Source organism: Hydra viridissima, unplaced genomic scaffold (assembly GCF_058129835.1).
Source record: "Hydra viridissima isolate aposymbiotic clone 2 unplaced genomic scaffold, HvirCarnegie_v1 scaffold_6, whole genome shotgun sequence".
Lineage (NCBI taxonomy): Eukaryota > Metazoa > Cnidaria > Hydrozoa > Anthoathecata > Hydridae > Hydra > Hydra viridissima.
The window spans coordinates 14,113,681-14,183,120 of NW_028324305.1; the positions used below are offsets into that span (position 1 = coordinate 14,113,681).

A 69,440-nucleotide genomic window follows, 5' to 3' on the forward strand; every position below is an offset into this window, starting at 1 on the left:
TTTCACTCTTGTGTGTTTTTTGTTATTTAAGCTTTTCAAAAACTAATTTGATCTCTCATCTTTTCTAAAAATTATATTTTTGATTTTCGCCTAATTCAACCATAAAATATCAATTTTACACTTAAAAAAAAAAAAGATGATCAACAACATGTGCGTTTTACCTTTGATCAAGGGTGTTGTTCCTTTGACCATAATGTTAAATCAGTTTGTTTCTATTAAGTTCAATTGTACAACATCTTACAACAGTCTAAGATACAACAGGTGGGTTTTTGTAACATTTGTCACCTCAGTTCCCTCAAAGTTTTTGTATGGCATATCATCAGTGAAACTGCAAAACCTCGTAATTGACTTTGTGAAAAATGTCAATTACGAGGTTTTGCAGTTTCACTGACGATATAATAAAAATAAATTATTGCTATTTAATAATATCGTGTCATTATACTAATCAAGCAACTACACACAGTAATTTTATACAGAAAATAAAATCAACACAAATATTTACTTTTTACAAAAGTAAAATATTTATTACAAAAATTTTAAAGTTTATTGTATATTATTATTTACTCATATTATCGTTTACATTTATTAGTACATTAAAATAAAGGAAACCTAATTACGAAAAATATTAAGTAGAACTTTTTTTTATTAAATTTGAATGTAAATTTAAAAATATAAAGTTTTAAAATAAAATTTTTATTTTGGAAAAGTCTGGTTTTAAAATTTATACGTTTTATTAACTTATACTATTGTTAAACATATATTTGAAGACCACAGGAAAAAAACTCGACATGTCGCAAATTTTGTTATTATGTGATATCCCCCTTTTTTTCTTCCCACATTAGATATTGTCTGACTATGTAAATAAATTGAAAAATCACCTATGTAACCAGTAAAAAGCAGTTAAAAATATAACATCTTATGAAAGAAAAAGACAAATTCAAACTTTGAAATCCATCTTTCTCAAAAGTTACGAAATGTGACATGTCTGTTACCCCCTCCCCCCTGTGGTCTTATCTATGTTATATTTTATATTTAGAAAAAAACTAAGAGCAATCCAAGCTAAATGCTATTAATTAGAGACAAAATTTATAATAGACAAAGTACTAATTTCAATATTTAAATTTTATTTCGATATTTCTTATGTCATCACAAAATTTCTAAGAAACTGGCGTTCAACATCTAAGTTAACATCAGTATTCAATAACCTTGATAAGTTAATATCAAGGAGCAAAAGAATCATGCTGAGTTTCTTTTTTTTTTTTTTTTTCACATTTTTCAGATGAGCCAGTAAATTTTCAAAAATCGCTTTAACTACTCTGAGTAAGCACCTCTAGAACGAGTGCACTTAATGACTTATGAAGAATATTTTTTTTGTTAAATTTTTCAATGCTGTAACAATGTGTTAAGTAGATTGCTCTTCAGATAATTAATCTTAAAAGTTATGCAATTTTAAATTCTAGTTTTCTGATTTCATAATAAAAATGAAATAAATTAATAGTTCAAACAATTACGTCATGAAATACCATATGGTTGCAGGCCTTATGGTTGAAGGGTTTGCTTCATTTTCTAATAAAACAAAATGTAATCTTGCAAATAAAAACGCTTATCTACACCTTGAAATCAATGAAGAAAGTGATAAAAAAAAACAGAAGAAAAATTGTTCGGAAATAAGAATATAAATAAGAAAAATAAGAAAATAGTACGGGGAATTTATATTTAGTATTATCAAAGGATCCAAACTTTATTTCATTTTTTTACTTGTTTATTTTATTTCAAATAGTTTATTTTAAGGTTTTTTTAAACAAACTTTTTGAAAAGTTATTACTGCAGCTAAAACTACAAATTTTTGTAATAATTTTGAGGTAAATCATCAATTTTTTTTGCTAAGTATATAGAAAAATATTTGTAACTGTAATTATACGTGTTAACATAGGCCAGCCAAAAAAAAAAAACTTTTTTAATGATTCTGCTAGATTCATACGTTTTGAGGTTGCAGTATCTAAAAATAATAATAAAAAAAGTCTTATCACCAACCATTTTTTCAAATTTGACTATACAGAATGTGAAAAATTCATTTTTTAAAACAAATATTTATCCATTTTAACATAGTAGAGCATACAGAAAAACTAAATGAAGTAAGGTAGACAATGGTGGTAACTATCAACTTCTATCAAAACATGGTGTGTTAAGTTAAATGAAATCTCTTATTAAACAAAAGTGTAAGCTAAGTTTTTTTTTTATCTTCTTTTTTTTTTTTGATATAACCTTTTTGCCCCATTTTAAAATGCAGTCGAGGTCATATTGTGAGAGAATAGTAGGTGGAACAAAAAATCTAATGTCAGACACGGTTTCAGCACTCAAAATGCATAAGATATAATTGAATTTTTTTAAAATAAGTTTTCAAAACGTATCTTTTTATTGGCCTGTTTAATATTTATAATAACTACAATAATTAGGAAAATGTAAATAGTTTAGAATATATATAACTGGTATATTTATATCATCAAACCTTTAATCTATTTCTTCATATTTTTCTATTCGTTCAATTTCAATCCTTTTTAGCTTTGTATTTTAAAAAATAACCTGAAAACAAGTTATATAACATTTGGATTTTCATTCATGTTCTTGCTAAGTTTATGATTGGAATCTGAAATGTACAAAATCATGGCAAATAATCGGATTTCTTTTGTTTAAGAAATCTTTTCAATAGTTAAAAGGAAGGTTAAAGAGAAGGAAAACAAATAACAATCACCTTAGATAAAATAAAAAACACTCAAAGCTTAAAGACTTTTATAGGGTGAATATTAAGAATGTTCAGTTGTTTTTAGATGTATTCGATGTATTTCTGGTTTCTTAAAATTCTTTTACTGTAATAACATCCATGAAGACAATTTTTTACATAAGCTTTTTTTCAAGAGTTTTATTAAATGATTCTTCCTTTTAAAATTATATGGCTGAGTTGCACAAATCATTAAAAAATAGGTACAAAATATTCTTTTCTAAACTTACCATTTTTCTATTTTAAACCATTTATTTATAAACTTATGGATTACTATGAAAATGTTTCCTTATTTTTCATATAGGAAAGTCAATTTTTTACTCATTTTACTTTTATTCACATTAATAAAATTTTGGATGCAGGTTCCTTGGAAATTTCAATACTCATTTAAGAAAATCGTTGGCTAAAAGGCATAAAAGAATAATTTATGTATTTTTTAAATGTAATTTTGGTACCCAATTTACAATAGTTACTTGTAACTAAATTAAAAAGCAGATCGGTGTATACATATGTGCATAAATTTTGTATATATATGCACATAAATCTTGTAAATTATTGTAATCCTTGGAGAATAAGTACTGTTATACAAATTCTAATTGAATGTTAAAGAGATTCTGTAAGACTCCTATAGAATGCCAAAAGTCTATAGGAAATCCTATTGCTCTTCGAAATCATTGGGCTACTCACCAAACCCTCTATATCAATTAAAAGTATTATAGATATATTTGATGGCACATGCCAGCTCTGTTAATTTTACACCTAAAAGTGGAGCAGGAATAGGCACAACTCTAAAAATCAAAATGAATGAAAATAATTTTGCATTTGTCAAAACTTTTAAGGTTTTTCCCTTAAGTCTTTCCGTAAAGATATAATTTTGAAAAAAAAAAATCCTTTTTTCTTTCTGTAAATAGAATCGGAAATTTTAGCAATCAAACACTAATTAAAGTGTAGAAAAAATAGTCAGCAAGAAAAATCTTCTTTATCTCATAGATCTAAAAGAGTTTTATAGAATAAATAACCAATCTATCTTTTTTATAAAAAAAAAAAAATTTAATACCCTGTTGGCCTCACGAGAGGTTTTCGTAAAGTCTTAGGGTCAGTTTCCACTCATCCGTTTAGCTACGGGAAAAGGAAAGGGATGGGAAGATTAATCACGTGAGCATGCGTAGTGATTAATTTTCAAAATTAACCCATATTTTATTTTTCCCAACCCTAAACCTAAACCAATTCAAATGTTTCATTTGAGTTATTATTTGTAACCGCAGTTTACAAATAATTTTTAAATTTCCGATTAACAAAATAAAGACCACTTTTTTCCTTAAATTAAACTGAAAGTGGAATTATGAAGTAATAACACTAAGCTAAATATATTTTTATTTGGGTTAAAAAAAAACCGTATTATTTGATGAGCTCACGAAAAATAGTACCAACATAAAGAACAAGGTTATTGAAAAATCATATGTTAAATTTACGTTTTTTTAAAACATGCTTTTTTTTAAGCTACATGTTTTTAAACTACATGTTTTTGAATTATGTTTTTAAACTTCATGTTTTTGAATTATGTTTTTAAATTAAACAATATAGAAAGAAAGTCAAACCCCACTCCATGAATGAAATTATTTAATCATTTAAAAGAAAATGGAGTTTGTGCCACCGAGATTATAAAAGAATGAATAGTATTTATAGACAAATTTTAACAAAATATGTTAATAAAAGAACATCTTCTATGCAATATACAATCGACAAGATTCTATCATTATTCTTAGATTTGCAGTTAACTGAACAAGCATATCAACATTTAAGAAATGAATTTATCAAAAGGCATATTAGCTTATACCCTGCATTTTATACCTTGCATTTTATACCTGCATTTTATACTCTGCATTTTATACTCTTCATTTAATTTGATTAGAGTGATCAATTTCGTATAATATTCTGATGACATCACAGTCAATAAAAATGGAGAGCCTGTTTATATCTTTTCTTTAAAAAAGTACACAGCAAGTTGTCTGTTGATAGATATCAACGAGGTATTGTCATCTGTTTTAGGGAAAAAAGAATTTTCATTTTAAACCAGAGTTCGATGAAGCACCATTTTTCCAAGACTTGTGAGAGCGCAAGTCGGAGACTTGTGAGAGGAGAGGGTTGTAAAAAATTTTCTTCAAAAAGAAACAAATAAAACAAAGATTTTTGAAGAAACTAGGGATAATGGTTGATGAGCCTAAAAGCGAGGCTCATGAAACATAATTTATGAGAAAACGAGAAGGAAAATCGCAATTCTGATTTACTATGTCACACTCACTACCTGCGCATACCATGTGTACTACAAAATCACGTGTATTTTGTACATGCACACAACTTTGTGTTCAGGCTTACTATTTCTCTTAGTTTCTTAGTTACAAATGAATGCGATTTAGCTCTTCACATGAGATTTCTTAAATCTTTTTTCACCACGTAGAGTTTTCACGCGTTATAATTTTGCGATCATTTTCAGTTAAAACAAATCCTCAAAAAATTCTTCTTTTAAAAAGCCTTTGAAACTTGGTTAAAAATTAATGTTATCAAACATTTTTTTACTCGTTTTTTCAAAACTGTACATCAGACATCACTAAGTTTGAACCCTGAATAGTCCCTTTTTAAATTATCCTCCAACTCGAATTTCGGTTAACATTTGATGTAATATTTATTAGTCTTTTTTGTATAGCAGCGGTTGTTCAAAGTAAGCGAACACTTCAAAACAAAATCACCGAAGATAAAGTTTAGAACTCTTAAAGAGCTAGAAAAAAGCTCTTTTAAAGTCTAACGTGGAAAATAAGTACAGATTACCAAAAAAATAATTCGTCAACATGATATAAAAAATATAGTGAAAATCTTCGAAACTAATTAAATGGAAAGAGGTTATGGAAGCTTAAAAAATGGCAGATCAGCATTAATATTCTTGTTACAAACAGGCCCATCGAGAGGAAAGGAGGCGGGATGAGGGGGGGGGGGGGGTTGAGGGTTTTGCCCTGAGCATCACACTGCGTGAGAACCAATCAATTTGAGTGATTAAAAAAAAAAAATTTAATTTTTTTTTTAAAAGACTAGTTGTTTCCTATGTATTTTTTTAATAAATAGATAAATTTATATAACTTTTTATAAATAGGAAAGAAAACTTTTATAAACACTTTTTTAGCCACACGCACAACCAAAAAACCAAAAAACTGAGCCCAAACAGAAATAATTAATTCATGAGGAGTGGCAACCAAAAAGCTTCCCCTCCCCCTTTCTTCTCAGAAGTCACTGGGCTCCAGATGCCCACCAGAGTAAGTCGGCATACGACTAAACTTATCTTCTCAACGGGCCTGGTTACATCAAAGCTAGGTTTTGATAAAAAAAATTTAATCAGGAGTTAAGTGAGTTGAGTTAAGAAAAAAGCGGAAAGGAACATTCTTGCATGCTAGAACTGTCAGTCGCATGAACAAAAATAACCTTACCGGCTATTTATCGAAACACGGACAAGAAAAAAATAAAGAAGAGTTAGGGCTGTTTTGCCATGTCTTTTTTTTTATAGAAACCCCTATATCTGCAATGTGGTTTAAAATTTGGAAAGCTTGATTAATTGATTTAAGATACAAGTAGGAACAGGTTTTTAAGTCACTGGTGTAAACAAATGTTTTCAGACAGCTGTTTTATTTTGAATGATGCAAGTTTGAAAGAAGAAGTGTTTAATATCAGCTTTATCTTTGCAGTCAAACTTGTAGCATGGTTAATTAACATCCTTGTTTTTTCTTTTTCGTCTGAGCTTTTGAAGTTAATTAATGTTATATTTTGAAAATTATTTTCTAGGCTATAGGCTTTATTGAATAAAGTTTTAGGCAATCCTGTATTTTAAAAGTTTGCTAAATTAGAGGTTCCAAGATAGTGTTTGTTTTATTTAGAAAATAGTAAAATGCCGATTTTTTTAATGAAAAGAATTCAATTAATAAGGGGAAGTCAATTTAAAAATTTAAGAATAAGGTTCTCCTCAAATCCCATTCATTTTCCTGATATGGGTCCATCTATTCCAGAGTACAAAGAAAGAGATGGGGAGTCTGATGATGTATTACGAGCAAGACTTTTATATCAAAGCCGTAAGAGAGGAATGTCAGAAAATGGATTATTACTCAGTACATTTGCATCTCATCATTTAAGCAAGTTCACCAAAAAACAGCTTGATGAATTTGATAAAATTATAAACAAGCCTTCTAATGACTGGGATATATTTTACTGGATTCTTGAAAAAACTGAAACACCTAAAGAATATAACTTGGAAGTCATGGACATGCTAAAAAGTTTCTCAAAGAATCAAAGTATGGAAGCCAGATACAGACAGCCTGATCTTAACTTTAATACTCAAGATAATGACAAAGCAATTTGAATTTTTAATTGTTTATCGACTCTTAAATCTTATACTATATGTATGTAGATATGTGTATACATTATATTAAATGAAAACCCACACATATGACAAGTTCAATTTTTTCTGTCAAATAAGGGTGTATATTCTTCTTTCATTTCTTATTTATCATGATCATAATTGGATGTGTGTATATATGTGTTTCATAAAATTACAATAAAAAAAAAAATGGTTTGTACTTTTTCCAATGGTTTAATATAAGTGTCTAGAAGACATTTTAGTTTTCATTTAGATTTTCAATTTTGATATTGTACTACACTTTGAACAGAAAGTACTGAATTACAGTTCTGAAAGAAACAAAGTAAAATGGTTATTTTTAATTAGTTCATTTTAGGAACTACATCCATTGAAATCTAGAAAATTTCAATGTCAGTTAATAATAAAAGAGACTTTCTTATTTTGTATGGTTCACAAACTGGTCAAGCTGAAGCTATATCTGAAGAAATTTATGAACAAGCCTTAAAGCAAGGATTTCATACTGCTAGGTTTTGTTTGAGTCAAGTGGATAAGAAAGTATGACCATTTTTTTACATACTTAGTCTGGTTACTAATTTTTATGTTTTAAAGATATTTTAAGTGCTTGTTGCAAATTAAAATTCACTAGTTAGATTATTTATGTGCTAAAGTTACAATCATTTTACTTTTTTTTCATTTTTTAAATTGGATAAATTAGAATAATAGATAATATTTTTTGCATATGTTTTGTTGTCTAGTTTACATTGGAGAAAGAACATTGCGTTGTTTTTGTTTGCTCAACCACAGGTGAAGGTGAACCACCAGATAATGCTATAAAGTTTGTTCGCCGGATTAAGAAGAAAACCTTATTGCCTGATCACTTCAAGCAACTTTCATATGCACTTTTAGGTTTGTTCAAGATATTCTGTGGAATTATTAGGGTTATGATTTTTTAACATTTTATAAATCAATTGATTTCCTGTATTTAAAGTCTATAAACCTCTGTTCAAAAATGATGAAAATGATTTTCATTTTGTTTACTTTTTAAAAATATCATCCATAAAATTTAATTTGTAAAAAAGTTGAATTGTTTTGCTTCAAAAGTATTTATGGTTGTAATAACAGTTATACAATCACACTCTTAACTATTTTGAATATGATGGTAGGAATGTTATGGAAAATGACAGATAAAAGAAATTTTTTTTTTTAAAAAAATGTAACTTCTTGGTAGGTTGAGTATGAATGATTCCTGCTTCCAGTGATTCTCCAATGAGTGCAATTCTTCTACAATCAATACTAAGTTCATGAAGTCATTTTGTTTTTACATCTGATTAGTAAACCAAATGTGTGCTTAGTCATTTAAAATCTGCACACCTCTTCCATTGTTATACATACTGCACACCTCCTCCACTGTTATAAATTGTTATACATTGTTATACATACATACTCTTGTTGCATGCATAAGAATGAATTCAAGAATGGAAGCTTAGTGAGAATGGCTTTTAAATTTCACCTGACATTGCTTACATTAGAATTTTTCTAAAAGTAAAACAATGGAAAATTTTCCTCAAAGAATCTGACACCTGACAATACAAAAATTTTATCCAAAATCTCTACAGCCTCATTCATAAAATCATTATTATTTACAAAAACTATTTTTACCCTATTTACAAGCTTTTTTAATTCCTCATACTTTTTTATCAATTAAACTTTTCAACCACTTGAATTCAACAGCTTCTTTAAATATTGACTTAAAAATGGTATTTGTCTTTAATTTGGGATTTAAATACCATTATATGACAATTGTTTGCATATTTTAACAGCTTTATTTGTTGATACTCTTGTGGATGTCACCAAGTTGGTTGCAACTTTACTCTTGTATATTCTTGTTGGTAGACAAAACTTCATATTTGCTGTCTTCAGACTCAGTACAACTACAACTAAGTCCAACGTAACATGTTAACATTGATGCTGAAGCTGATTTAGCAAACAGTTTTCGTCTCTTTGAAAGGTGTATTTTATTTATGTACACTTTTGTAAAGTTCCAGAAATTTTTTAAATGATCTAAAATGTTTTAGAGAGACCAATACATTTAAGTTGTAGCTTTAAGTAGTAGTTTTTTTTTATATAAAAGTTCTTCCATTTATGATACAGGAAAACACTTATTTTAAAAAAAGTAAAAATTTTGTAATCCTAATATTTATGTATTTTTTTTATGCATGCATGCATGTATGTATGTTTATATGTATGTATGTATGTATGTATGTATGTATGTATGTATGTATGTATGTATGTATGTATGTATGTATGTATGTATATAATGTATGTGTAAAATTGTGTTTGTATTTACAGCTCTTGGTGATAGTAATTACACAAATTTTTGTCTTTGTGGTAAAAATATTGACAATCGATTGCAAGAACTTGGTGCTAGCCATTTTTTTGAGACAGGTTTTGGAGATGATGCTGTAGGGTATGCATTTTAGTGTATTTAAAACTAAAGTGAAGAAGAACATTAAAAGTAAAAAAGTAAAATAAGTAATCAAACACAGAATCAGGTCTCAAAAGTATTTATAGTGGATTAAGTTCCTACAAATAATTTTTTTCTCCCTTAACACAGAAATGGTTTAATCATTCTTGTAAATAATCCTTATAAATGATACTTGTAAATATTTCTTAAAATTCTTGTAAAAATACTTACATAATAAAAACTAAAAAATTTCTTTTTTTAAATTAGGTTAGAGGTTTCTGTTGAACCTTGGATTGAAGGATTATTTAAAGCATTGTCAAAGCATTTAGATATTGTCCCAACTGTTTTTCATGAACAGATGCAAGAAAATCTAGTTGAGAATCTAATCACAGGCCAATTGTCTGAGTCTAATCATGTTCTAAAAGAACTTGAAAAAAGTGCTTCTTTAGATTCTAAAACCAACTATTTGAAAGAATCAAGTATGGATATCTTGAAAAAATCATCTGCACCTTTAGATGGACTAGGTAAAATTAACAATTAATTGTTTTAACACAGTTTTCAATGCTTTTTCTCATGTTTATTAAAATAAGTAACTAAATAGGTCCATTTGTCTACTTATAGTGAAAAGAAACTCTAACTTGTGTGACAGGGACAACAACAAATAACAAAAGTGATATTTACACATACCATGCCGTCTTTTATTATGAATTTAAGTGTTAGTATAACCCATGTAAAATTTCAGCTTTCTAGATACATTACCAACACAATTGCTTTTAAAACCCCTAACTAAGCACTTTAGTTTTATCGCTAATACAATAAAGAGTTAAATTTCAAGTAACAGATATTATCTCAGAATTGAAAAAAAAAGTCTTTTTAAAAATAGAAGTAAAAGAAGAAATCATTTATGACATTAAAATAACATAAGAATTTCAAATATTTTTTTAAAAAGTCCCATCCTACTAATAGCACACAAAGAAACTTATTGCACAATGTGATAATGTTTATGCCTCAAAAATTGTGTGCAATAGTAGATCAAATCAATAGTTTCTTTTTTGACAGTGTTTAACTAATGCTTTAAAAGATTATAATTTGAGTAACTTCATCAATACATGTTGTTTCTATCAATACTTTATCTAATAATATTTTATACACTTTTAACACAATTTTATTAGAATGTAATATATATATATATATATATATATATATATATATATATATATATATATATATATATATATAATTCTTTTAATTAGTTCTTAAAATCCCATTGTCACCGGAACCTTTTCTTCAGCTGCATTTTATTGAGGATCACAGCATAAAAGTAAATTTCTTTTAAATTTCTTAATTGTTTTTTTTTTTGTTTTTTTCTAATCTATGGAGAGTATATTCATAAAAACGTCCTTTTAAAACAGGCTTGTAAAACTTTTTTTTTTTTAGATTAAAAATACCATCTCTGCTGCTTACCCAAATGCTGCAACTGATGTAAAAGCTGTGAGGGTTGTCAATATAAAACAGTTAACATATGACTCTTCTGTAAAAAAGGCTTTTGAAATAGAGTTGGACATTGAGGTCATTATCTTTTATTTATTGTTATTTGTTACTTGTCAGATTTATCGTTATATTACATGTTTTTATATTTTATTGTATTTGTGAAAATATTTTTATTGAGAGTTAATTGATATTAAATTGACATTGTTTACTCTTAATTCAGGACACTGGATTTCTTTATGAACCTGGTGACTCAATTGGGCTGGTTTGTTCTAATGATAAAAAAGATGTTGACTACTTAATCAACAGGTAATTTTAGACCTTTGAACCAAAATGACTCTTTACATAAAGCAATGGTTGTTTGTCAAAGAAATAACCATGCTAAAACATATTTTCAGGTTTTTTTTTTACTACTAAAGTTTCTTGTGAAGTAATTAAAAGTTTTTTTTGTAAAAGTTGAAAACTTTGAAATTTTTAATAACTTTTAAAATAATTGAAGTTGCTTTACAATTTCAAAAACTGTTAGAAGTAGTGATGTGTTTTAATTAAGTGCTCTTAACTTTTCAGATAAATTAATTTTCAAAATCAAATAAATTCAGATAAATCAATTTTTAAATCAAACATTTTCTTGATGATTAAAATATATCCAAGCTAATTTATGCCCTTTCCACATTCTCTTTCTGCATAAAGTGGCTGCAAGTAATGAAAAATAAAAATGAAAGTCTTTACAGGCTAAATGTAAATTTTATTATTATTTTGAAAATTTTATGCCAAAAGGAGAATCATTTTGTTAATTTTATGCCAAAAAGAGAATTATTTTGTTAATTAATGTCAGTGTCTTTAACCTGTGTTCATTTTTCAGTTCCTTAGCTCTTTTTGTGTATGTTTTTTTTATGTATCATTTAGAATTTCTTTTTTACAATTATGTTACACATCTATATTTCTAATGTTCTTATCACTTACACTATTTTACAATTGATGGTGTTAGAAGGTTGAAAAACACTAGCTTATGCTAAAAGGTGAATCATCCTGAAATTTGGCCGATTGGAATTTTATCTGAATAAAAGTTTTAATACTTTTATTGCTCAAAAATATTCAAAGGTCATAATAAAAAAAAGTTAAATTTATAAAAACAAACAAACAAACAAAAAAACAATTAAAATAAAAGTTTAGATTTTCTTCTTTTTTTTTCTTTCTGTTTAGATTAAAGATAACAGAATATGTAGATAAAAAGTTGACTATTGAAGTCAGTTCTAATACAGAGAAAAAAGGTAAGTTTTAGAATATTTAGATTTCAATTTAAAAAAACTAAAAAATCTTAATACTTTTTTAGATTCATATGGACTTTCAGAATGCATGCCAATTTCATGATTTGGTATTAAAAAAGATTGATATTTTTATGTTTTTTTAACCACATTGTTGCAATTTACTGTTCTAAAATGGTAGCTTCCTGTTAAAGTATTTGTTTTTGTGTGGTTGCTTTTACTTTTCTATAATTTGCCTTTTTTTTTTAATTGTGTTATAACAATAGTATTGGTAATCTTTATGATTGAAGTTGTAAATAGGAGAATTAAATTCCTGGGATTTAAGTTTAATTAAAGTTGAAAATTTCAGATATCCCTGGAAAATAGTATCTGGGAATTTAGGAAAGATTTATCTATTTTCCTGCACTATTTTTTTAAATTTCACAGGTTTTTTTGGCAAATCACAAGTATCACTTATATACTTGTTTTAAATTTTTTAAATTTTAACAGAATCTTATCACAATGATTTTAAAATAAGAAAAGTAATGTTAAAATACAATCAAGTATTAAAACTTCTGTAACCTCCAGAAAAAGTACAAAGCAAAATGTTGACACTCTCCTAAATTATTATTATGCAAAGGCAGGTCAACAGTTGGATAAAAAAATATCTAGAAAATTTCCTAATATTATTTGCAAAAGAATGTAAAAGTGAGCCACGAAAAAAAGAAAACAATCGAATTTGGATTCTATGATAAAGAAAACAACATTGTGTGAAAAGTTTGCTTATTTGCTGTAGATGGGTTTTCTATAAGAGGAATAATGAAATCTGACCAAATTATGACTTGCTTTGAGAAAAAAGGCTACCTACTCCCAAAAGCTTAAACAGATGTCATGAATCTTATATATGATTATTATAAGTAAATAGTTTTAAAAATACAAATACAAAAATAAGATACTTGAATTGAAAAAAAAAAAAGTGGATACAAGTGGTTTAAATTTAGATGAATATTCAAAATATGGCAGAAGATTTATAAATATAAATCTTGATTTAAAGTGAGGATTTAATAATTTTGGATTAAGAAGTATCAAATGATTGAAAAAATTTAACTTGTTTAATGTAAAGCTGTCCATTGATGTAATTTGCTCTACAACTGATAGTGCTTCTGTAATGGAAAAAATGGGCAATAACTCTCCTGCTGAATACCAACTTGGTTTTGGTGATGCAATCCATTTAGTAATAGTAGATGTATATCAAAGATCATGATGATAATTTTTATGAAAATTTTGGTATCTTAAGTGATGACAATGAGGAGGAAAATGAAGTTATTGAACAAGTTCCTTTAAAAACTGACACTTTAAAAAATTATTCTGAAGATGAATTTGGTAATTAGAAAAATTAATGGTGTCTGATGATGAACTTAAAGTGATTGCAAATTTAGTATTAAACCAATTGTCTTAGGTTCTGAAATGATAAAAGAAGGAAAGCTGAAGACACATTGAAATTTACGGTATCAAAGGGTCATAAAAATATTCTGATAAAAAAAAAATGCTTATAGAAGAATAAAGTTCTGGTTGGTTTATTAAGATTTTAATCTCGTTTCCTTCCATAATGAGTTGGATGATGATTTATTTCCAATATCATCTAAGGCAGTATAAATGTAGTTTAGCAAAAAAAAAAAAAAAAAAAAAAGTTTTTATGCTTTTTTTGATGACCAAGTACTTCTAAGTTTGTGTTGCTTTATATTTGCTTTTTTTTTTTTTTTAATAACTATTTTATCATTTTACTATTACATTGGATGGTTTAATTTAATTTAGCAGCAAAAGTTCCTGATTATATTCCCAAAATAACTACTCTGAGAAACATCTTAATGCACTATGTTGACTTTCGAGCTGTCCCACGCAAGGTAAAAACACTTTAAAAAGCAATTAAATTTCAGGGGGGGTTTATGTTAAAGTATTCTTAGGTTTTTTAGATATTTGTTCAAATTAAACTTTTGTTGCATTAATAAACATTAATGCACCAAAAGTTTAAAATGAACAAATTATTACTATTATATAAAATATAGTCTATTGTTACTGTAAAGATAAAAACGAAATTTCATCAAACAGTTACATAAATACTTTTGTTTATTCTTCCCAAAAATTTGATCAGGATTTAAAAGAAATTTTTGAAATTTTTTTTTTTCTAGGCATTTTTAAGAATGTTGGTTGATTATACTTCTGATGAGGTTGAAAAGAGAAGAATTCAAGAACTTTGTAGTTCACAAGGTAGGTATTGATAAAGGTTTAGATAAGACATTTTATTGGCTAATCTGAATAGTTCCTTTTTTTCACAACTAAACTGAAGTTTCAAAAAAGCAACTCGCTGCTAACATTTACATGTAATAAGGTTAAAATAATGTCAAATATAGATAAATCAAAGTTTAAGGTGAAGTGCATAGCCTGACATAACTATTTGTAAATAAGACAAAGAATATCTCTTCTGCAGCTGATATTGATAAATGTAATGTTATCCTCTTTTGTGGTAACCTGAAAAAATAATCCCAATCATAGATTCCTGTTTGAGTTTTTTAAGCACAACAGAACATTTTTTTATGGTGTTCTTAACTGCATACATTTTTGACAGGCTATTTATGCAAAAGCCTGTAAAGACAAAAACTTTTGATTACTTTGTAAGAAAGAACAAATCCTTTGTTACAAAAAAAACAGGTCTCTGGCTTAGAAGTGGCATCAGGAGATTTTCTGCAAAGACCAGAGAATTTTGATTGCTAGGTAGTTTGCAGATACTTTTCATAAAAAGTATCTAAGCTACCTGGCAATCAAAATCAAAAAGAGGCTATTAAAGCTTCAAGAAAACCAGTTGCCTAATTACCACTGACAGAGCCAAAGATGCCAATGTACAACTAGAAACTTAACATTGTACCTCCGTCATTTGACTTAAGAAATGGAATTTTACTAAACTTATTAGAGAAATTTTTTTTTCAATATTTAAAAGGATGGAAAATGAATGAATTTCAATTGATCAAATAATGCTTTAAATAAAAAGATCTTGTTTTTTTAAGGCAGCAAAGACTATGATGTTCTTATTCGTGAAAAACTGGTTGGCTTAGTGGAATTGCTTCAAACTTTCATTAGTTGTAACCCACCAGTAGAAAGACTTATAGGTATACTTTTTAAGATTCATTGTATAGTTTGACTTCTCTGGATCATAGAAACTTACAAATCCTTATTTCTTGTTGCAGATTCTGAGCTTGTTGCAAAGAATTTCAATAAAAAACATTTTATAGTTTTAATATAGATATAGTTTAAAATCAAAGGTTAAATATGGTTTTCTGATTTTGATTTTTTTATTAGTTCTTGTTTTTTTTACAATTTACAAATTTTTCAGAGATGCTACCCAGGTTGTTTCCAAGGGAGTATTCTGTTGCCAGGTAATATTTTTTTTATATAATTTCTTTTTTATATAAATTCTTTTTGCCATTATGATTTAGATTTCCACTTTTAATTGTTTTATTCTAAATATCTCTTATTCTAAATATGTTTTGAATGTATTTTATAAGATTTCCCATAATATGTAAGTAAACTTAATGTTGTGTTCATTTTAGAATTGAAACCAAAAATGTTTTCCTAAATGTAAGCATAAAAAATAAATGTTCTACACACTATTGTAAATTAAAATAATGGACAGCAGAAACCAATCACCAGTATACATGTATACAATTTTATATTTGGTTTTCAGCTCACCCACTATCGATCCAACTAAACTGAAATTTGTATTTAACCTAATAGAACATCCCCCCTTTGAAGAGAATATGAGGTTTGTTTTTTATCAAGTTTTGTTCATGTCAATTTTCTTATCAAAATGAAGCATTTAAGTTTACTGCTATTCATCTTTCCATAATTGAATAACAGTTGCTTTACATTTTTATCAGGTATGGTCTTTGCTCAAGATGGCTTTCTAATATGGCATTTAATAGTAAATCTGTTAATGACATTTTCGAAAGCAGGTTAGAAAATCTGCAGATCAAAGAAAAGCTGGTAAAATCTTTTTTCATAAATTTATATATTTTTATTTACAAGATTTTTTTCATTCTAAAATACCAAATCAAAAAATTTACACAAAATCTAACAAGTCTCTTAATTGAAATATTTCTCATAATAATTTTTTCTGAGCCTTAAAAAAAAATTTGTTTTAGGTTAATATTTATTTTCGAAGACCAACAAACTTTCGGTTTCCTGCTGATGTTACAAAACCTTTAATTATGATTGGACCTGGAACTGGAGTTGCCCCTTTTATTGGATTTTTCCAAAAAAGGTATGCTTATTAGGGGCAAAAGTTTTAGCACTAAACATAGCCGAATGTAAAAAGATTAAATATGCAAAAACTGTCAGGTATGCTAAGTAAGCTTTATAACTGTTTACCGATTTAGATTATGCGTGGTGAAATTCTAGTTTTTAATGTTTAGTCGGCCATTACGAATGTCATAATCTAATTTGTTACCTTAATTACTAACAAAAACAAAACGTTTTACTTTTTTAACTTGTATTTTCATTTGCTATCCAAACAGTTTCATTGTTTGTAAATTTGGTGGGAATGTTAAAATTAAGTCATTTATTTTACCGAACAAGCTAGTAATAAAAACCGCCTATGACATTACTGGAGTAAATTAAACAAGAACACACAGATAAACGTTTTACAACGGTTTCTTTTAAGTGTTAATTTTACTCTTTTGCTAAAATTTGTTTGGTTAAGTCACCTATCTTTTTGCTCATGATTCGAGTTTAGTATAAAAGACTTTATTTTAGACTCAGCAAAATGAACGAATCAAGTGTACTTGGTGAAGCATATTTATTTTACGGCTGCCGTTACAAAGATAAAGATTTCTTATATGAGTATGTTAACATAGCGAACAAAAAAATTGTTTTCTTAGTAAAATCTATTGATTAATTTTCATTGACTAAATCAGGAGTTTAGAGGCAGAGTGACCTTACCCTCAATTTTTCCCAATTGCATTTTATGCGGTCTCCTCTACTTATCTAAAAGAGTACAATTTAAAGAATATTAGTATTTTTTAGCATAAAAATATTTATTTTTTTAGTATAAAAATATTTAAAACTTCTTTTGCTCTGATATTTTAAAGATTCACAGTCGTTTGAGGAATTGAGAGCTAGTTTGGCTCTATGCCTCAAGTAAGATTACTACCTAACTTAGATATACAACATCTGTCTTGTGTTTGTTTAGGGAAGATTTAAAGAGATTTAAATCGGTTGGGGTCCTAACAGATTTTTTTACATCCTTCTCGAGGGAAGAAAACGGAACTTACAATAAATACGTTCAAGACAACATTCGCATTCACAAAGCGAAAGTGATGAATTTGGTGTTTGAAAAAGACAGTTACGTTTTTATATGCGGGTAAGTTATATTCAGTCTTGGTACTCAGTTATTTCAGGTAGATTTTAGTGATTAAAAATAATGATTGGGTATCTTCTTAGACATTTCTCATACTATTATCTATGCGCATTATTTTTATCGAAGTAGCACATTTAACTTTATGATTTCATGATATATTTGCTTTTAAAAAATAATTATCTGCAGATTTAGGGCCTGTTTATATGGAAAGCGGGCTGGTTCGTTTGCCGAGATATCGACGTCATCAATATTTTATCTTAATTTTATTTTGCGTTTATATGAATAAACGAGCTAGCCCGGATAGCGAGGTCTCACTGTTTTTTTGCCGAGATCTCGGCAAACGAGCTAGCTCTTTTATTCATATAAACGCAAAATAAAATTAAGTTAAAATATTGATGACGTCGATATCTCGGCAAACGAGCCAGCCGGTTTTCCATATAAACAGGCCCTAAGATAATAACCAACACACGACTTTAGGCTCTCAATTTGGCCTATTATGTTGTACATTTTCTCTTATATTATCTTTAGTGACGCAAAAGGCATGGGACGCGATGTTACAAACACTTTTGTCGATCTGATTACAGAATATAAAAATATAACAAAAGTCGACGCTTTAAAGCTACTGTCTACATTGAGAGAAAGTAAAAAATTTGTCGAAGATACGTGGACTTGAGATTTTTACGTACGCAAGGGGCTTCCGTTTATATTTATCTTTTTATTTAAATCTTGCGTAGTAAATGACTTGTATATAAACTTATGCCGAGATTTCTTGCAATGGTAAAAGTAAGTAACGAGTACCAATTCAACTTAAATCGATCATTCAACTCGCTCTATAAAAGGGTTATCATTTTTGATAAAATTATAAGATCGCCGTAATATTGAAAGTACTTTTGATTGGTAGCGAACATCTTCAGCTCCCTAAATTCCTTGTTTTGTCCTTTATTAGTTAGTCTATTCATGACTAAAGGTTTTCGATACTGTGTAAGCCCATAACTATTGGTGGGCCAACTCATAAATAAAATTCTTGAAATCTAGAATCCACGATTTGACACATTTTGCCATGTGACAAGGTGCTTTATCGTATTGAAAAATGCTAGGAAATGGTTTGGACATCGATTGATAAACCCTGAAAATTGAATTATAGTAATTGCACAACATGAGTAAGGGATAATCGTGAGTTGCAATCGTTGTACTTGTCATTTTTTAAAGTTGCAAATGAAAAGAAAATCTTTCTCAGTCACTTATTACTAGCTAACATTATGCATAAAAAACTATCTTCATCAAACTTCACACCGGATTTCATACATGCTTGTAACTGTCCCTTAATGGCATGTAATACCAATAAATTTTACAGTATGTAATTCGTAGTTTTATAGCATGTAATGCGCAACTAAATAGCATGTAATATGTAACTTTATAGCACGTAATCCGCAATTTACTGCTCAAAAGGTAACTTAGCATAATTTGGTGGTGTGACACTTGTTACATCGTTTTATGTCACTGATTTTTGTATCTAAAAAAAAAAAAGTTTGATAAACTTAAGGCGGAAAACCCCTGAAAATTTTTTTTTGAGTAAATATCAATATTTTATAAATTCAACTTCATATACATAAAGTAAATAACAAAATTAACTGAAAAAAAAACAAAAAAAATTTTTTTGGGGTAAAATGGTAGCTGTAGCAGGTGCCAAAAACACCAAAATATTGAAAGACCCCGGCCAATGTATCTTAAGATGTACACAATTTTAAAAAAATCTTTTTTGCATACTTGTTCTAACAAGGTGTTGTGATATGAACGGAGCAGATTTTTCATCATAATTTTTAATTGCCTAGTATATTGGACCAAAGTACATGTAAAAAATTTGACCAAATTTTATGACTTTGTTGACAGATTTAAGGACTGGATTCAGTTTTTAAAAAAATCTGTCACGTTTAAATCACAGAAGACAATCAAACAAATTCATACTTAAAATTTTAGCTTAATACCACTTTTAGTTATTTAGATATGCTGGCCGGCGTCTTAAAAACTCTTCATCTGAGAAAAACAGCTTTTAAAAAGGATAGCATAAAAAATTTCAAAATAGTGTAAATAAATATGCAAATCTGAATATAATAAAAAAAGTTCAATCTTAAAATGCACCAGTTTGATATGGGTTTTGCTCTTTTTCAAGAGATTTGTTATATCGACTCTTCTTTTTTCCACGAATTACTTGTCTGCGTTTCTTTGCTCGTCTGTGTTCTTACATATGGCTAAGTATAATCACTTTTGATTAATTTTCCAACATCCTTCTAACAAATACTTTTCAGGTCTTAAATTCATTTTTTCTAAAACTAAAACACTAGCTTGTCTACCAATGTTAAAATGGGCAACTGCATCAAAAGTGCAACATCAATAACATTGGGCACATGGTCTGGAATAGAATTTAAAATAAGATCACTCTTCAAGTCCTTTAATTCTTGAGTAGCATCCATCATAGTGTCTTCAGCTACAGATTTTACTGCATTAGTTAGTTTTATAACAATTTTATAATAAATATTAGCAGTCATTGGTTTAGGCATGTCTATTAATGAGACAAATCTTGAGAATCCAGAATAGCCTTGACCACATGATCTCATAGCATATACAGCCCTGGTATTAATATCAAAACATTTTTGTATATTCAATGTTGAGGTGTAAAGTTCTCTTGAATAACCATATACACAGCAGTTAACATAAAGATAATACGCTAAACCTTTTCTCTTGTTTTCATTTTCAGAGAGAAACAACTTAGATGACATACATTCTGGACATCTAAGGGTAGAAACTACAGAATTTAGTATTTCTAATTCTATAGAACGGTATCCAGTAATTATATTACTAGATAACTTTGGTCTTGATGACGAATTTTTTTTAATTTTTCTAGCAGAAGCACATAATTCATTAGAATTAATAAAGTTAAAATCGAGTGGTTTCCCCATATTTACATTTAGATCTTCAACACTTGTAGTATGTTCATATCTACAATATTCGATTCCATATTTACATCCATATCAACATTATTTATAACTAAGTTCTTTTTTACATTAGATATTTTTTTCCTTTTATTATTTTTAGCTCTTTGTTTAACTCTGCAAGCCTTAGGCATTATAGAAGATTTATGATATATTTATGAACTTTCCAGTAACTGTTTTTATACTCAAATTGTTTTGAACAATGGAAAATACAATTTACTTGATAAGATATATTTTTCATATAAAAAAATAGGATTTTGGACTATTTTTTAGTAAAGGCAAAAAATAGTGCTGTTTTTATGGCGGTTGTTAAGGAAGCTCAAAATATTAGGGTTCATTAAAATCTATTTTAATAAAGATCTATAGTGAATTTTCAAAAATGGTTTTCAGATGGTGAATCTCTGATAAATTTTGCACCAAACAAGAAAATAATATTATTTTTCAAAAATTTCATATTTCTGAGGGGGTTTCCACCTTAAATTAAGTAGAGAAAGAGATTCTATGATTAAAGAATTTGGATGTAACATATCGATGATCTGGCTACGTTTAGCAAACTTCGTAAATTACATTTCAGCGTAAAATAGTTCGGATAAAAATTGAAAACTAGTCTCATTAAAAAGGATAACACGGACAATGCTAAACGGTCTTGCATACATTTGAATGGTTGTTTGTGGAATTCACAAATAGATTGTTATCTGAATTTCAGTCTGAATTTTCAAACTGAGAGCATCTTCAGCTTTCATCATAACTGGTTAACTAAAGCCTATGCTCTTTCCTGTTTCAGAGTTCTTTGGGATCATTTTGTAAAGACATTTGAAAATTAGGCAATTCCACACCATTTCACTCAAATTATTGAACCAAAGTAATCAAATTTCCTTGAAACTTCTCTTAATCACAAGGAACGATTGTTGGAAACTTTATATGAGTTTTCAAACGGTTCGCTAATTAATTTCATAGGTATAAAGTAAAAAATTTATTTAATTAAAATAAAAGTAATTTTTGTCATGATTAAATAATAAAAAAAAAATATATACTTTGGTGCAAGAAAAACTCAGGTGCGTCACTGATTACTGCTTCAAAAAGTACCAGATTTTTGGTCTTTGAAAAATTGAGAACCAAGATTAGAGACCAATTACTGCATACTATATATAACTTTGTTCAAGATGTTTGTTCAAGATGCAAATTTAGTAAAATTTTAATCAAGAAGTATTGAATTTTGTATTTAAAATACTGTGAACTGGTTCACAACTATGGATAGACTATTACAGTTAATTGAAAATTAAAGAGTCATACATCCAAAGAACATTTATATTTTGACTACATAAATCCTTCAAATTTTTAAAATTAAATGTCTCACCCCTCTGAATAATTTTGCGTCATATCTAAATCTGTACCATATACTTTGCTTTATAAACTGGAAGCTTTTTAAAATTTTGCCACATTCACTAAAAAAAGCTCTTGGCTTGACTTTACTTACTAGGAGTAAATACAGTGTTGAAAAATATTACCCTAAGGCTCTAATTAAGGTGGTACATACCTCAAAAAATTCAAACTTTTCAAAATTTAAATCATCAATTTTCCTGGTCAATTTGACATTGGTGAATCTGAAAATAAGATCAAAATTAGATTCAGCAGCATCTAAATTAGTCTAATTTAGCATTTGAAATGTTTATAATTTTCTAGTCCTTAGCAACGGTCTTAACAACCAGGGTGATATCTGAATTTATTTTATTTCCTATCTATATTTGTGTTCATTCAGTATGGAAAAAAACTTTATAGCCTATAGAGTTTCTTGTTTTGACTTAAAGACATATTTCCAAGCAACACAACCACGGTATTTTCATAAATTTACTTGATGTATGTAATCCAAATGAGGTTAAGTTAAGCTTTGCATTGTTTAATATGGAAACGGTGCCCCAAAGAGGTTTTTGTGGGAAAGTTATTAATTGATATAGCTGTAGCATCTGCAGTGCTATGTTTCAATAGAGGTGGTTATGGTTTGTTAAGTGTTTATTGTAGCTTTGGTTTGCAACCTGGTCAATTTTGTATATACAGCTGGTCAATTTTGTATATACAGCTATACGCATAAAAAGTTCTAAAAAAAAATCAAGTGATATTGTTAAAAAACGAAGAAAAAAGCTTAGAGCAATTATAAAAAAGAGTTTTAATGATAAAAATAGTGCTACAGAAGGTGAAATGTATGCTTCTTGAACTTTTTAGACTTTATAGTAATTGTTTAGATAAGTTTTTATTCTTTTAATGAGTTTTTCTCAGATTCGCGTTTTTTTAACTTTGATCCTAAATAACTTAAAATCTGTTTTTGTCAAATTTATTGAAATTTTCAGGATTTATTCTTTACATAGAAGTCTATGTTCTGAACTAAAAAAATATTTTTGTTTTATTTTTTTTTACTTATTTTTATAAACATTTTTGTATTTCTTTTTGGGGAAAATTACCCGAATTATTGTAATTGAGCAAATTATAATTTTATAGTTAAACTCTGGATTTATTATAGTTTGGATTTATATAGTTATACTCTGGATTTGTAAACATTTTTTTAGTTTATAACATACATTGCACCATTATTGATTAGTTTGCGAAGTTTGATGTAAGTATCTTTTTGCAATAAAAAGATATATTGGAATAAAAAATTTGCATAATTAGGGTATTTGCATAATTATTTTTAAGAATAATTGTTTTTTGTAATTTTTTTTTTACTTTTTTTATTTGTAATTTTATTTTTGGCAAAAAAAATCAAAAAGACATAAATAATAACCAATATTTTATGGCATAAATAATAATCAATTTTTTGAGGTATGTACCACCTTAACTCTTTTAACGCTTGATACTCAGAAAAACAAAGATAATTTTTTTTGCCATCTGCTTTAAGGGAATATTCCAATCGTGTCTTGAAAAAAAATGTATTGCAGTTTTTATTCCAGAAAATACGGTTTTCAAAGCATCATCATTTTTAAGAGAAATTTAGAAAACTCTTTCAAGTTGTTATTCTCCGTTTCTTTTTAAAGTCTGTTGGTTACCAGGACTTCAAAGTGTATTACCGCCCCCGTTATCTTTAGGGTATAGCAAGATAAGAAAAAGGCAAACAGAACATTGACTGATCAATAAATTACATAGATATACAAAAAAAATTTGATTTCATATTTACATATTATAGCCTGGCTAAAAGTTAAGAATTAAGTAAATGCATTTTTACAAAATGATCAAATTTCAATGCTAGTCAATGCTAAAGGTGCAGGTCCAAAGAATCTCATAATTGCATTTTTTAATGATCGATTAGGCACTAACTGTGCGTGAGCCAAAGGCATATTAGTCATGGGACTAGTGACTTTTCCTGAGGTCAACCACGACAATATTGATGCTTTCTCGTACGTAAAACCGTCTTAACAAGAATAAAAGTATATATGTAATACATAAGATACAAACATTTAAATTTCAAGAAATAAAATATCAAGTATTAAAGAAAAAAAAACTTATGTAATAAATTTTTTAAATAATCAAAATTATGGAATTGTTGATCAAAATGTAGCAAGTAAAGTAATCTAATTGCATGTCATTCACGTTATATATCGGTTACAGCAAGAAACTTAACAAATATCACTCGAATTTCTATTGAAAATTACTTCAAAAGCTCAATTCAACTTTAACACATTTGTCACATGATATGCACAAGACTCGAAGTGTTTGATGCTGCTGCATATAAAAACCTAAGAAACCAAACAGAGAAAAGCAACATGAAATGCTAACAAATTAGTTTGTCAAAGACAAATCGTCACGAGAAAGCTTGTTACAGAGATATGCCAGTAGTAAGTGAAACAAATTTGTCTGATTCTTTGGGGAAATTATGCAACAATAGATACCATTGGTCAATGGTATTAAATACAGATACCATTGGTCAAAACAATCATGATGATAAAATTTAATTGCATTGAATCAGGTTCTAAAGTGAATTTTAGTAATCAACTTTTAGCTTTATCTTTTAATGGTATGAATTCTGGAGACATCATTGTAAAACGTATTATTTTCAAAGCCTATACAACATTCTGCAACAATAATAAAAGATTTGCAATTGAAAATGAAACTACAAGACCACAACTTACTAAAAAAATAAGGTATAGTTTTGAAGTTTTACAAAAGAAATTACTAACAAAATAACAATGGCTTCAAAATCCTCATTTCAAATATCAGAACGAAAGTTGTTCAATTAACAAATGCAATATCTACTTTCACACTAGAAACAACAGTATAACAACGTGAAGCTGTATTGCGGAGAAAGAGTTACTCTGATAAGGCACTGGGATGTAATCTTGATATACCCCTACTAGTAATACATACCTGCAGCAAGAACAGGATCTGTCATTAGTTCCATTGTTATTGGACATAAAAATTCATCCGGAATATCCTTTTGGCTGCCAACTTGTTTCAACTGCTTTATCTCCCTCAAAATTTTGTTGCGATGACCAAGAGGTTCTGGAATATTTAAGGTATCAGTCAGATAAAAATTAATTTGTGCTAGGTATCAAATACACATAATAAAACATTGCATACAAGAATGTAAAAGATGTTTTGACAATTATGTTATTTTCTGCAGGGTTTCTCCTAAACTTTGCTAAAAACTTGATAATTCCAGGTTATCCACAGTAAGTAAATATCTTTTCATTTTAGATTTTTTTCTTTTCTTTTAAATTTCATAATTGTAGAAATGAAATTAACCTTAATTTAAAATGAAATAAATTGTTGATAAATATTAAAATAATACCTATGTGTAAACCTTTAGAAAGACCATCATCATCAAGTTGCACAAGTTCTGCACCATTAATTGCATTCACAGTGAATGTGTTTACATAGAGTTCTAAACCTATAAGGCGCAACCACACACATACTTCCTCTACAGTCCAACAGGAAACAGATTTTGGGTTGTGAAAAATCTGTAACATACTTTTGAGAATAAAATCACGTTAAAAAAAACATATATTTTATTAAAAAACATCTTTTTTTTAACATTAAAAACTTACATAATGAAAAAATAAAAAATACCTGTTCTTTTACAGTGACAGGATCAGGACTTTCTGCAACAATATATTTATATTATAAAATATTTGTATCATAAAATATGTACAATTTAAAGTATGCAGTTTAACAAGTAATAAAAATACAAAATCCATACAATTTAAAGATATACACTCCATAAGAAAATCTTAGTTCCAAATTTTGTTTATATTTTGATTATACAGTACAATGTCTCTAATTCAAATATCCTTAATTTGAAACTCCCTAATTCAAATCTCCTTAATTTGAAAACCTCCATAATTCAATTAAATGTAAAGTCACCATGAAATGCACTTAAGAAAAGTCAACTTTCTGTAATTGAAAAATCTTTCTAATTCAAACTATGCATATTTTTCCCCATAAAATTTGAATTAAAGAGATTGCACTATGTAATGAAAGTAAAATCCCTTCTTACTTTCATACGGTTCACTCAGCTTAAGCTTCCAAATTCGCATAGTTTTGTCATTAGAACCAGTTGCTAAGTAACAACCATCAGGTGAAAAAGCAATGCAGTTTATATATCTAAAATGTTAAACTTTGCCATTTAAAAATTCAAACCAATAAAGAGATTGCTACATTTGAAAAAAAAAAAAAAAGTTAATGTGAATCATTCGTTTTTACTGTTAACAATAAATTAACACAAAGTTAATAACAAATTAAAGATAAATTAATGCAAAATCAACAATAGATTTTAATTCTTTTCTTGTTTCTTTTAGAGATTGTAAATAATTTTTACTTAAACCAGTTAAAAAAGAACTTGAAAAACCTCACCACCCTACAAATCATACAACTCAATATAAAATCTCACAATCCCACAAACCTTGTGTGACCTGTAAGTGTTGCCAAAATCTTTCCACAAGCCTAGATTTAGGCAAATTTAGATATTGACTGTTAAAACATTTAAAACCATTATAAATCTTTTTTGGCATTTTAAATAGCAAAAAGTAAAAACAAATTTAAAACAATTTTCAGAGTAATTTTTACTTACTGGATCCCAAAGTATCACAGATTTATCTGTAGAACTAAATTAAAACACTTAAACTTATATTTAAAATTCTAGAAAGTAGATCATAAATTAAGATAATGTACTATAACATACTATTGGAATAGATTATTTCCCTCTGTTTGTCATTATCATTAAATATTCTAATGTCTTTTTGATAAAGTACTTGGGAATGTATGCATAATATGGCAATCTGATCCTAAATGACCTTTACATAAATTTATGTATACAAATATGCATTGATTGTAAAAGTGCTTATAAACTTGGCTATTTTAAACGGAACCTTAAGGCACTAAGAAGTATGTAATTTTATTTGAATAAAATATTACTAACTTTTTGTGACAGAAACTCATACTGTAAAAATTTTAGTATCAATGCTTACCATGAAGCCAATAATTCTCCATTAAAAGAAAATTTGCAATCAGACACATGAGCACTGTGTCCTTCCAAACAAGATAAAGGTTGGATTGAACATTCTGCTGAGTGAGCTACAAAGAAAAAGAATTATAAAAGAAACTTTTCAAACAATTTATCAAATGAATATTATTAATGAATACCCATAATATGCATAATAAAAAAAACTTAAGACAGTATAAAAGCATTGAAGTGGTATTTTTGCTTTTCTTTTATTTTGAAAATAATTAAGCTAAATAAGTAATGCTCACACCTGATGCTGTATACAAATGCCATAATTTAACCAAATTATCACCTCCGCAAGTGGCAAGAAGAAAACATGCTGATTCTCCCCCAGAAGATTTAAGACATGGTGAAGCTAAAAAAGTGGTCTAAACCTAATTCGTACCAACCTAATTAACAAATGGCTAGCCATCCTTAATACAGTCATTAGGAAAGTTGACAATCCCAGTCTTGAAGGGACCTGTAAAACCAACATCCTGAAGAATGTTTGCACAGGTCCCTTCAAGACTTTTCTTCAGGGAGATGAGATCTTCTATTTTTCCTGGACAATTCAGGATGATTTTCACAAGCCAATTAGACCAAGAATAAAAAACTTGATTGACAAGTATGAATATAGCTATATATACGGAATACTAAAATATGATTTAAAAACAATTAAAGCAACTAAAGCTTATTTATAACAAAATGAAAATATATAATTTACCAGCACCATACTTGGGTGAAAAATCACAACTAGATAATCCAACACCACTAGAACCACAATCATGAGCTTGTGCCATATTCATGCATTTGCTTAAATTAAAATCCCAAACTCTAATATCTCCATAAATTGAGCCTGAAACTATATACAAATCATCAGGTGTAAATCTGCAAGTTGTCAAGCTGAATTCTGAACCTTTGAATGCTTTTATTAACTCATATGTTACAAAATTCCAAACCATTAATGTTGCATCTGATGAACATGTTACAATGTATGGCAGTTTTGTAGAAAATGAACAGCATCGAACAATACCTTTGTGACCAAATAAGGCTTTAATTTTTTCTCCTGTTTCAACATTCCACAGTATCAAACTGCAATCTTGAGAACCAGTTACCAAAATTGAACCCAGCGGAGAAAAAGCACATACTGTAACGGAATATGTATGTCCAAGTAAAGGAGAGAAAGAAAATTCTTCACCATTTTCAACATTGAAAATACGTGCAGTTTTGTCTGCTGAAGCAGTAGCTACAACTTTTCCATTTGAAGAAAATGCACAGCAATTTATGTCATTTTTGTGGACAGAAATTGTTTTTACCTCATTTACAGTTGCCATCACATTATGTATATAGCTATATAGACATGAATAAAGCATACACAAAAGGATATTGTTTCACACACACACACACACACACACACACACACACACACACACACACACACACACACACACACACACACACACACACACACACACACACACACACACACACACACACACACACACACACACAAATACTGTGTAATATTTATACTTTGTGTATATCTATACAATCAATCCTTTTCCTGAGAATATAGTTTTCTTTCCTCGATAAAGTAGAGAAACGAAAATACTCATATTTCTGTAGCGAATATCTTTTATACACTGATTGTACTTTAATAAATTTGATAACAAGAACAAAATAATTCAAAAAAGGAAATGGAAGATGTTGTGAAATTCCTAGCTCATCTGGTATTATAATTAATAGATTTAAGTGAACCTTTTAAAATTTTAAAAGCAAGTTAGTTTTGATCACTGCCCTACCATAAATTTTTTAAATAATTTTCTGGAAGAAAAGAAAAGTAATGCCATCTAGATCGTATTTTTTTCACTTTCGAAATGTTGTTGCCTTGCTTTCTCGAGCTTTATTGTCAGACACTCATAATTTATTGTTAGTTTATCGAGTTTCCTTATTTGATGATTACTGATATTTTCAGTGGTAAGAGGAAAAAATCACGTTTGTTAATAAAACCAAGCAAATTATATTTAGGCTTCTTTCGATTTCGACAACCATAAGTTTAAGTATGTCAATGTAAGTAATTGTTAAGAGTTAACAATTTACAAATACTTTTTGTAATCGCGTGTCGGAAATGTAGTTTAACGAAACAAAAAGGATTAATTATTTTCTTGTATTTTAATCATATCAAAACTACCCTACATGAACTTCGATTAGATTTTGTAAGACCCTTCAAAAAAGTTGTTCAGAATTTTTTTTTACATTTAGTATTCATATTTTAACAGTAAAACGCACACAGACAGAATGCTAGTAAAGTGTTTTTGATTTTTATAAATTTGTTAATTATAAGGTTTTTATAGTTATTTTTACAAATTTGTTAAGTATAAGATCTTTATAGTTTTTGTGCTCATGAGGGTAAAATTAGGTTATAATAAAATGGCCATGAGTTAAACAAACTTTATATCAAGGCACACTGTAGTTAGTCTTCGCTATATCAGTTAGTTTTGATGTAACAGCAATTACATAGAGTACGCACTCATGTATAATAATAACAAGGCAGTTAGCAGTTTCACTCTTGACAACCTGATTTTTTCAAGGGGGCAAAATAAAATGATCTGAAAATATCTTACACAGCGAAAAATGTCATGATAATAATTTATTCACTGTGTTTTAAGAAAAAGGCGAGGCGACTGATTGACAGACAAAAGCAGCTTATCACAGATAATGTTTTCAACAAGTTTACAGGCCATAAAAGATTCCTTCTTTTTAGAGTTTGCAACAGCTGCCGGTTCATAATTTTAATCCATGGAAGACGAGCATAGACAGCGCAGCATTCGAAAAAAATTCGATAAGAGTTTACTGTTGGAGCCGAAGGTGGCCTTTAAGCTTGATCTTTCAATTATGATCCGCGACGCTTCGTGCAAATGATGACTATTACTATATACATCAGTTCGCAGGTCAAATAAAAAAACTAACGGATTATCTCACCGCAGCAGAGCTGAAGGCTCTTTCTGAGTTTATTCGTTCATTCACCATGTGTGTACTCTCATCACTGCTGTCTGCATGGAGTACAATTGTAAACACGAGTGCTGCGGCTTTAGATGCACAAGCTGAGTTTGAAATGTTCTCGAGATACACATAAAAAGACCAATTGATGTTTCTGGCAGAACGATGGCATTAACGAGAGCTAATCATGAGAGATGAACTGACATCAATTGTCGTGGGTGGGTCCGCGCTCGTAATCGCAGGTCTTGCTATTAAATATTTTGTCTACTTAAATATAATTATTTGACAAAAAGATTTGCAATTATTCTTGCAAACTCCAGGCCATAATTGCTTACAGATAACTGCCAAGACTTACTGTTAATTTATTGTTTATATCAGTGAGACGTTCTCATGACCTGAGTTACTATATAACTGCGGCGTGTTGCTTGAAATTGAGATGCTTTCTAACTTTTTGATGGTGTTCATGCCCAGTAAACCTCCATTCTCCTCAATTATAAAGTCGAAGGTAATTCTTTCTTGAGTTGGAGGATGACAACAGTAGCCATCTTATCGCGAACAAGGAGCGGTATGCCTGTGTGATACTGAGTTGTTATCTAATGAATTTGAATGCGGTGGCGGCCTAAAACAGCAAGCTTTGCGAGAGCACAGCGTCTCTTCGCAAACCTTCTTAAGCAACAAAGTTGTTGATAAGCATTATACTCTCAACACCGGCCATCAGATCCAAGTCGTTGAAAAAATATGGAATTGCTTCTCTTTAACAATCACAGAACTGATATGCTGTGATAAATTTGCTTATTGATAACTTATTTTACATTAAAAACTTTATCATGGAACAACCATCAGCTCATTGTAAACGAACCCGCGTGGTAGTCCATTAGTTAGACAACACAATGCATGCTGATTGCCTTGACAAATCAGATTGTTAACATCATACACTTTTAGTGTCCATACAGGGTGTCTGCACAAATGCTTACACATTCAACCCTTATTTGGAGGGAGATAAGGATTGACATCAATAATCAAAAGTAGCAAACTGTAATCAAAGTTAGTAGTAAAATTAACTAGCCTCAAAGTTCCTTGACAACTGTATATAAAAGCAATCATAAAAACAAAGCGTTCCCAAACTCCCACATGTGATATTTGGTTTTCCGAAACTAATTCAGACCCTTAAGAACCAGGTGTACTAAAAATCCAAATTTCATACTTCTTCGAAAAAAAACTGGTATTCCCAAGTCGACAATCCAATTTAAAAAGAGATATAGCTGTGAGAATCACAGGAAGCAAAAATTCCCCGGTCAATCCTAACAACAATTTAGCGAAAGCCAAAAATGCGGTTGAAAACCGCCACGAGAAAAGCTTCAAGAAAATTAATAGTGAATTATAATGGATGATGAAACCTACTGCAAACTCGACTGTTTGACGCTCCTAGGTCAGCTATTTTATACAATACCGAATTGAACAAAGCCTGAAGTTTTACTAAATGTAATTAAAACCAAAAAACATGGCAAAAAAAAGTTATCGCTTGGAAAACTATTGTTTGTATGGTTTTAAAAATCAGTCATTTTTCAGGAGCGAAACCGTGAAAGAATATTAAAAAAAGTGATTTATACCTACGATCCGAAAGCATGTTGATCAGCCCGTTTTCTGGTCTGATCTAGCCATGACTCATGCAGAAAGAACTTATAATTTTTTTGATAATTAACAAATGATAATTTTAACTTCAAAGAAAAAAAACTTTCAAAGATATCAGCAGCCTTGCTAGTATATGAATATTACTTTGCTATTTATAAAAATGTAAAACATTTTTTCCCTCTTTAAGTTTTACAATTCCTATCATCCCCAGGTCCTTTTCAATATTTGTGACAAAAGTTAGAAAAATCCAGTTGAAAGTTGAAAAAAGTCTTCTGCAAATCTTCATGAAGTTGAAAAAAATCTTCTGTAAAATAAAAGGAGTCCAGTTTATTTTCAAAATTAATCGTGGACAATCTAAAATGTTATAGCTATCTTTACTAAAGCCATTAAAAAAGAAATGAATATTTTCTTTACAATTACAACTACTTGTAACAGAATTACTCAATTCTATGCTATAAACTTACTCATTTTTTGTTTTACTTGTAAAATGCCATCAATTGTAATGACGTTTTTCTCAAAGAGTGTAATTGAATTAAAATTAAACAATTCCTTGCTTCAAAACTTTTTTTTTTTTGCTTTTTGCTTTCTTGCTTCAAAACTAATAGTCTTCTTGTGTTGCTTTTTTAATTACAAAAAAAGAATTCATTTTTTAGTAATAAGCTGTTAAACTGTACTAGAGAAGATAGCATCTTTCGTTCTTAAGAGTAAATAATTTCTAAGCTCTTAAGAGTAAATGGTTTCAAAGTCCTTATGAGTAAATTATTTCTAAGTTTTTAGGAGTAAATGGTTTCTAGGTTTTAAAGAATAAATCGTTTTTAAGCTCTTTAGATTGATTGATTTCTACGTTTATATTTGTACGAAATGGTTTTAAAGTTCTTCAGAATTGAAATTTTTTTTTGACAAGAATCAGTTGATAAAAACTGGTAAACGATATAATAATGGGGTTTAAAGTCATAGAGTGTTTCAAAATATCAAGTTGCAAACAACTGACTTAGTGTATGTAATTTAGTTACAATTACACATTAGTCTTCATAACTTGCATCAATTACATTTACTTATTACAGTAATTATAATGTACAATTGTGATGGGTAATTTAATTACATGTAATTGGTCCATGTGTGTTACTAATAAATAATTTTCTTTTACGCCAGAAAGATTTAAAAAAAAAAGCTGTTTGCCCGCCCCCTTCCCCTCCCCCTTACAGAACGCTTCGCCGTAATTGAAAAAAAAACCTAACACACTTAATCTAGATTATTCTTTTGCAAACCTGTAAATGTTAACCTAACAAGAATATTGAGCAAAAACTTAAACAAAGAGTTTAAACTTAAATTTTATTAAAAACATTTCTGTTCTCTTTATGCACATATTTTAAAGTTAAAGCATTTCTGTTCTCTTTATGTACATTCTACAAACGTATTTACAAACAACCGGAAATCTCCTTAATCTTATTGCCATAAAAACATTTTCTCTTTTAGCAAATAAGACAATAGCATCAAATATAATTCAGCAGTAAATGTCACTTTTAAAGAAGAGCATAACTAAAGCTAGTAGCTTGAAATTTAAATATAATGTATTATCGCTATGAAAATAAAATTTATCGCCGGAGTTCTTACATATACAGTATACATTATTCATTTGTTGTTGTATGCAGTAGCTATAGTGTATTTTGCTGCAACTGGTCATAAACTAAAAGATTACATTGTGGCAACAGAACTCATTTACGTCGTATATGTTAAATTTGGACTATTTCTCATTGCAATTATTGCATTCTGTATACCCTCGACAAAGCGTTCCACATCGATTGTTTTGCTTTACATAGTCCATGCAAGTGATGTAACCATGAGTTTGGTTATTATATTCGTGCATTGCCTAACTTCAAGAAAGAATAACTCTCACTACATGCTCGTTATGCTTCTCATAATATTCCAAAATGGTGTTATGTTTTTAGTTGATGTAATAGCTCTTGTAACACTGTGCGTAAATGTAAAGTCTTCATATTATCCTCACAAGGCATCTTTGATATCTGCAGAAACGAAAGAGGATGAATTACAGCCACCTTCTTATTATAAGCCGCAGCACAAAATTAAAAGACTATTTCCATTTATGACCAGAAAAAATGGTAGGTAAACTTTGAAGTTTACTAAAAATTTTAAAAACCTAATTTCAATTATAGAATCTAGGAATCTATGAAGAAGAAAAACAATCAAATACAATGTAAATAACTAAATAGTGTTTAACGTAATGATGTTGAATAGCTCTAATAAATGTATTTAAACAAACCTATTTATTCTTCTTCCTCCTCTAAAAAACAGTTAACCTTTCTTGCATTCATTAACAGGAAACTTTAAGAGGAGTTGTAAAGGAACTCTTAACTTGGAAAAGTATGGAAGCCGTTCGGGTATTATAAATGGGGTAGATGACGTACTAATAGAAAAGTGTATTGGGATGTCTTACTGCAAGAACGGTATGTAATAGTACTTTATTTCATTTAATAAAATAATAAAAAAATCTTTCTGTAAATCTTGAGTATTCAAAATTACACTTAGTATGTTCACCTGCCACTTTTGATTTCGCCTCTCCCCTTTTATTGTTGTCGGTGTCTTGATAAATATGACAAAGTAAAACTATCTTTGCATAATAAATTTGACTTTAAGATTGACCATTCAAAGGGTTTGAGCTAATACACACGTTTATCAGAAACACAAAATACAATTCAATTGTTCAAATCATAAGATAACGCTATTTCTTTTTTCCTTTTTCTTTCTTTGATAGCGAAAAAAGGGCGTCCCAAGATTGAAACTATATCTCAACACAGTCGAACTCAAGTTTATGATAAAGATGAAGAAAGTTTTGGTGTCACTAAATTCTGAACATTAAACGAATATAATAAAATGATTAAGAAGGATTGTGTGCCCGTCAAGAACATTTAAAAATGAAGCAACTGTGAAACAATGCAATTGTTCTTACGATTTCAAGCTATTAAAAGCAGCAAGTAAATTAACAAAACGGATTGCTATAGAATAAAACAATATGTAATAGTTCTCAGTTTACATCACATTAATTTTTTTTCAGTAATGATAATGTTCAATATAGTCTATTGATTCGTGCACCTCACGAAACCTAATACTGATTATTTGACAATAAACAAAAAGACATTTTCGACATTAAAGATAATATCTTCTATGATGGACATTTGGACGACTGCTAAAAAATATTATATTCTATTATAAATAATATGTAATCAATTATTTAACATATACTCTTCATGAGTCATTAATTTGAGAGATACTGTTAATTTTTCATACAGCTCCAATAAGGTGGTCCGAAAAAATGCTAATTTTTTTATAATTAAAATAGCGCAAAAAGATGTGAATGAAAAAAGAGGGTTCAAAAAAATCCTTTTTTACCTTTCGGTAGTGCATGTGCATTAAAGTTTGCCAAAACTTGGACAAGTATTTCTTTTTTTACGATGATTTTTAACATTTTAAAATGAGCCTATTCCCGAATGCAATTGCCAAAGTTCTTATGTATTAGTTCTTATTTATCGGTCGCGCATTGATTCACAGTTAATGGAAGTATGAAAGAAGTTTTAAACGTAGATTACAGTTCAATACTAGTTTAAAATACTAACAGTTTAGATATTTTTTTGGTTTTCATTATTGCACATAAGATTATAAACAAATTATTTTAGACCACGAGTAATACTTATGTTGAACAATTGAACATCTCCATTTTCTCACTCTTAACTGAAGATACTTTGAAGTCTGATTTATGGGTGACGTCACGAATGATTAACCTTGATAACCAGTTGTTCTGATAAAACCATCCCTCAGTTAAAAAGTGAACTTAATTATTTTAAAACAATCCTCAATATCTGCTTGCAAGTAACTGAACATAAAAAGTAGACTTTTATCAAAGAAATTTTTTCAAGAGTCCAAAAGTCTCGTTGAAATATTTTCATTTTTTTATTTATGTGTTTATGACAAAGTCCATCGTAAGAATGTATTATTTAGATATTTTACTCTAAACCACCAGATCTTTGCTTTTGATTTGTACTAAAAATAGCTGAAGGATTGTAACTACCACAACTCCAGTATTTGAGATTTTTGATGTGTGATTACTAGGTGCGTCATCTAATTAGTCCAAAGTAATACAAAAGAACTTTAAATAGTTTTATACTTGTAAGGGAGTGATAACACATACCAAATGTGAGATATTAATTTCCTGTATATCATTATCTTCAATAGATAACAGGGTGGGTAAAATGGCTACAACAATTTTTATAGAAGTTTCATTTGGCTAATATATAAGAAGGAAAAGGATAGAAATGCTTACTGCATCAGAAGAACAAATTCATCTATCATTCAAATAATATTACTTGCATACATTAAATAGGAAAGGATTTATAAAAACAATATTAATGCACACAAAGCACACATTTAACATTAAAAAAATAGTATAAATGAAAACAAAGCATAAAACTGTCCAAAACAACTTCTGATATCTATGCCCAAATGATTCATGATAAAAATTTGGGTGCTCGAAATATCAGAACGCCAAATTTTCAAGCTGATCATATGCATATAACAATTTTAGTGATTGTAGAACATAAAATGATCAGCAGCAACAGCTGTATCCAAATGTTGCATCATTCTAAATTAGTCATTTAGACATCTATGCAGATTTAAATAATAAAAGAAAAAAATATTAAGTCAAAACTAAGTTTTATTTTAATCAAAAATTTAACACTTAAAATGCTTTTTATTTAATTTTAATATTCTGATGAGCTGGAAAAAAAAATTAAATGATAAAATGGATAAATTACTAATATACTTTACAGCATAGCACAGTAAATTTAAGTACAATTTTTTTAAAATTCAATAAATAGTTTATAAGATGCTCATATTTATTATATTTTAAAAATGAAATTATAACTATACATACATTTAGTCGTTGTAAAATATCTAACAGCTATTTTTTATCTTCATGTTCTTTAAATATTTGTATACCCAATCCAACACACATCGCTCCAACTACCATACTTTGTGCAACTACCCTAAGTCGCATTAAATAGCGACTTGTTGTCATGGCAGGTCCACGACTTTTATATCCATAAACACCATAAGCAAGAGCACCAATAAGTCCAACAAATCCTTAATTGTTAAAACAAAAAATTATGATTTTGTACAATTTCAAAAATTATCTTATAATACTATATTCTGGATTATCTATCAAATAGTAACTTTTGTTTGAGTATATACTTTAAAAGAACAAACACCCCATTAAAAGAACAAAAAACAAAACGAAACGAAACATAAAAAAAGCACCACAAAACATAAAAAAATATTCAATAAAATTAAATTTTCAGGGAAAGTTAGATTTCTAATACTTGCTTTATAACCTTTATACTATGATATTATCACAAAAAATCTTTAGCCTTATTATATTTTTAACGTATATGGACCTAGGATTACATTTTTATTATTACAAGTATTCTAATAGTTACACTTTATATAGAGACAGTATAAGTGTTACCGATTGGGACAAACGGGTCCTTCTTAACTTTATTTAAAAACTTTTCTGAATCTGATACTTCATCATTTTCAGGTCGCCAATATCTTGATTCACTAGGCTCTTTCGACATAGCTTCGAGATTTCCTTACAGTGGCTAAGTTATATGTCAGATAAGATAAAAGTTAAGGTTAGCTCTTATATTTGTACGAAATACAGCTAGAGCAGGGGGTAATTTAAAATAAAGTAATAAAGTACTTTAAATTTCAATTATCAAAAATACATTTTATATACATATTTTTAAAATTATAAAATAATAAAAAATCAAAAATAATTATATAAATATATTTTAATTTTATATTCAAGCATGAATCAAATTTTTAAACTTTATATAACATCCTCGATAATGTTTTCGGACAACTTTATTTTATGGTAAAAGTCTCAATGACGCAACCTTTTTTCGGACAAGTTTATTGAGTTCTTTTTGCACTTTGAACTTGCGTAACAATTTTAAGATTTTCTGTTTATGATTTTGATTCCTGAGTCCGAGTTAAAATAACAAATTATTTTTTTAAAGACGCACAAAAATAAAACTGTTATAAAAGGTCACGCTAGTTTTAGATTACAAGTAAAAAAATTGACTGGTAAAACCGATGTCATGTTAAGTTTGCTGTTTAAAAAAAAATTGACTTTAAATTTTACTATTTGCCAATTTTCGCCATTACTTTTATTTCTTACAATTACTTTAATCCCATGAAGTAGAAAAGTTGATTTAAAGGACCATGCATTTAAAGGTTTTTAGTTATGAAAGCATCAAGAGGAAGTAATGGTGAAGTGGCTCCAGCGCAGAGGTCTTTTTTTATATCCCTAATATCAATTTGCGGTTACAGATATTTAATGTTGAGAGGGCGACGAAGAAGCAGCGAATCATCATATTGAGCGGTCAACGTAATTAAGTGTTGACATGAGTGTGGTGAAAAGGTTGCAAATATGTCTCAAGTTGGTAAAGGTGCTAATATTGAGTAGGTGAGCGGGTGGTCTAGGTGTAGCATAATTCTCCATGATAGCGTTAAGGAAAATATACCATAATAAACAATAGAAATTGAAATGAATAAAAAGTTACTAGCTCCACATTTAACACAGAAATGAAAAAACGTTTAAACTTTTTTTTTGATGACCGTATTTACAGTAATCTTTTCAATATTATGCATTCTGACTTCAGTTCTATAAAGACATCCACTACAACAATGAGCCGAGTTGATCTCTCCTTAGTGTAAAACTTGCTAATTTTGGTGCCGAGAAGCGCAATTGACAATCGTTCTACACATGTAGAGAGAGGGAGGAATCAGCTAAATTTTCAGATGAATGAATAAAATATGTTAGCTAAAAGTTTCAATTGATAAGTGCGAAAAAGGTCCAATCCGATTGGTCACATTAAAATATCGCAAAGAAACAGAAGTGTAATTATCAGCTGGCGAAGAAGTTGAGATTTTCCAACTTTTTGTCATCAACCAACCAATAAAATGTCAAAAGTTTTTAAAATGACGGAAGAGAAAATGTTTTCAAACGCTTAACGGTTTCTGAGATCTACAACAGTATTTCATCAAGATAATCCAGCTAATCCAGCTTTATTCCAGTGTAGATTCCCTCAAGGTAATCTTTATTCTGGTGTCGCTTCCATCAAAGTAGTCTTTATTCCAGTGTAGATTCCATCAAGGTAATCGTTATTCCAGTGTAGATTCCATCAAGGTAATCTTTATTCCAGTGTAGATTCCATCAAGGTAATCTTTATTCCAGTGTAGATTCCATCAAGGTAATCTTTATTCCAGTGTAGATTACATCAAGGTAATCTTCATTCCAGTATAAATTCTATCAAGATAATTTTTATTCCAGTGTAGATTTCATCAAGGTAATCTTTATTCCAGTATAGATTCCATCGAGATAATCTTTATTCTCGCTTTATTTATGTAAAATCTCTTATTAGATCTTTATTAGAGCTTAAAAATTTTTGCCTGAAACAAATAAAAATGGCATTTTATTTTGTTTCTAAAAAAGCCTGAGAATTTCTTCACTCTGTTGATCAAGTAAAGGAAATGAAATTTACGTTGCAGCAAAGCACATATACTTTATAGCAAAATTTTGGTAAAACCTCATTGATGTCATTACATTTCGTTTAACTAGTCAAGTGAACTAAAGTCAGAGAATGAATTAAAAAAATACGAATAATAACATATTTGGGTATTGTAGTTAACTTACATTTTTGATTTATGTCAATTTCAAGAATTAAAGTTAAAAAAAGTTGAAGTTAAAGGATCACAAACGTAAAAATATTTCAAGAAAATAAAATCTTTGCACCACTATTTGTAAAATCGCAACACCTGTGACTATTGTGAGTTTAGCAACAGTTTTAATAAAAAGGACCAAAAATATATTTCAAGTAGCGTAATTTTATAGGAAAAATAGTGGATTCAAATGTGTGTTGGAGTACTTTCTGTTCGTCAACAATTTAAAAGTATACCATTATATTTTGTGTCGCAAAAATGTCATTCTGAATTTGTAATAAAATAAAAAAGCTAGGATTGGGTATGGGTAGGTTGGTTCAAAGCCTGACAACCGCCAAGTTTTCAACTAAAATTTGTTTAAAATAAATTTTTCCGTAAAAAAAAGTAAGAAAGAGAGCAGGAATTTAAAAGTCAATAAGTGCATCTTTGCTACTTTAAACTACAAGGAAAGTAACCCTTTTTAAACCTGAAAAGGTTTTTCGTGTAGCCAGCACAAACAACTGATGGATTGTATTTTTTATTCGTCTATCAAGCAAAGATAAACAGCTGAAATTGTTTTTCTTTTATATTATAAAACAACTTGAACCAAGTTCTAAATTTTGTCAACAACAACAGCATTTAGAATCTATAGATAGTTAAGAAAAGTATTTTTTGTCAAAAATGTAACTTGGTTTGATTAAAAGTTTTGCCAAATTTTGACTTCACTTTTCATATACAAAAAATATGCCCCTTATGCTGAAAATACACTAACTGTTTATATCATGCACATAACTGACAATTGTTATAAATGTCTATATATCAGGATAGTTTATTTTGCTTACCAGGTGAACTGCAACTACAAAAGCAGTAAAAATTATGTAGTTTTAGCGTTTCATAAATATTGTAAATGTTCATGTTTCACTAAATTTTTAACTAAGACTAATTTTCCTATTGTGCAGCTAGTTGTAATAATTAGTATATTGACTAGGCTAAGGATCTCTGAGCAACATAGCAACAGTGCAAAATGAACAGTTGCTATAAAATTTTATATTGCTATAGGCACAAAATTACCAACTCATCTGAACTGGCCAAATTATATTTGTGCCATTACAAAGAGCTACAATACTCGGTAATTATTAATAAAACTTTAATATTATGAAGTTCAAGCTTTCCTTGAATCCAAGTAAAAAGAAAAAACAAATATCACCAATAAATTAACTGTTTGATAACGAGGCTGTAACGTATGGTGATTATCTTAGATATATTTTAAAATAATCCCCATATATTACAACCCCGTTATCATTATTTTATATTATTAAGCAAAAAGGCAAATATGATTCACTGTATCTGGGGTCATTCAAGTCATTTAAAATATGCTAAATTTGATTATTTGAAACCGCAAAATGATTTTATGTATATATATATATGTATATATATATATATATAAATCAACGAATCCTTAATGTCGGATGATCTTGTGAACAGACAACTTTTTGTTAATCTCAAATTTGATCTGCAGTCTGTTACTTCTTCTTACTTGAATAATCAAATAAAATTGCATGAGTAGTATTTACTTCTAATTTAAAATGAAGTTGATGATCAATTAATGATCAATATTAAGCGACAAAATTTCGAAAACTGTTTTTGTTTTGACAATGCCGGAAGGTTAATTCAATGTTTACTCCAATCTTTATGGAGTAACTATGCAACGGTTCGTTTTAAAAACCACACATTACAGCGGGATATCACCTTTCCTATAAAATTTTGTTTTTTAAAATTATTTTGTTACATGGAATCTAGAAATAAAAAAGTATACGAGGAAGAGATCAAAATCTAAAAGGCGATTACGCATCGATGTATCCGTAGAGTCATTTAGATCTGTGTATATAATCGGTACATTCACCGCAATCAATCAAGAAGTGCAACTTGCTATTAAATTTTCGGTTTTAGAAAATTTAAAATTTAGGATACAATGGCTCATGAAATCCAAAAAGCTCCTGAGAGTAACCGATCTTCAAATCTTTTATCAGAAGAAGAAAATAAATCAGTATTCAATCTTATAGGGAAAAGATGTGCTGTAAGCTTTATTTCTTTATTCAAAAAATGGCTAGGTTGGCTCAAAACCTTATGTTCTTCATTTATTGTAAAGACATGAGTAGTTATGTGCAATACAAACATATATAACTAGCTAAATTGAGTAAATTTTTCACATGTGTGACCTTGCTTAATAAAACTAACTAACTTTTTGTATACCTACAGTGTATTGTATATCAAATTAAATAAACTAAAAAGAAGATAATATCTTAGAAGTGAAAAAATGACACCCTTACTATCACCTGACTTAGATTAATATTATTCAACACTATTTTTCTTAATTGTTATGAGAATCAGATCAGGCTTGCTAATACAAGGGCTTTAATTTTTCTTAGCATATTAATACAAACACTAGTGCACTGTGAAGCTTTTGGTCACCACAATCACTATTAGGTAACAGCATGGGTATTATTTCAATTCTAGAGGTTGAATCTCAGAATTTTCTTTGGGTGTAGGTTTCATTTTTTTAAATTTACATAAACTATGTAGTTAGATAATGGCAAATTGAAGATTTAAAATAAAACAGACCTAACTCTTCATCACATATGTCATCAAGTGATGTAAAAGGCAGAAGAAAAAAAAGAACCATTCCGATGTGCAAAGCACATTAAATACCATAAATGTTTGAATATACAGTGCTTAAGATTTAAAGTTTTAAAAATAATGATAAAATGTGCATATCTTGATTATGTGTTTCATAATATTGTTTCTTTCTAAAAGTAGCAATCCCATAGGTTTTATAAAATTTATTAGTTAGAATGCTTTTAATGATGCATACACAAATATTTAGTTGAAAGTTTTTTATTTAAATGAGACTTTTTGGAAGTAATTGATAAAAATGACCTCCTGTACAAGTAAAAATGATCTATTCTGTCCCAAACCACAAAGAATGTTAATTATTGTTACTTGTGACAATACTTTTGTACAATAATTGTACTACTTTGTACTAACTACATTTTCAGTGTGTTTAGGAAATTTAGTTTATTATCCTATGGCATACTTTTCCACTGTCCATAGGATTTAATTTTCAACTGTATCATAGGATATACTTTTCAAGAAAATTCATTTCACCTAATGATGTTTTATATTGCTCTTTATTTGTTAAGCATTCTTAAATTAGTTTTATGTATGTATGTACATCTGAGGGTAAGTCAAAACTATATACACTTTTGCCATAGCACATATTTAGCATTATCACACTGTGTTTGTGCGTGATAGTAGTTGAAGTTTCACATAATTAAAGTTTAAAACTAATAGTGCTAGCTAGTTTTGCGTCATTACAGTTTAAACATGGGCACTCCACTTTCAGCTTGCTTCAAGGAATAACAAAGAGACATCCAATATCTTTGGTTAAAAGGAGTGTCAGGAGCAGAAATTCATTGTAGGCTCTTATCACAATATGGGGAAAGTGCACTTCTATGTAGAAGTGTTTATGAGTGGATAGATACGTTTAAATGTGGCCAGACAAGTGTGACGCTCATAGAGGGAGCAAGACGCCCTTTAACCTCTACCATTGTTGAGAAAACTCAGCAAGTTCAGCATATAATAATGGTAAATCAGTAAGTTACTATTGATGATGTTGCTTGTTCACTACAGATTTGTTTTGGCCCTGTCTTTTAAATCATTCATAATTATCTTGACTATCATAAAGTCTGTGTGTCTTCCAAACATCTTTAGACTGCTTAAAGGTGGTTTATGAGGTCAGCAGTTTTCTATGGAAGAAGATGTGAAAAAAGGGGTGCATAAATGGTTACACAAACATCCAAAAACAATCCTTTTGGAAGGAATATGCAAGCTTGTTGACCAATAGGCCAAGTGCAAAAGCAAGGAGATTATTTAGAAAAATTATGTATTTTGTATGTATGTATGTATGTATGTATGTATGTATGTATGTATGTATGTATGTATGTATGTATGTATGTATGTATGTATGTAAATGATGATTTAAATAATGCCTGTTAGTTTCATAAATAAGTGTTCTTGATATTGTCTGTTATTACTTGATAAAGTTTTTTATATAGGATGAAAACAAACTTTTTATTTCATTATGTTATTGACACAAAATTGTTAAAAATTATGAGTTATAACCAGAAGGCTGTGTATCGCCTAAAGACAGTGATAGCAGTAAAAGCTTAGTTGCTCTCTGCATAATTAAGAAGTTGTTTTTGCTACAAAATACCTTTTCTAAAGGTAATATATAAAGAAAAACAACTTTATAGGGGATATTAACTTGATAAATGGGTCCATAAAGACTGGGAAATTTGGACAAAGAAAAGAATATTTATTCATAGTCAACTGAGCACAAATGTTAGTGGACAATCCATTTCCCATGGTAAAATACGGAGGAAAAAGTTTAATGGTTTTTGGGTGTTTAGCTGAAGATTGGTGAAGAAAAAGTAGAATAGTTTCAAGTTCATCATATGGATTAGAAGTTATTGGTCAGAGTTTGAATTTTCATTAAAATAATGATTCAACACATACACTTAAATTAAAACTCAAAACAATGGTCTAGCCTCCTCAGTAAATGGTTTCCTAAACTGTGCATGTCCAATTATTTGAATCTGAAAACCAAAGATTGGCAGCTCTCATTTTTGGGAATATCTACCAGAAGCATGACCAGGAAAAAACTGAAAATGTTAAACTCTGCTATGTTAAAAGTGATTAAGGCACAAGGAGGACATATCAACATAATGAAATTGTGTTAATTTTCTTTTTATTCTATTAAAATTGTTTCTTCTCTATCTTACTGTCTTTATTACTGCTAAAAAAATATTTTCTCTATTTTATTATATATGCAGATTTCAACAAACAAATTAAAGTTTATAAGAGTACATACTTCAATGGAAAGTGTCTTTTAATATATAATTACTAATGATGAATTTTTAGAAAAAGTTTCATAACACTTTTAACTTAAAGCTCTAATGATGCATTTCTAATGCTACTAGTATTCCTGTTATTTCAGACGCTATCAACAACTGTTGTTCAAGTTTTCAAATGTGGTAGTGGACAAATTTCCTGGCAAAAGCTATGTGTTGGTATCATTTGCTTTGTTAAAGACAATCAAAAGAAATCTTATTTTGTTAGAGTATTTGACTTAATGGTATGTTCACTTATTTAAGTACAAAATATAATCTTATGCATTTAATTGTTCTTTGCTTCCATTTTTTATTTGTTGATATAAACACCCATCAAAAAACTGTTTTGTTTTTTTTGTTAGAAATAGATATTTTTAAAAAATCAAAAACTTCTGTTAGCAAAAAGCAAAAAAAAAAAAAAAAGCAAACATTTTGATTGTATTGATCAAGTGTGTTTGATACACAGAATGGCTTAAACAGTAAATTGTTAAATTATGTTTTTGTAATTCTGTAACACAAATTAATATATTTTCATTCAATAGATTAAAAATATGGTTTGGGAGCAAGAGATTTATAACCAGTTCAAGTATTTTGCTCCACGGAATCACTTTCATTCCTTTGAAGCTGATGTGAGTTTTTTCGTTCCTTTGATGCAGATATAAATTTTTGATTTCCCTTGTCTGCATATTTTTATTTTTGTTTCCTTTTTTAAGCAATTGCTATTCTTCAATTCCATTTCCATTTCTTTTTAAAGTTTAAGAATATTGTTACATAAGGTATTGATTCTCTGCTACCCAAATATATTAATTTTTATTGTGAACAAGTTTTATATAAAACAATAACTTATTTGTCTTAATATCCAGAAACACCTCAATATTTTATTTGTTTTAACTGCAGAATTTTGTTGTTGGATTAAATTTTGCTGATCAACAAGAAGCCAATCATTTTCGTCAGGTGATAGAAGGAAAGCTGCGAGCAAAGCAACAGAGGAAAACAGGTAAAAAAAGTTTTCTACTTGTAATTTGATTAAATTTTTTAATGGTCAATTAAAAAATTTAATCAAGTTACAAGTAGAAAACTTTTCAAAATTGCTTGCTGATCTGCTTGAATCTTGTTGGTTGAAACTTAATCAAAGTTTTATTTATAAATATTGTATGATAAACTATAATTGTGTCAAATATTATTTAAAGAAATGGCTTAATAAAAATTTATATAGAACGGCGTGCAACTACGGTTAAGAGAGAAGCAGGAAATAATAGAGTAAATGCATTGCAGCCTGTGAACTGTAAGTAATATATTTTAAATGGTTGATTTTTTTTCATTTTAATATTACATTTTTAATGGAAGAATTCTTTATATGTTTTTATTTTTGTTATCCAAAAAAATCTAAATGATTTAATATTCAAGAAATGTTTGTATTAGTACCAATATTTATGTAGTGTAAGTCCTTTTCATAATGGTGTCAACAATAAATAGAGTTTAGAAAGTTTTGTTAAAAAATTCTTATGTTATAAATATGTTGTTGTTTTTTTTGATATTTTTTGAATCTCATTAAAAATTACCTCTGAAATCTTTTTACAGTTTTACTCCTGATAAGGTTTTTTAAATGCGTCTAAAGTGATGTTTACTATTTTATAAAAAGAACATGTCTTTTAGTGTGAATATAAAGCTATTTTATACAGATAACACGCAGAGTATGCCAGGAGTCCCATCACCAGCACCAACACCAACAATAAGCCCTTCACCATCTGCCAATGATCTGAAAAAAAAAGATTCAAAACCTGGAAAGAAAAAAGTGAAACTATCCAAGGAAGATATTGGTACTCCATCTGATTTTAGGTAAACAAAGTCATTGAAATTTTCTTTTGATTTAAATGTGCCAAAAAAAGTTTTAAAAAAAACCTTTTGCTTTGACAATTTTATCATCAAACTGACACAAAGCATATCACCATTAACAATTTCAAATAAAAGTATTGCAATTTTGTTTATGGTTTTATATTTTCGAATATTTTAGGATGTTGTTGCATGTGGAAAACAGCCATTTTATAAGATATTGATGATTGGGAGTGTTTTTATACAAAAATTCATGAAATATGAAACCATAAGCAAAGCTTTTTTTTTAAAAACTTTTTGTCAGGCATAGGAATAATTGCTAAACCATGATTGCTAGTAGCTTTTTTTATTAAAATTATGTATATTTTCATATTGTAATGACAGGTGTGTAACAAAGTAATTTTATTAAATTAAAAATGCAGAAAAATGATTCATAAGTCACTCACTGAGAATTGTTAAAAGGGGTGCAGAGTTAAATTTCTATTTTTTTCTGGATGATGATGATAATCATGGTTGATGATCATGATCATGATTAATGGTTGATGATGATCATGATCATGATTGATGATTAATGATTAATGATTGATCATGATTGATGATTAATGATTAATGATTGATCATGATCATGATTGATGGTGATGATGATGATGATGATGATGATGATGATGATGATGATGATGATGATTGATGATTGATGATTGATGATTGATGATTATTGATGATTCTAACCAGATCTTAAATACAACTCTTAGGCATGTGGGTCATGTAGGTTGGGATCCTAAAGGAGGCTTTGATGTAAGTATTTATCAATATTTTTATTATTGTGCTATAAAAGTTTGATTATCAAAGTTTCATTTATTCAAATCGAAATCTCCAACATTTACATAATATATTTAGGTTAACAATATTGATCCACAATGGAGGAAGTTGTTTGACACAATAGGTGTAACTGAGAAGCAACTTGAAGATGCAGAAACATCTAAGTTTATATATGATTTTGTTGAATCACATGGTGGTATTGAAAAAGCTACAAAAGAGCTTGAAAATTCAGATGGTGAAACTTTTTTTCTTTTTCTTTTTTTATATAAGATTCAAACAAATTCACTAGTGTGCTAATCTTTTAATCAATAAGCTATGGTATTGTCTTAAATTGCTTAGTATTGGCATTGTTTACTTATGAATAAAAACAGAACCAGGACCTCCAAAACAGTTTTAGTATTATCTTTAGTATTTTTCAAATTTTTGCAAGTTAGTCCTAAAACTCATTTTTCACCTCTAATGTTCACCTTCAATGTTTTTTGAATATCCTTAGTTGGATAAAAATGTAAAAAATAATGAAAAAGAGAAGTAGACAAAAAAAGAAAAAGTCTTAAGAAGTAATTTAAATTAAGTCATAAAAATTTAGAAAAGTTAATATCATATGAAAAGGATGAACAATTCCTGATGTTTTTTTGGTCTTAAGAAAATTACCTGTCAAAAAAATATTTTAGTTTGGTTTAAATATTTTTTAATTTTCAAGGAACATTTGTTTTAAGTTATGTTTTTAAACGCATTGATTTTACAATATTCATGAAAAAATGTGTTTTTGATTGCAAATCCTTCTCCAAAATTTACATATGGGTAAGGTAGAGGATAAGAATAAAGATGAATAATTAATTAAGAAATGTGTGTTCTAACTGACAAGATCTCTGCCATATTTGATAGAACATATTAGCATTTTACTAATAATGTGGCTGTGCATTGGGATGGATGAGTCTCAAATTTCCCAAATAGTTTAATATATATAATAGGATATTGTTGATAGGATGTTAAACACAGTATCATTATAATTAAACAGCTAAAAAAGTTTCTACACTTTTTGATCTCACTCTGTGATTATATTGCTACACAATCAATATATTATGATATGGATAAGAAACAATATATTATGATATGGATAAGAAAAGCATTCTATTCAGAGAGAATAGTTTCAGAGTTGGTCTCTTTTACTAAGACAAAAAACAAATTTTCAAGTTCTCTTCTGGTGAAAAAACATTCAATACTTCAACTATTTTGAAATCCATGTTTATTTGCAATACATTAAAAGAAAATAATCATAATTTATCAACCTCAAGACTCTATTGGGGTTTCAAAATTGTAATAATAATTATAATCTCAAATATTGTGACTGTATTATTAACAAAGATAAGACTTCTGTTTCTTTACAGAGTTTGACAAGTAAAGTGAGTTTCAATTGTAAAACTTGTAAGACATGTTAAAGAAGATTTAGATGTAGATAGTTTGTTGAGTCAGGAATAACAAACTATTGATTGTAGAATATATTACAGAATGTTTAAACAAGTTAACAGCAGTAAAATAATTGGGAATAATTTGTAAAAGTTGGCTAACTGGTTATATTGTTTGGTTAGGAATGATTTGTATAGATTGTCCAGCTGGTTAAATGGTTTGGTTTTGTAAAATAAAAAAGTAAAAAATGAAAATTTTCAGGAGAAACTCTTGAATCTATTAATAGTTTTAGAAATAAGTTTGTTAGTAGAAATCCAACCTGAATCAGTTGGAATTAGGATTGAATCCAAAGTTTCTTCATTGGTTTGCATTTCTTTTGCATTGCTTTTGGATGTCATGATCTTTTTTTCTTGTGTCTAGATCTGGCACATCCCTAATGCAAAGCCACCCAAATTTTTAATAACTATTAAAAACTTAAACAAAAAATCTGTTAAAAAGTTATACAAAGTTTATAACTTTCTTTAAAGATATAGTTACCATTGAGTTTATACTTCAAATTAGTTGCACCTCCTCCTCCAGCAAGATCTGCTCCTCCTCCACCACCACCATCACGTCATGGTCCCCCACGTGGTCAAGCACCTCCTATACCTCAGTCTTTAGATAGAGAACCAAGTATGAAAGGACCTCCAGCTCGTAGTGCACCACCACCACCACCTCCATCAACTAGAGCTGGTCCACCACCTCCTCCACAGGTATCAAGAGGTCCTCCACCTCCTCCTCAAATGACTGCACCACCTCCTCCTCCTCCACCATTAAATCTTCCTGCACCACCTCCTCCACCTCCTGTTCCAGTTGCAGGTGCACCACTTCCACCACCACCACCACCCCCAGGAGTTTCGAAGTCAGCTCCTGCGGCAGGAGTGGGAAGAGGAGGTTTGCTAGATCAAATTCACCAAGGAAGACAGTTAAATAAAGTTGAACCACAACAAAAGGAAGTTTCTGGAGATGGAAGAGATGACCTCCTTAGTGCAATCCGTTTGGGTGCTAAGCTCAAAACAGTATGTATCCTTGTTGCTGCCAAGTGTTTTATTATGATTTTTTTTTTTGATATGTTTTTAAATTATCTCTATAAAAGTTGATTAAATGAGCTAATAAAAATGTTTAGGTTTCCCAGTCTGACCCTCGTTCAAGTGTAGTAGAAGATGATCAGCTTGAAGGAATGGCTGGTGCACTTGCTAAGGCATTAGCCATGCGGTCTGCTCACATTCAAGTTTCTGGTAAGACAACATTTTTTCTCATTCTTCTGAGTCCATGTTTTACATATAATATGAGTGAAGAAAAGTAAACATTGGCATTTTTAAAAATTTTTTAAATTTTCTTTTGTTTTAACTGCATGTTCTTTTTAGCTTTTAAGTAAAAAAAAAAAATTTTCTTTATTCTTTCTTAAAAAAACATCAACTTCCTGATAATTTAAAAATTTCAGTTCCTGTTATTTAAAAACATATTTTTATGCTTTTATTGTATATTTCTTTTTAAAGGAAAAAAGTTTAGAGCTAAGAATTTTAGGTTTTACCTTTATATATTTGATAGTATGCATCAAATACATAACAGTTACATAGATTACATTAAGTATAATTTTCTTAAATTATATACTAAATTTTAGATAATGATGATGAAGATGAGGAAGAAGATGAATTTGATGATGATTGGTCTGATTAAAAGTGACAGCAGTATTATTTGGGTCAGAAACTTGAAAAGGATGAAAGCTTATAAAATCTCAAACGTTTTATTTTTTCCAGCTCACGTATATATTTTGTCAATTTTTTTATGTTTTCTATACTCCTCTCTCGCTATTTCTTTAAATTCAATTAAAATAAAATTAGGCTGCAAGGGAATAGTTTCAAAAGTTTGAAAGGCTATAAAAAGTTTCTATGTTATCATATTACCTAGTTATATATTTTTATAGTTCAAATTTTTTTATAGTTTCTGCTGTATTTAATTATTAACCTAATAAAATGAAAGCTCTTTTCTTGTTGTGCTCTGTTTTTAACTTTGGAAAGTGGTGCATTGTCTAATAACTGTTTTAACTTTTATTTTGACATTGTTTTGCGTTTAATTCAAATTCTTCCCGAATGATAAAACTATTGCCATTTAATTTACTTTTTTTAAATGGGGAAAAGCAGGAATATTATGTCATAAGCCTTTACATCACATTCCTGTTAATTCACATAGGTTTACTAAGAGATTTCAATTGAAAGATGCTAGGCCAGTTTTGTGATTGAGTATTGGAAGTGGATTCTTGATTTTCTTTTTGTAGTTGTAAGATCAATAAATGTGATGAGATACTTAACAACTTTTGCCATTAGTTCATGCTAATACTTTCTTGGCTATATATTTCTTTAATTTTTCTATGCAATTTTAAAAATTAGACCTAAATTTTTTAAGATGTGTCATGTTCTTTTACTTGAACCCTTTTACGGAGGTTCTCATAAACAACTAATTGATTACCTGATTGAAATATTGGAAACTGAGAATGTGGAAGTTACCAAAGTAACAATGACTGATAAAAAATGGCACTGGAGGTTGAGGACCAGTGCATTACATATTGCTGAGCAAATTCCTAAAGATAAAAAATTCAGGTTTGCTTATTGTCTTATGTTAAAATGGTGGATACTCTAACAATAGGTGGCAATGAAGAGATTGCTTGGGATTACTTTTTATTGCCTTCATTTTTATTCTATATTTTGCTTAAATTAATGTAATTATGAAGAAATAAGTGAAGTCTGTGTAATTCTTAGGATGGGTTAGTTTGCTAGTAATTTTAATATCTATTTGAAGGTAGATTAACTGATGTAAATAATAAATACATGTCCAACTGTAAAAGTGTAATTTAAAATTTGTAAATTTTTGTATTTGAAAAAAAGTTAATTTTCTTAAGTTCTGTTGTGTGTAAAATTTACTTATTTTGTAATTTATTAATAATAAGAAATATAGAAAAAAATTTTTCTCATTTAGCTGTCTATTTGTCACATCCGTTATTAATTTAGCGGAGTTGATAGGTTTGCGACCAGACTTATTGAATGCAACTAAAGTTTTATATTTTCATGAGAATCAGCTTGTTTATCCTGTTCGCAAACAGCAGGATAGAGACTTTCAGTATGGCTATAATCAAGTGGTTTCAAGGTATAGGTTTATTGTAATAAAGTTTTATTTATTGACCTAAATGCTATATGTTAAATATTTTAAAACAAAAAAGTGTTTTTATTATTTTTATGGGATGCATAAATCTGATTCATCATTCAAAAATTAAATGTACGATAAAGCATGGTGGTAATCGTAATAGCGGTGGTATTGGTCATAAGCGATGTGAATGAGGCTGAATACTGTATAAAGATAGGCAAGACTAATGATGATTTAGAGGGGGTGGGGTGGTGGAGGTGATCGAATTCAAGTTATAATGCTGATGATAACAATATATATATATTTTTTTTAGTTTATCAGCAGATGTTGTCCTATTTAATTCTTCCTATAATATGGATTCATTTCTGGGTAATATAAACAGTTACATGAAGTTAATGCCTGATTATCGCCCTAAGTTGATTCAAGAAAAAATAAAACCGAAATGTAGTGTTGTTTATTTTCCTTTGAAAATTGTTCATATGCCGCCCATGATTCCCAGACTATCAGGTGATGTTCTGCATATAACATGGCCGCACAGATGGTAATAATTTTTTTTAAACAAAATTATTTTTGTTAGAGTTTAAAAGATCTATTAAAATTTGTCTTTGCATCTAGGGAGCATGACAAAAATCCACAGGACTTTTTTCAAGTGTTGTATGATCTTGCTGATCAGGGGTTTTGTTTTAAAATATCAGTGCTTGGTCAGTCTTACTCGGAAATCCCCGGTAATTCTATTTACTGTGTTCGTCAAGTTATCCAAGTTTCGTTCGACGACGGTATTCTTACAAACTTGATGTTTTCATTACTTTTTAACTCTTTTTAATTCTTTTATTTATATATATATATATATATATATATATATATATATATATATATATATATATATATATATATATATATATATATATATTTAGTTTGTTTTAAAGAAGCTTATTCAAAATTATCATCATATATTTCCAACTGGGGTTTTCAAAAATCCAAAGAAAACTATATTGAAATACTTAAAAATACAGACGTCGTAGTGTCTACAGCTAACCATGAGTTTTTCGGAGTTTCAATGTATGTAAATGGTTTTTCTTGCATAAAGTGTTTAAATATATTTCGACGTTCTAAATTTTTGAGCAAATAAAATTTTAACTCAATAAACTTTTAAAGTGAATGAGTTTTATAAGTCTAAGTTCAAAAATGCTTTCTCAGTTCTTTTTACCTTCAGTTTGGTTGATATTCCTTGCTTTGTTGCTACTAACAAAAATGTTAAACGAAAAGGGCTTCTTCTTTTTTCTTTTTTTTACGAAATCTTGTGTTATACATTGTTTAAATTATTTCAGTTGAAAAAATCATCGAAAGAAAAAGTAGCACTGATGTAGAATTGGCTGACAGAACTGTTTAATCGTTGAAACCGCTATACACTGTGCCCAAATACAAAAAGTGAACAAATAACTTTTGACAAACATCTGTAAACATGCTCGTGACTGCCACAACAACAAAATTTACTTATAAAGAAAAAATTTATTTTAAATTGGAATTTGGTTTAAAAAAAGCTAAAAAGTGCTTTAACACATGAACACAAGAAGTAAAAAAATTACGGAAATTAATCTCGATTTGCTTCACGTGAACAGCCCCAAGTTATAAGTAGATAAAACTAAGGACTTGAACCTGTCAGTTAGCCTGTTTGCATCTTCGTTCGTGAATTTAATTTCTTGTTATTAACTTTTATAGGCTTGAAGCTGTATCTGTTGGTTGTTATCCATTATGTCCAAATCGACTCGCTTATCCAAGTTTCTTCCCTGGTATTGACGTTAGAAAGTTTTAACGGTAAACATTTCTAAGAGTTTTTCATTTAAAGAAGATAGAAGAAATTTATTTTATTCATAGAGCGCTATCTCTATAATACAAAACAGCAGCTATTCAAGAAACTGAAGGCCTTCTGTAAGCATCCCGAGTTTGTAAGGAATCATCAAAGCGAGGTATACCATCCCTTACGATTTTATTTGAATATATGTGTTAGTGCGCAGAATTGCAGGATCAATTTTAAAATATTTGAAACCTGTTGCAAGTTACATGACTCATGAGGCTAAAATCTTATTAAAAAAAAAATCTCTTTTTTTAGGTAAATCTTTTGCAATTCGACGGTAATTTGCTACGGGATAAATATCTTTCATATTTACTTATGCCAGCGATTACTTAAGATTTGGCAACACGTTTCAAGATTTCGCAGTGTCATTTATCCAAAGAAAAGTACAGTAGTTATATGGACCATTCTTCCCCTTCTCATTTCCCATCCTAAACGTATGTTGTACATTAGGTGATAGTGGAACTTGCGAAGATTTTTTGGTCTGCGTTTGTACTTACTCATCTGAGTTCTTAAGCAGGTGGGATTAGAAAATGTGCATATTTTTGTTAGAGTCTATTATTCAAAAACAAAATCTTTTACGCAATTTCAATGCTGCTTAACATTACAGGGTTTTTTAGTTAAGGTTTCATCATTTTCATTAATACTATGATAGTATACTGACTTGCTAAATAAACTTACAATTTCTTTCTGCTAAAAGTTCTTGTTCATTTGTTTTACGTGAAAACTATGTGTAGAAACATTTGGGATCTCAGCAATAATTTTTCAATTTTGTTACAGGAGAATACTTTTTCATAATCTTCAAATTTAATATTTAAAGTGTTCCTCCTTTTGTTAGAAAATAAAAAGTAACTCGTCTCTGCATTTATTCAACAAATATCATGCGCATCTCACGTGGCACTTTTAACCAATACTCGTTTAAAAGTTGCTTCAAATGGTCAGTTGATTGAATTTGATGGTTTACCAAATGAGCGTCGTTTTATGACCAAATAATTTCGATTGGGTTGAGATCTGGTGATCTAGGGCACCAAAGCAACAAGATGATCTTTTTGTGTTGAGCCAGTGTTATACTATGTGTTATGTACTTACTAGAATCCTGTCTTGCTGGATTATATATTGCTTGCTTCTACCATACAATTACTTTGATATTTTAGTTGATATGGCCGTTATACACCTCATACATACAACGCCCTTGTGGGGAAAACATTCCCATATGCCTACTGAGCCTCCACCGTCTCGTCGTCTTGTTTGTAAATAGCGTTCGCAAAAGATCTCAGTTGCAAATCTTTTAACGTAGATTCTGCTCACATTTCGATTATAAAAAGGATTGGTTTAATTTTTTAACAAGCTTTTTGTTGCCGAGGATTTTCTCTGCTTGTTCTGAATATGCTACTTTTGTCAAAGTCACTAAGTTTCAATTGTTTTCCAGAACGAGGCATGTCAATGACCTCACCTGTTAGCTCCCAGCTTTTCACTATTTTTCGCATACAAAATTTAGAAAGCCACAAGTTTGTCTATTTTAAAGTTGTTATGGTTTTTTGATTTGATAAACATAATTTGTCGCGTTGGTTTGACAAGGTTCTAACTGACATTTTTGCCAAAAATGACTTAACCATTTTGTTAAACTATTTAAATCATGATGAACAAAATAAACTGAAATTTACAGCGATATTGCGCAAAACAAGCAAACTGCTAAAGTGCCAAAGTTCTATCTGCAACTTTATTTAACTAATATTTAGTTTGACAAGGTTCTAACATTAACTTCATAATCTCTTGCTGGTTTTTATTAACTATTATGATAGAGAATTTTATACCCATCAAAAATCATAAAAAATAGGTCTAAAAATCAACAAAAAGTGTTCTAATTTGACACCGATGTAACTATTTTAACTTGTTAAATAAAAAATATCAGTAATATTAAAATTTAAACAACTTGTAATAAAACTTTTTTGTAGCAATAATAAAAACCAGGCTGCGTAGTTAAAAGAGAAACCATGAGGAAAACAGTTGTAGTGAAAATACAAATAAAAACTGATGACCACGCTGAAAAACAAACTTTTTCAAATAGGAATTACGCCTTTAAATATTTTTTTCATGTAAAAGGAGAAAAAGTCCGTGTTTGCAAAACATTTTACCTAACTATACTGTCAATTTCGCAAAAGCTAATTTACACAGCTCACAACACCAAAGATGTTAAAACAAATACTCCTGCACAAGATCTACGAGGTAAAATCATGAAAGGCAAACGTACACCGCACAGTGCACAAAAACGTACACCAACTCAGCTAGAGATCACATAAAATCTTTTCCAACAGTTGAGTCACATTGTCGTGTAAGTACCAATAGAGAATGCCTTGAGTCACACCACAATATTTAAAAAAATGTATAATCTTTACAAAGAGAAATGTATAAACGAAAATGTTGAGCCAGTAAAAATATCTATTTACTACCATATTTTCTCCACCGAGTTCAATCTTGGTTTTCACATTCCCAAAAAGGATAGATGTGACCTTTGTGAGAAGTTTAAAGTTGCTGAAAACACTGATACTATGTCAGAAAAATTAAGAGAAGACTTAGAAAGACATCAAGTTTTTAAAAAAGAAATGAGAGATATACGTGCTAAAGAAAAAAAAGATAAAAATGTTCCGGTTTTACTTTTTGACCTTCAAAATGTTATTTTGACTCCGCATGCAGAAATTAGTTCCCTTTTTTATCTGAGAAAGCGAAGCGTGTATAATTTGACAGCTTATTTTTCAACAACCAAAAAAGTGTACTGTGCATTATGGACTGAATCAATGGCGGGAAGAAGCGGCAATGATCTTGCCAGTGCCTTTTGCAAAATTTTGAGTGATGTGGTGGAGGAAAACGACGTAAGTGACTTAATTACTTGGTCTAACTCTTGCGTTCCTCAAAATCGGAAAAGTATATTATCAAATGCTGTGTTACATTTTTAAAGAGACAATCCTAACATTAATTCAATCACTATGAAATATTCCCTTCAGGTCATTCATGCGCCCAAGAGGTGGATCATGTCCATAGGGAAATTGAAAAGCTCATGAGGAAAACTGATTTTTATAGTCCAATTGGATTGATAAGGATGTTGAACCAAGTTAACAGAAAAAATCCTTTTTGAATCATTCAAATGAAACCACATAATTTTAAGGATTTGAGTTAACAGAAAAAATCCTTGTCGTATCATTCAGATGAAACTACATGACTTCAAGGAGTATTCAGTAACAGCAAAGCTGTTTAATTACAAGTCAGTTCCTTTTTTTAACGTTGCTGTTCTAATATTTGCTTAAATATCTCACATTATACATTTTAAATCTAGCCATGATTCAAAATTGTACAAAGGAACTTGTAGACTTAAAAAATATATATATATATAAGCTGCATTTCCGTTTATGCCTCTCGAGGACAGAGATTACTATCGAGTTGTTCTTCACCTATAAAATAAACATGAAAAGCTTTTAAGGGTTGTACTTTATGTAAGAAAAATGAGCAAACAAAATTTTGTAACGTTGTTTTGTGACTGAAGTAATAATCTAATTTATAAAAATTAGCTTTTTATTATATTATTGTTTCAGTTACAAAGTTTAAAGTAACTAACTGCTTCAGTCACAAAATTTCAAAGTAACTAACATGTTTCTAACTACCGTTAAACAGCAGTTAGAACCTTGTCATAGTGAGAATATGATTATTTCACTATGACAAGGTTCTAACTGCATTTTGGGGGTATTCATTTTTCTATGAAGAGTGAAACATTTTTTAATAAAAAATAGTTCTACTTGTAGCAAATGCTTATGTTATCATGAGTAAAAAATATTATCGATGGATTTTAATAATTTTTTATGGTAGGAATATAACAATTTTTAAAATTGATTTACTCAAAACTACTCGCGGATCAGTTAGAACCTGGTCAAACCAACGCGACGAATTGGCAAAAAGCAAAAATTAATTTAAAATCTATTTCCGTTAAATTTTGAAATATGAAAAACCTACACTTTGTAATTAAAAAGTCTCAAATAAACTTTAATGTATATCAATCGCAGTTTGTTAACTGGCCATCTTTCATTTTCTTTATTTTTCTTTATTTTATTTTATTTTTCTATGGTTTTAATACTGTGCATGAGTTTATGTCATCTAAATAAATCTCTCAATGATTAGCCCAAAAGACTCGTTTCTTGTGACTAAAATATGTTTCTTTTTTCCATGGCTCTGCCTTTCTCATCAATCACCTTGGAGTTAGGATTTTTACTCGTTTCTTATTCTTATATGCAATTTCGTCATTTAATTTCATAAACTTATAATAGACTATCATGTTTTCTTTAAAGATATAGTTTAAAATGAATGATCAATTCTGTATTGTTACTTTTTTTCAATATCATATTTAGAATTTTATAGAAATTTTCTAGAGTGCGGTTTTCAAAAATTCTTAAACTTATTCCATCTTCTTCATCACTGGCACCAAAGTAACCATCGCAAAGCCGTCTCTTAGGCTATATTCAGGCCGCTATTTATCGGGGTCTTTTTCAGTTTCGGTTTTTGGTGCTGTTGCCATCGAGGGTTAATCGCGGTGTAGCTAATTTTCTTTAGTCTTCTTATTCTTCAATTTTTTTTGTACAAACTTAGAAGTTAACTAAGTGGGAATTAAATTATTGTGAGTAGCTATTATAAGAGCCAAAGATACCGATGTGAACAGCAGTGGTGATAAGTTTTACTGCATGTGAAATTCAGAGACTTTAAAGTTCAACGTTTTGTGATCGATGTCTAGTAATTATCTATTTTAATCGGATCGAGGATGCCTTTGAAGTCTTGAGCCAAATCATCCCATACGCTTTTATTTTCACATTTAAGATTTGACATTACAACATCCAAGGTTACGCTCACCGTAAATAATTTGATAAGCGAATTTAATTGCTTAACTTTTGCTCCAAATTATATAGAACGTAGACCGTATGCTAAATAGCCAGCTTAGTAAAATGTTAGCATCGGTTAGCAGAACAACCATTTTCGTCAGTCAAATTTTTTTATAAAAATCTGTGGTCTGTATGAATAAAACTGGTTTAAATTGGCTGGATTTTAAATGTTCTTCTGCTGAAAAGGATTCGCCGTTTTCTCGCATTTTTAAATTAAACGACTAAGGTTGTTAAATTTAATAATGTGAGACTTTTTAAAGACTTTAAAACGATATGTAAGGTTTGTGTAGACAGTGTTTAGTAAACTTTTATTGGTAAACTTTTTCTATTGCTTTTAACTATTCAAAACGAAGTCAGAAACTTTGTTTATAAATATGCTGATCTCTGTGAACATTTTTTTTATCTACATAAAAGATAGCAGAGATTATTCAAGATCAATTGAAGATCGCATGAAAATTATTCAATGATTTGGGACTTTTGCTAGTTTTCCACTTTTCACTGAGAAAAGGAGAATGGATCTAGGATAAATTAGCATCTGAAGTAAAGTGAAGCAAAGATATCCAGTGTTAACTAAAAATACTTAATGAGTTTAAAGTGGTTTTTATACATAAAGTTTGACGTCTTAAAACCTCTGCCACTGCCTCATCAAATAATAACTTAATTTTTATTGGAAGACAAACTCACGTTCTCCAAAAATATCGTATTTTAGATGAAAAATTAAAGAGTAAAACAATGCACAAAGTTTGTATTTAGGTCATCAATTTATAAACGACATAATTTTTTTATTACACGCATAAAAATGACCATATTCGTTAAGGCTCCATTTATGCATACCAGACAAGGAATAAAATCAAACGGTTATCAAAATGAAATCAAACACTTTACTACTTGATTATTGATGATTCGGAACAACTTTAATCTTTTAAATTCGGAAAGATGATAGAGCTTTTACAAGAGAGTAAATTTAGGTTTAAAATAAGAAAATTTCGAAAAAGTTATTATCGAAAAGTTTTTTTATATTTTCAGTCAATAACATCTTACAAACGCAGATAAAATCTTTTTGTCATAAAGATCTTTTTTATCCCAAAATAAAAAAAAATTTATGAAGATATAGTTTTTCTACAATTCCATTGCGCACATAAAAATATATATTCCGACTCTTCTCTGCCGTCTAACACATACATGCATACATACATACATACATACATACATACATACATACATACATACATACATACATACATACATACATACATACATACATACATACATACATACATACATACATACATACATACATACATACATACATACATACATACATACATACATACATGCATACATACATACATACATACATACATACATACATACATACATACATACATACATACATACATACATACATACATACATACATACATGCATACATACATACATACATACATACATACATACATACATACATACATACATACATACATACATACATACATACATACATACATACATACATACATACATGCATGCATATGGGAACTAAATTTTATTTTTTTCATAAGTTAAAGTTTAATTAAAAGGAAAATCATGAAAGTGCGAATTTTTCAATCATTCAACCCGTGCTTATTTCTACTAACGCAACTCGCTTGCAAAACTGTTCGCAAAATTGATTTATATATGTTAATTTTGTTGGTAATTTAGTATGGTTTATGGCTTTGAATGAAATGCTATATGGTATGCTAGATTTAGCGTTTAAATATTTTTTGGATCTTTATAGCCAGCCCAAAAAGTTGACTACTCTGCGTTACTATATGGAAAAATAATGCGTTTGCTGATACTCATGTTAAAATTCCGTCGCATTTTAGAAAAAACCATGGTGGAATAGAAATTCTCTACAGTTCATCGGTTCGGATATCAATCTTATCATGCATTTTTCTCTGCTCTCTCAAACCTAGGTCTTTTAGCATTGGTGCTTGCCAAACTTTCACAGCTTTTTTTTTTTTATAGCTCCAGTAAAAACTGCCAGAACAGCAAAGCCCCAATACAAAAGTAATGATTACCCTCAAACAAAAAATATTTAAGTTAGTCATTGAAAAATCTTACACGTTTTTGCTTACAGCTTCATAGTTAATAGTGTACTAGCAAATAAAGTCAAAATTTAAAAAGTCAATTTTCGAGCTTACCAAAAGTACCAAAGAACATAAAATTTTCGGCAGCAACCAGTCGAGCAACAAAATGTAATTGGCGTGCACCTATAATTCAAAGCATGCACATGGTTTTTAAAAATAATTACTCCCAAAAAGTTGAAGTTTGTGAAACTTAAATATTGACAAAAATTACAGAGAGATAATAAACTACTTACTCATCAAAAGACGCTCTACAAAATCTAGTGAATCTACAAAATCTTACTTACGTATACGGCATAGAAATTGCTTTTGTATTGTTTCCTATTTTTACTTCTTCTAATCTATTACATGTATCGTCTGTATTAACTTCCTAGAAAAAAAGACTCGGTTTCTTTTTGATAAATATCAATAAGTTAGTGTATAAGATAAATTTAAAATTGGTTTAAAATAAGTTGTGCTTACCGTCATCAGCAAAAGAATTTGAATTAGAAGCGCGAACATCATCTGCCTGATGTATTTAAAACCTAATTCTTTTTTTTTAAAAACTTACGTTTGCATCAAGTTCGTAAATGTAACAAGTAATAATTATTCTACTTAAAAGTTTAAATATGAATGAAGCTCTATTTACTTTCGTTTGACTGAATTTGAATGATAAAACTTAGCAACCTACAAATACTTTATAAGAAATCGTGCAATATAATTTTTATTGACGTATTGAACTGAAATTTTATAGTAAGAAATTTTTAATAGGACATACAAATTATGCGTTAAATGTTTTTCGAATTTTCAAATTTCAATAACTTAACAAAAAATCATTACTTTAAAACGCAAAGGAGGTTAAATTAAAACATAAAGAAATAGTAATAGGTGGTTTATATAATTAGCTATGGCCCAATCTTCATTGAATATATAGCATTAAATCCTCGAACTTCATAAAAACTTTATTTAGCTTGTTCTTAAAACCATTTCATCGTTTATTTATTTAGCCGCGATGACCAAAAGCTCACTGAGTGGTAAGCCACTTTTTGCAGCAAATTACAATTTACAGTTTTAATGTTGCTCTATTGCACTCTTTCAATAAAATCGTTAACGGGTAATGCATAATTTATCGGACAAAATAAAATCTTTGATATCTTATTTATGAATAAAGAAAAAAGCTATTATGATTTTTTTTTCTAAAATGAAGTATTTATTTAGGAATAAAAATCAGTTATTTCTAATGTGAAAAAATTCCATCATCTGTAATAGATCTCAATTTCGTGTTGACACCTTTTATAAGCGATTGTAAAAAATTCAAATCAATTTCTTTAATTTGAATCAATCAAGTTAAAATAAACTGATTTGAAGTTTGATAACCTCCTTTGTATACCTTTTAAGTCAAATTTCCCCAAAAGTTCTCAATTAATTGTGCATTTGGTGGGTTGGATTCCTTATGAACATAATTGGCAGATTCGTCCATCCAATCTAGGGAATCTTTAGAGGAATGAGAGCTTGCTAAATCTAGACAAAATAAATAGTCAAAGTTGCCATGATAGTTGTGAATGAACGGAACAAGTTGTTTTTCTAAACATTAATATAGATTGATGTATTTATTGCTACAGCCTACGACCTGATACGGATTGCCGTATCATATGTTAATCATTTTTTTAGAAATTTTTCTTTTTGTAACATTTTTTTTTTTTGATGTTTGCATAGTATTCAGAATTTTCACGCATGTTGCCACCTGTAAAACAAAAATGTTTTTCATCTCATTGAGTGATCAGAAGTAATGTCATGCTATAGAGCTGGTTTAAAAATTTTTTTTGTTTTTTTAGCTTGCTTTTATTTGCTTACATTTTTTTGCTTTTGTATTTGGGAGAATTTTTACTTTTCTGTATTGAATATTCATTTTTTTTAATTGACGTCCAATTGTCAAATAATTTTACCGAATCCAAGACCCAATTTTCTCTGACTGACCCCAAAAAAACATCGAGACGTTTTCGAAAAGATTTTTGCATTTAACTTTATTTTAAATAACAAAATAATCATTTCAGAGATTCTATTTTTACACATGCATCAAATCACATAATTGTTTTATTAGCTAGAAAAATTCGATAACTTATGCATCAACTATTGTCTTTTGTCGGAAAAGGACTCCAAATAGAAGATTCATATTCTAAGTGCTGACGTACAAGTGAGACGTTTAGCAATATAACTATATAAGCATTCAAGAATGAAAATGTGTCTGTTCTATTTCTACCTAATTTATTACTTTGAATTTCTTTCTTAGATTCTAATCTTACAATGTAAATATTTTTTTACATTCTTTATCATAATATACTATATAAATTTTTTTACTTTGTGATTTTATACACGAAATATGATACAGACTTGGTTTCTGTAATAGTAGAAGTGAATTTATTTTTGGAATGTTAAATCTATATTTAGAATGAATTAATCCCGCTTTAAAGCGCAAGCGGTTTCTATATGTAACAAGTTTTCTTTGCATAGAACCAGTATCTTATTTCTTATTTATGACAATTGAAAGCATACATGAAGTTTTCAAAATGAATGTTGTTTCCAGACACTGTTTAGTTGAAAACTATAAAGAAATCTTCTTCCGTTTAATTTGGTCGTTGTTCAACTCTAAATTTCGCAGAGCCAGTTAGAGCATCCCGCCATCGGAAATTGCGTAAATGCACAGAGGTCAGAACATTTTCAAAACACTAATAGATTGAATTTAACAACTATTTATACATTTCTTGTACCAATATGTTAGCCTTTTATAAAAATTACTTTAAAAATATAAAAATAAAAATTTAGTTATAAAAATGACAAATAGAATCTCACATTAACAGCCATGGTTTGCTGGATTTTAAAACACATTTTTATAAATCCTCACAAAAAAATTTCGTCACACAAATAACTTTGATTAATTTTGAACTTGAAATTGAAATAAACAAAATTTCAAACAAACTTTAGATGCTTTCATCTTCAGTATCAGAGTGAAGTGGCGAGTTTACTTTCTACAAAAAAAAACGTCGACATCTTTTGATGCTTTTTTTTGTTCTTTCTTCCCGTTCTTCTTGCTGCTACTGTTTTTTTTGCACAATCGGATCACTTATTTCCATTGATCTATGAAAAATCAAGTGGTACATTTTATTTAATTGTTTCTGATTATTTTTTTTATGACACAATTACTTTATTTTAGGCCAGAATCAACTTTAAAAAGCTCAGATAAAAAATAACCCAGTCATAGAAAGTCATTTTTTATGTGTTAAAAAAACAAGCTAAGTCAAAAAGATCCCACTAAATTATTAATCAAATAGAGATGTTTCGTGAACTTAACGAAAAAATGTCTTTTAATACTACTTTACTTTTCTCTATTCTTCGCCTGGTTTCCATAGTTCATTTCTGACCTCTGTAAATAGTTTCCACCCATAAGTTGGTTAGTTGGTAAATCGTACTGTTTTTTTTGAAAGTACGATAAAGTAAGTCATTGTAGACTTACAAACGCTAGAGTTTGTTCAATCCAAATAGATGCCACAACTTTTGAAATGTTATTATTGTTGTTTTTTTTTTCCATCAGATTTTCAGTATTTTGAGCATTTCTCTTTTCCACTATACTGACTCTTTTTATTCTTAAATAAATATAACATTGGCAAATAAAACATTAAATGAAATTTGCTGTATTACATTATGGTCATATAGGGGTGGAGGGGGGGAGGGGAGCACTGGGGCCTTTTGGCATGGACCTCATGATAGATAATGGCCTCTAAATTCTTAAAGCATAAAAACTTTAGACATTCTATAAATCCTAGCTCATGTATCGGTGCTATGATTCAGTGCTATGATTCAGTAATATTTCAGTAATATCGGTGCTATGATTCAGTAATATTTTAATGTTATTATTTTAATTATTATAACAACCATTAATATCATTAATGTAAAAACAAGCTATTTATTAGTTATTTAAATTTTAGCATGTTATTTATCGTGAAAATGATTATCCGTTGTTTTAATAACCGAGAAAATTTGCAAATATATGTTATTTATTATCATCATGGTTTCATCTTCAAAAATGTAATATTAATTTATGTTTAATTACTATTAATATTTATAATATTTATAATTATCAACTTTTGATTTAATCAAATAGGAAATAATTATTTTGATACATAAAATCATTTGCTTCATTCGCTCAACAATATCACTTGTTGTAGTTCTTGAAAACTTTAGTGACACAATCTGATGGCCGAAGTGTAAATAGTGATATTTCTTTGCCAAAAATAATTGAAGTGCATTCAACTTGTTACAGGTAACAAAAGCGAAATATGTACAAAGTTTGTAGTGAAGGAACAAATTCAAGAGGAAATGGCCGAAGGTTTGACACTGAAAGAGCAAACAAATACAAGGATATAATGACTGCGTCTGCGACCAATTTGAACTCTTTGGTAGAATAAATATTGGAGCTGTTGAGAAGAATAATGCTAGCCAAATGGATTTGTTTCTTAAAAAGGGTTGCTTCAATATTCTCAGTACTATTTTACGAGATCCAGCTTCCTTTGCGCTTTCTCACAAAGTTTCTTCCAAACAGTGAGACATGTACAAGAGACTGGAGTAAAGAGAAACAATCTATTTTTTTGTGTGTACCGTACTTTATTGCCAACAAAAGTAATGCAAATCAGTCATCTTTCAGTGCGCAATCTGAATCAAATATTGTCAGTGGATGAAGAAAGTTAAAAGATAAGATACCATCTCATGAGAACTCAACTTTACGTAAACAAAATTATATAGCATGGAAATCAGCCAGTAAAGAAGCAAGAACTAAAAAGTCTGTTGATTACCTTCTATTAACATAGTTTTCTGCTGAAAACAAATACTGGATGAAGATTCTATGGAGAATACTTGATGTCGTACTATTTCTATCTGAGGGTGAATTAGCATTCTTCTGTTTCAGTAATCACTTAGCTGAATTAAAAAATGGAAAATCTTAGGGGGTAATTGAGCTTCTGGAAAAAGTTCCCAAATCACAACAAAGTTATAAGCCCCTGCATACAAATTAATTATGTTAATCTCTGTTGAGCCTTTGTTCATACCGCAATCATTAATGAAATTTATATTGCTAAGTACTTTTAATTTTTCAATTGTTCAATTGTTCCCACTCCTGATTGTTTCGACGGATTGAACAAACAACTTTCATTAAACGATATTTAAACGTAGTTGATGGATCCAAAGTTAAAAAAATGTCTGTAGAAGAGAGGTTTCACATATTTGAAAACTTCACGAAGGAAAGTGTCAATGATGTTGCAAATTGTGTCCTGAAAAATTTTACAGAACAGCTGTATTGGTTTGGTCTATGATAATGATGGATACATGGCGGAGAACTTGCTGTCTTTTTTCAAACTGTGAAAAAAGACAGCAAGAGTTCGCACAACATGTCAAAAGCAGTGCACAACATGTCAACAACCAAATGGTCGGCTGGTTATTGATAGTGTCAAACCATTTGTTCAGCATTTGCATGAAATGAAGAACGTGTTAAAGGAGATGGAATCTCTCAATCTTACGGTAGATGTTCAAAATTAGCTTCGATCAATTCATAAGTGTACGTCGAAGTTTGGATGTATTCTGTTGTCAACTTTTTGACCGAAACGAATTATGAAACCAAAAGTTATCAATTAAATGCAAGATGCTACACTTGATTTTTCACTGAGACATTTTTTTACCCTATTTGGTTTCTTATTTCAAATCAATACTCTGAGTAATGAAGAACTTTCCTCTGCTGCAGATCAGTATTGTGAAAGATACTCCAAAAACATTTCAAGGGAATTTTTTGAGGAACTAATCTTTCTGAAACAGATATATTCCGCAAGCCTCGCTATTTGTTTCAGTGAGAAATTCTTAGCAGAGCTGCTATGTTTTTTAATGTCCTTGATGAAAATGAAGGGAATACCTATGACGCAAAAATTTTCAAACATTCAAGCGCCAAATGTCTTCACATAAGAAGGTTTTACAGCTTAACATCAGATATTTAATATCAACGAAGCATTATTAATTCTCCTAGTATGCAGCCATAATAGGAAAGCACATGTATAAATTATCTACTTGATTGGATAGCATGTTGTTGTTTTTTTAACTTGTTCATATTTTTATGGACCCTTTAGTCTTAATGGCCATGAAAAAGAATATAAGTTAGAGAAAAACTGATTTTTAATCAAACCATCAACTTTTTGTAATTTTCTTCTGTTTACACAGCAATCCAATTTTTTTTTTTTAAACCGTTTTAATCTTTTTAATTGCAGGGTTTTAATCACAATAAAGTGCGCACAACTTCTGTCGTGTACATAGAGTAAGATATTGACGACAAATAAAAGTTAAAAAAAACTGGCTATAATCAGCATTTTTAGCGCGTAAGTACGAAGTAATGAACTAATATTTCAAATACAGTTTTTCAATTTTTTTATTTCTGCTACTTTAAATTTTTATCTTTACAACTTTTAAAAATTTGTTACAGATTTTGTTACCTAAAATTTTAACTTCCAGAGAATCTTTACTATTTAGTAATAATTTAGCATTATTAGGTATCCATACCAGTATATTAGAGATGAGGATGCACCATAAATTCAATGATGCAACGATCAATCGAAAAATCAAAATTATCAATAGCTAGTTTATGCGGTTGTAAAAAACACCACTTGGTAAGAATTTACAAATAAATTTATTTGTTATTTAAAAAAAATTTTCAAAGCTATTTATGTAGTTATTCATAGGTTATTTACATAGTTCATACTCTTGTTTTTTAATTTTGGGCAATTATTTTCAGACGAGCATTAACTGCAGTTTTTACTCGAGTGAAAAAAATTTACTTTACTAGAATATAATTAAACTTATAATTGCGTTTGATTCTAGAAATATTCACGAGGTCTACTTAAGTAGTTTATCATAACATTAAAATGCTTCTTCCTTGGAACATTTTTTTAACGATTTACTACAGACCATTATCCTAAATAAAACATACCACGTAAACGTGACGTTGCTAATTACTAACACGTTCTGCGTTTGTAAATTTAGAAATTTAGGTACGCGGGTATCTGGCTCAAACTGTTTGATGTTTATTTTGTATTACTATTTAAAAAATTAAAACTCTTATGTTGTATAACTGAAATCGAATGTTCAAAGATTCTCTTGCTTTCGATCTATTCCTTGATTTTTTTAAATCAGTGATACGATTGAGTCTTAATTAAATTCGATATATAGCGACGGAAATTGAAAAAACTAAAATTAATTACTTTTTTCTTAAGAAATATTGCTGATCGTTCTAACTTTCGGGATTTGTGAAAAAAGTATGCAATAAGGTTCAGAGCATGCGTTTTAATCTAAAAAACGTAAACGAATAAACTTTATGTAAAACTCATTTATCCAATCGCCATTTAACAGATAGTGAGTTAAAAAACGATTGGATAAACGAGTTTGAAATTTGAAACTCTGTTTAACTATATCACCGTTTAATGATTTTGAAATAATCATTAAACATAAGGGTGGGGATGTAAGGAAACGTTAAGTGCAACCGGTTGTAGGACACAATTACGAGTTATAAAATGCTTGTGAAAAGCAAATAAATATTGTATTTTACAATCAAATGATTAAAATACCTAATAACCTATTGTAAGAAACACAAATATCATTTAGTTTGAACTTTTTTGTTTAAATATAAATAATTTTTCTTCTCAATCCAATACATTCCCGTTTCTTCTTCCTTGTACTAAATATATTGGTTAATGTCCTATAGATCTCTGTAAGGCGATAATTTTCAATCATTTAGTTATTTAGCATTCATCATTGCGTTTAAACAATTTTTTTTTTTTTTTTTTTTTTGCCAGGAAATACTTGGCATTATTTAAATCATCTCAGTAGAACGTAACTTCTCATTTTCTCAAAAATTATTTTTGGAGTTTTATCGACTTTTCTTAATGGACTAATACATATTGCTTATATGGTTGAACTTATGATTTTTATTTGAGTTGATCATAACGAATGTTGTGCTCGAAAAGATTATCAGCGCACAATGTAAATCCCGAACCGAAGAACGCAGAAATTAATATATATATATAATTTCAAGAGTGTAAAAAACTGAAATTTATTGTTTGTCATGATCATGTGGTAGTCATGAATAATATCAATAATAATGTTTACAAGCTAAACATATCTTTTCTGCAGCAAACTGATAGCACGTTTATCTTAAGTTATATTTCATTTTAAAAGGCTTGCTTCTTGTTTACGATTCTTTTTTTTTTGAAGATATGGTTCTGATAGAATAATTTTTCATTCCCTGAGACGATCCTTTTTTAACATTGTGTCTTATATTGTAGTTTTACAATCAATTTTTCAGGTTAAGGTTATGAGAAAGGAACTCTTAAACAGAATATTTATTTAATTATTTATTTTGACTAAAACAGCGATGTGATTTAATTTAAACTTTGCTTTTAAGAAATATTTCCTAGAACTTTTTGTTTACGAAGTTTATAAAGGAAAATTTTAAAATTTTCCTTTACGACCATTTTGAAAAATTATATATTCAAAAAATATTGTGCGTTAGTAATGTTTATTCTTACATTACAAGTATGCCTAACTAATATCAAAACATTTATTACTTGGGGGATAAACGAAAAAGGGTTGTACGAAATTTTGCTGTTTGCATCCATTTCCGGTTGGGCAAATCCCGCATAAACAACTG

General features: G+C 28.9%; 10 protein-coding genes and 1 pseudogene across 20 annotated transcripts in view; 6 read left to right on the forward strand and 5 right to left on the reverse strand.

Moving 5' to 3' along the window:
* The window catches only part of LOC149887152 (uncharacterized), a 13,662-nt gene extending 9,012 nt beyond the window's left edge, over positions 1-4,650 (reverse strand). Inside the window, exon 1 of the mRNA XM_090091481.1 lies at positions 4,645-4,650. Within this exon, the coding sequence (XP_089947607.1) occupies positions 4,645-4,650 (6 nt within the window). The remainder of the gene's footprint in view (positions 1-4,644) is intronic.
* A 2,060-nt stretch (positions 4,651-6,710) lies between these two features.
* LOC149887153 (succinate dehydrogenase assembly factor 2, mitochondrial-like) lies at positions 6,711-7,271 on the forward strand. Its single transcript, XM_090089684.1, has one exon. It carries the CDS (start codon positions 6,711-6,713, stop codon positions 7,176-7,178), a length of 468 nt encoding a protein of 155 aa, XP_089945810.1. The 3' UTR covers positions 7,179-7,271.
* Positions 7,272-7,372: 101 nt separating this feature from the next.
* On the forward strand, positions 7,373-18,619 carry LOC145190491 (methionine synthase reductase-like). 7 transcript variants are annotated; one of them, XM_090089681.1, is made up of 19 exons: positions 7,540-7,730; positions 7,931-8,081; positions 9,069-9,183; positions 9,525-9,642; positions 9,907-10,163; positions 10,893-10,960; positions 11,077-11,208; positions 11,351-11,436; positions 12,331-12,398; positions 14,187-14,275; positions 14,561-14,639; positions 15,434-15,535; positions 15,760-15,802; positions 16,111-16,188; positions 16,304-16,409; positions 16,568-16,686; positions 17,178-17,264; positions 17,614-17,784; positions 18,310-18,619. In XM_090089681.1, exons 5-19 carry the CDS (start codon positions 9,998-10,000, stop codon positions 18,452-18,454), a joined length of 1,539 nt encoding a protein of 512 aa, XP_089945807.1. In that variant the 5' UTR covers positions 7,540-7,730; positions 7,931-8,081; positions 9,069-9,183; positions 9,525-9,642; positions 9,907-9,997; the 3' UTR covers positions 18,455-18,619. The 7 variants fall into 7 exon arrangements, 6 of the variants coding, with proteins under 6 accessions (XP_089945804.1, XP_089945805.1, XP_089945806.1 ...); XR_016453126.1 differs by lacking the exon at positions 9,069-9,183 and having other exon boundaries at positions 7,373-7,730; positions 15,977-16,188; XM_090089678.1 differs by lacking the exon at positions 9,069-9,183 and having other exon boundaries at positions 7,373-7,730.
* Positions 18,620-19,367: 748 nt separating this feature from the next.
* Positions 19,368-20,905, reverse strand: LOC149887154 (uncharacterized; annotated as a pseudogene).
* Positions 20,906-23,877: 2,972 nt separating this feature from the next.
* On the reverse strand, positions 23,878-28,648 carry LOC145189785 (WD repeat, SAM and U-box domain-containing protein 1-like). Of its 2 annotated transcripts, none has more exons than XR_016453477.1 (10): positions 27,962-28,648; positions 27,509-27,613; positions 27,224-27,329; positions 26,827-26,860; positions 26,659-26,699; positions 26,254-26,360; positions 25,827-25,858; positions 25,549-25,727; positions 25,125-25,259; positions 23,878-24,171 (listed from the first exon to the last, which is right to left on the reverse strand). XR_016453477.1 is itself a non-coding variant. In XM_090090901.1 (10 exons), exons 1-10 carry the CDS (start codon positions 28,608-28,610, stop codon positions 23,993-23,995), a joined length of 1,557 nt encoding a protein of 518 aa, XP_089947027.1. In that variant the 5' UTR covers positions 28,611-28,639; the 3' UTR covers positions 23,878-23,992. The 2 variants fall into 2 exon arrangements, 1 of the variants encoding a protein (XP_089947027.1); XM_090090901.1 differs by having other exon boundaries at positions 25,549-25,717; positions 27,962-28,639.
* A 4,698-nt stretch (positions 28,649-33,346) lies between these two features.
* LOC145190687 (uncharacterized) lies at positions 33,347-34,958 on the forward strand. The gene is made up of 3 exons (XM_080067569.2): positions 33,347-33,989; positions 34,209-34,334; positions 34,643-34,958. The coding sequence occupies exons 1-3, from the start codon at positions 33,452-33,454 to the stop codon at positions 34,738-34,740; spliced, it is 762 nt and encodes a 253-aa protein (XP_079923695.2). The 5' UTR covers positions 33,347-33,451; the 3' UTR covers positions 34,741-34,958.
* Positions 34,959-35,325: 367 nt separating this feature from the next.
* On the reverse strand, positions 35,326-37,575 carry LOC145190147 (HIG1 domain family member 1A, mitochondrial-like). Its single transcript, XM_080066926.2, has 3 exons — positions 37,406-37,575; positions 36,815-37,023; positions 35,326-36,523 (listed from the first exon to the last, which is right to left on the reverse strand). Exons 1-2 carry the CDS (start codon positions 37,512-37,514, stop codon positions 36,842-36,844), a joined length of 291 nt encoding a protein of 96 aa, XP_079923052.2. The 5' UTR covers positions 37,515-37,575; the 3' UTR covers positions 35,326-36,523; positions 36,815-36,841.
* A 3,796-nt stretch (positions 37,576-41,371) lies between these two features.
* LOC145190234 (actin nucleation-promoting factor WAS-like) lies at positions 41,372-50,680 on the forward strand. Its single transcript, XM_090090475.1, has 11 exons — positions 41,372-41,719; positions 44,699-44,836; positions 45,134-45,220; positions 45,489-45,588; positions 45,808-45,876; positions 46,274-46,430; positions 47,177-47,219; positions 47,322-47,478; positions 49,212-49,708; positions 49,816-49,927; positions 50,314-50,680. The coding sequence occupies exons 1-11, from the start codon at positions 41,615-41,617 to the stop codon at positions 50,367-50,369; spliced, it is 1,521 nt and encodes a 506-aa protein (XP_089946601.1). The 5' UTR covers positions 41,372-41,614; the 3' UTR covers positions 50,370-50,680.
* Positions 50,681-50,880: 200 nt separating this feature from the next.
* LOC145190440 (tRNA-queuosine alpha-mannosyltransferase-like) lies at positions 50,881-55,335 on the forward strand. Of its 3 annotated transcripts, XM_090090476.1 has the most exons (8): positions 50,881-51,289; positions 51,666-51,833; positions 52,144-52,371; positions 52,446-52,555; positions 52,745-52,889; positions 53,550-53,620; positions 53,706-53,797; positions 53,941-55,335. In XM_090090476.1, the coding sequence occupies exons 1-8, from the start codon at positions 51,096-51,098 to the stop codon at positions 54,016-54,018; spliced, it is 1,086 nt and encodes a 361-aa protein (XP_089946602.1). In that variant the 5' UTR covers positions 50,881-51,095; the 3' UTR covers positions 54,019-55,335. The 3 variants fall into 3 exon arrangements, with proteins under 3 accessions (XP_089946602.1, XP_089946603.1, XP_089946604.1); XM_090090477.1 differs by lacking the exon at positions 52,144-52,371 and having other exon boundaries at positions 50,968-51,289; XM_090090478.1 differs by lacking the exon at positions 52,745-52,889 and having other exon boundaries at positions 50,970-51,289.
* Positions 55,336-59,596: 4,261 nt separating this feature from the next.
* Positions 59,597-61,357, reverse strand: LOC145190413 (uncharacterized). The gene is made up of 4 exons (XM_080067265.2): positions 61,190-61,357; positions 61,015-61,097; positions 60,785-60,853; positions 59,597-60,662 (listed from the first exon to the last, which is right to left on the reverse strand). Exons 1-4 carry the CDS (start codon positions 61,229-61,231, stop codon positions 60,494-60,496), a joined length of 363 nt encoding a protein of 120 aa, XP_079923391.2. The 5' UTR covers positions 61,232-61,357; the 3' UTR covers positions 59,597-60,493.
* A 1,938-nt stretch (positions 61,358-63,295) lies between these two features.
* LOC145189788 (ceramide synthase 5-like) overlaps positions 63,296-69,440 on the forward strand; it is a 17,324-nt gene continuing 11,179 nt past the window's right edge. Inside the window, exons 1-3 of one of the 2 annotated variants that reach the window (XM_090090856.1) lie at positions 63,296-63,412; positions 67,009-67,116; positions 67,288-67,404. The gene's annotated coding sequence lies outside the window, so the exon portion shown is untranslated. Of the gene's footprint in view, positions 63,413-65,907; positions 66,797-67,008; positions 67,117-67,287; positions 67,405-69,440 lie in introns of those variants that run through there. The other variant, XM_090090855.1, reaches the window with a different exon arrangement.

What these genes read in the sequence shown, in the direction of transcription:
- LOC145190687 (XM_080067569.2), top strand. Translation starts at nt 33,452, where the DNA reads ATGAAAATAAAATTTATCGCCGGAGTTCTTACATATACAGTATACATT. An exon ending in ATTTATGACCAGAAAAAATG is followed by an intron (nt 33,990 to 34,208) that starts GTAGGTAAACTT and finishes ATTCATTAACAG; the next exon opens with GAAACTTTAAGAGGAGTTGT. An exon ending in GATGTCTTACTGCAAGAACG is followed by an intron (nt 34,335 to 34,642) that starts GTATGTAATAGT and finishes TTTCTTTGATAG; the next exon opens with CGAAAAAAGGGCGTCCCAAG.
- LOC149887153 (XM_090089684.1), top strand. Translation starts at nt 6,711, where the DNA reads ATGCCGATTTTTTTAATGAAAAGAATTCAATTAATAAGGGGAAGTCAA.
- LOC145190440 (XM_090090476.1), top strand. Translation starts at nt 51,096, where the DNA reads ATGTGTCATGTTCTTTTACTTGAACCCTTTTACGGAGGTTCTCATAAA. An exon ending in CCTAAAGATAAAAAATTCAG is followed by an intron (nt 51,290 to 51,665) that starts GTTTGCTTATTG and finishes TTTCTCATTTAG; the next exon opens with CTGTCTATTTGTCACATCCG. An exon ending in ATAACATGGCCGCACAGATG is followed by an intron (nt 52,372 to 52,445) that starts GTAATAATTTTT and finishes CTTTGCATCTAG; the next exon opens with GGAGCATGACAAAAATCCAC.
- LOC145190234 (XM_090090475.1), top strand. Translation starts at nt 41,615, where the DNA reads ATGGCTCATGAAATCCAAAAAGCTCCTGAGAGTAACCGATCTTCAAAT. An exon ending in TTCATTCCTTTGAAGCTGAT is followed by an intron (nt 45,221 to 45,488) that starts GTGAGTTTTTTC and finishes TTTTAACTGCAG; the next exon opens with AATTTTGTTGTTGGATTAAA. An exon ending in AAAGCAACAGAGGAAAACAG is followed by an intron (nt 45,589 to 45,807) that starts GTAAAAAAAGTT and finishes AAATTTATATAG; the next exon opens with AACGGCGTGCAACTACGGTT.
- LOC145190147 (XM_080066926.2), bottom strand. Translation starts at nt 37,514, where the DNA reads ATGTCGAAAGAGCCTAGTGAATCAAGATATTGGCGACCTGAAAATGAT. An exon ending in GGACCCGTTTGTCCCAATCG is followed by an intron (nt 37,024 to 37,405) that starts GTAACACTTATA and finishes TTAACAATTAAG; the next exon opens with GATTTGTTGGACTTATTGGT.
- LOC145190413 (XM_080067265.2), bottom strand. Translation starts at nt 61,231, where the DNA reads ATGATGTTCGCGCTTCTAATTCAAATTCTTTTGCTGATGACG. An exon ending in AAATTCTTTTGCTGATGACG is followed by an intron (nt 61,098 to 61,189) that starts GTAAGCACAACT and finishes CTTTTTTTCTAG; the next exon opens with GAAGTTAATACAGACGATAC. An exon ending in TATGTTCTTTGGTACTTTTG is followed by an intron (nt 60,663 to 60,784) that starts GTAAGCTCGAAA and finishes TTTTTGTTTGAG; the next exon opens with GGTAATCATTACTTTTGTAT.
- LOC145190491 (XM_090089678.1), top strand. Translation starts at nt 7,584, where the DNA reads ATGTCAGTTAATAATAAAAGAGACTTTCTTATTTTGTATGGTTCACAA. An exon ending in TTCGAGCTGTCCCACGCAAG is followed by an intron (nt 14,276 to 14,560) that starts GTAAAAACACTT and finishes TTTTTTTTCTAG; the next exon opens with GCATTTTTAAGAATGTTGGT. An exon ending in AGAACTTTGTAGTTCACAAG is followed by an intron (nt 14,640 to 15,433) that starts GTAGGTATTGAT and finishes TGTTTTTTTAAG; the next exon opens with GCAGCAAAGACTATGATGTT.
- LOC145189785 (XM_090090901.1), bottom strand. Translation starts at nt 28,610, where the DNA reads ATGCTTTATTCATGTCTATATAGCTATATACATAATGTGATGGCAACT. An exon ending in CTGTCACTGTAAAAGAACAG is followed by an intron (nt 25,718 to 25,826) that starts GTATTTTTTATT and finishes AGTATGTTACAG; the next exon opens with ATTTTTCACAACCCAAAATC. An exon ending in AGATCCTGTTCTTGCTGCAG is followed by an intron (nt 24,172 to 25,124) that starts GTATGTATTACT and finishes ATTCTTGTTAAG; the next exon opens with ACGGTTTTACGTACGAGAAA.